The sequence below is a fragment of the Diabrotica undecimpunctata genome, chromosome 7 (genome assembly GCF_040954645.1).
Source record: "Diabrotica undecimpunctata isolate CICGRU chromosome 7, icDiaUnde3, whole genome shotgun sequence".
NCBI classification, from domain to species: domain Eukaryota; kingdom Metazoa; phylum Arthropoda; class Insecta; order Coleoptera; family Chrysomelidae; genus Diabrotica; species Diabrotica undecimpunctata.
The window spans coordinates 146,972,610-147,044,698 of NC_092809.1; the positions used below are offsets into that span (position 1 = coordinate 146,972,610).

General features: G+C 33.3%; 1 protein-coding gene across 1 annotated transcript; it reads left to right on the plus strand.

The window, feature by feature from the left end:
• Nucleotides 1-32,535: 32,535 nt before the first annotated feature.
• LOC140446664 (uncharacterized) lies at nt 32,536-32,904 on the plus strand. Its single transcript, XM_072539255.1, has one exon. It carries the CDS (start codon nt 32,536-32,538, stop codon nt 32,902-32,904), a length of 369 nt encoding a protein of 122 aa, XP_072395356.1.
• The last annotated feature ends 39,185 nt before the right edge of the window (nt 32,905-72,089 follow it).

The following is a 72,089-nucleotide window of genomic DNA, read 5'->3' on the forward strand; positions in this document are numbered from 1 at the left end:
GAAAGATCCCAAATGTAAGATCACTGAGTACTGTTGGTTCAAATTCGACAGCGATGATCCTACGAGAATAATGCAAACATTCTCACTGGTGAATAAAAGATGGCGTGCACAAGCCAACAAAGCATTCAACTACCAAATTGATGCGTTGCCGAATGCGTATACCGGGCCTATAAAAATAAAAGAAGAAAAACATAAAAATCTACTGGATATCTGCCAGTACCTGAAACCCGAATACCGAGAGTTTTATGAAAAATTAGAATAAGATGGAACATTATTTTTAAGTTTAAATTTAAATAGCATTAAACTGCGTACTTAGCATATAAAACATATTAATAAACATTTTGAATTTATAGTTTATTAATAATATTAGATACTTTTTTCAAAACCTAAATAAGCCAAAACATCGCATAGTAATTAGGTGCAACACTATATACAATATATATATATATATATATATATATATATATACTATATATATATCCAGTATACAACATTGTTGTTGGGATTTTTTGAAATAATTTTTTTCTTCTTATTCTGTGTAAACCTGCATAGTTTGTTTACACATCTATAACTTTATCTTGTTGTTAATTAAAATTGATTTTTTTTTCAGTGCTTAGTTTCATAAATAACTCAATTCTGTCGCTTACAACATTGTTGCGACCCACCATTCAATTGTCGAAAATATTTTGAAATTTTCTGTTATTCTAAATATATTACATTTCAGTTTATATAAATATTTTTACGTTGCAAACATAATGCAGATACTTGTATAACTTTAATTGCCAAACCATTCCGATAATAATAAATGCAGATATACATGGGATCATCTATAACCTTCTTTGAAGACATGTGCTAATTTATGTTAATTTTGTTCATAGTTTATAAAAATTTTGTCTAAAATATTTTTCTTTTAGAACAAAACTTCCTGAAACCGATTCTGCCAAGGAAGCGTTGATGGTTCGCTTTTTATGTCGCAAATATCCACCAAAAAAGATACGATCACGTTTCTGGTCTCGCCCCACATACAACACACAACAGAAGAGAAGAGAGTAGTTTTAATCCTCATTTTCGCATTAGAGGTGTTCATTATACAAGAAGAGAAGAGACTCGAGAGATTCTTTGATAAATGTTCAAAGGAGATATTAGGGGCATAAGTACCTTATAATACAGGATCTTGTTACTTTTGGCAAATATCTCTTCTCTGTACTTACATTAATGGAAATGATGACATGACAGCCTTGACGGGATTAATACGAAGAGAAGCTGCAAAACAGTGGTGATGGAATTTTATTACCGTTTTCTAAGGAAAAGGAAAATTTTTATAAATTAATTAATTTATTAATAGATTAATTTTTCTGGTGTCACTAAATGATATTTTAGTTTATCCTATATGTAACAATACCTTATCCGTGGTCCAGTATTGTTTGTCTGTTAAAATAAATGTCTTGACGGACCCCTAGACGAGAAGCGAGTGTCCTTGTATTTTCCTTCGACGTGTTTTTCTAGTAATTATTCGTCTATTTCGTTTTAGAGATATCGCTGTGCATTTGTCTGAGAGAAATAATCTGTACTTAAGTGTATATGCTTTGTTAAGGAATATATTATTATAACCTTTCGAGACGCTGAATGATGAAAGTCTATGCCACAAAAAAAATGATATTTTAATTATTAAATCATGTTCTGTCAAATATTTAAAATTTACCACGAATTTTTGTATGTTTGTAGCTGAAATAACATTTTTATCAGTTTTAATTTGAAACGCCAAACAGTCTGTGGCAAACATTTTCTTCCCAGGCACCTGAAGGCCTTCCCCTTCTTCTTCTTTGTTGCGGTATGTAATTTAAAGCTTTCTTTGGTCATCTATCTTCATTCATTAGCTTCATGTGACCATACCACACTAGTTGTCTCATTTCAATATTGTCTACACTGGAATATACAGTATTTGTTCTCCTTCTAATATCTTCATTCCTGATATGATCTTTTTTGGATACACCACACGCTCTCCTTAAAAAATCTATTTCTACTACTTCTATTCTTTTTCTATTCGTTTTCGTGATATACCAAACTTCTGCCCCATAAGTCATAATAGGCTCTACCAAGGTTCGATAGATTGTCAATTTCGTTTCTTGTCTAATATCTTTAGACCATAGTAGAAAGTTTAGAATGTTTACAGCTTTTTTACCCTGCTGCGTTCTGTTTTATATATCTCTTTTGGTAGTGCCTTCTTTAGATATTGTAGATCCGAGATATTTATATTCATTACATGTTTTTGTGTTCCTAATGTCTAACTCTGGATCTTCTTCATCATCTCCTATTTTAAGATACTCTGTCTTTGACATATTCATATTGAAGCCCCATTTTTCATGTTCTTTCTTTAGTTTTCTAAACATGTAGTCCATTTCTTCCTCATTATTCGCTACGACTACCTGATCATCTGCGAAAAATAAATATGTTGTTAGACATTTACCATCGCCTATGTCTATTCCCATTCCGGATACTTGTTTCCTCCACTGCTCTAGCGATGATTGAATATATATTTTAAATAAGGTCGGAGATAGACAACATCCTTGTTTAAGCCCCTTTATTATTGGAAATGATTCAGATATACAGTTTCCTTCTTTAACGACACTTCTTGCATTTTTGTATATATTTGCGATAGCATCCACATACTCTCTACTGAAACCTACTTTCGTCAATGTTTGAAACAGTTTTTTCAAAGGTACCGTATCGTATGCCTTCTCTAAATCTACAAACAATAGGTGGGTAGATAGGTTCCTTGCTTTCCGTTTTTCGATTACCTGCTGCAGAACGAATATACCATTAGTGCACGATCTTTCTGCCCATTTTAAATATCTGTAGTTTATTTATGTGTTCTTGCTTTAGTATCCAGCTTTTAAGTCCATACAGTAGTTTCGAAAAAAACGTAACATCTCAGAGCTTGTACTGTCAGTTCTATCCTAAGGTCTTTATTGCAGAGAATTGCTTTCATTTTTACAAACGCAGTTCTTATTATTTCTATATTGGCCCTATTTCTGTTGTTTGATCATTATTTTCTAAAATTCAGGTTCCCAAGTATTGGCATCGGGATTGATACTGTATCAACTGTAGGTATCCATATTACTGGTTTATTAAAATAACTGCAACCTCCGAGATAAGGTGATTTTAAATAATTTTGAAATTCTTTGTCACTGGTTTATGACATTATGTTGAGGATAATAAGCTGTATCGTAGAAACTGTGATTAATATACTTTCCAAAAATATACTTAAAGTGAAGTAATATGTCACTGTGATAATAAGTCATAATTCTATTTAATAGGTGACATCTACGACGATGACAATTTGGTATACAAAAACATATTTAGTCAAGTCACAACTTCAGTAAAAATAAAATAAGATAAAGATCTATTTATGTTTAAAAAAAGCTTTAAAAAAATCTTTACACATTCTTCGACATATTCCGTATTATTACCGAACATTAAAAGCTATTATGACTATCTTTAACACCTATGGTCAAGCCTCATAACTTCTTAATGGCCTAAACAAAAATTTAACAAGTCCAACACTCTTGTGATACCCCACGCGTAGCGTATAAAATTTGAAACGGATAGTAAATTGCAAAAAAATGCTATAAAACCATTAGTAAACATCAAAGGCAGTTAACTTTGTAAAAGACTGTAAATTACTTAGTATATACAAAGAGATTTTGCTGGAAGTATTTATGGTCCATGATCAATAACATTGTTCCAATTGTTAATACTGCTCAGGAGCGGAGTAAGTTTTGATGGACGATAACACAGAAAAATTCGTCGTTGTCGAATGTTCGTAGCAAATATTTAAAAGTTTTTTTGTATGTAGGTAATCCATATTAAACTGAATTTTGAAAATTTGTACAATCTGTACAATTTAGATATCGGATATTTTTGTAAATTTGTTAAAACACAAATAAATCAAATATTCCTGCTACATATCCGTACCTCAGAACAAAAGTGTATTAAGTCACAAAATATAAATTTTACAGGAGAGCGAAAATAAAAATTATTTTTACTGTTTTGTAACATTTTCCATTTAATACATTAAATTTTATTTAGCAAATTCTTTTAAATATGAATAATAATCATTGTTCTTTTTACCACTAAAAAAAAATTTTTTGAATACTACTGTTTTTGAAAAAAATGGACTTTACATATTTTTGCTCTGAAAAATTAATTTTTGACTGTGACTTAACATTAATTTTTCCACCTATCTTGTGGCAAAATCTCCATTATGGAAAACATCATACCTATTTCACAAAATTAAGGAAATATTTGGATATACAGAATTAAAAATACTATACGGAAGTGTTTGTAACAAAACCATTAATACGAGCAAGTAAAAAAAACTAGAAAAAAGTTTAATTAAAAAACAGAAATGGTCGTAAAGAAACTGTATTTTTATTAAGTAAAAAATTTAACAATAACTTTTGAAGTACGTAACAAAATAATAATTAAAAACTAAACAAATGCAGGGCTACTTCCGCTAATTATCAGTAATCTGAATTGTGTCTTTATGTACTAGAGTCTGAAAAAAATAGTGAAACCTCGCTGGAACCCACTTTAGCAGCTTTTGAAGATCATTGAATTTTTTAGTACTTATCGGATTTAAGGTATCTCTCAAGGAAACCAGAGAATCTTCTAAAGATTGATGATTTCTTCTACCAACTCTTCGGTTAAAGTCTACACTCTGAAATTCCAAATCGAAGTCTGTTTTAAAGTACAGAATCCCAGGATTTTCTTGTCTGAATTGCATACATACTGCTTGTGAAATTAAAAATTTTTCGTTGTTCTCAGTTTTCTTTTTATTTTGAAATGGTGAATCGCAAGAATTATACAGTTTATTAAAGTCTTTAAAATTAGACGTTGTTATTTCATACACTTTGAAATCTTTGTTTTTTCCGGAAATTCTAGCCAACTGTAACCAATCCCATGGAGTAATAATTTGAAAATTAGGACATTTTTTAGCTTCTCGTTCTATAACTGAATGTATACTGTCCACCTCCATCTGCGTATGCCCTCGCAAAAGGAATTTGTGAGTTATTTCTTTTATATGTGGATATCTCGAAAGTAGATAAAAGTAGCACATAATCATTTGTATGTTCCGGTTTTGGGATGGGCAGTTATCGGTCCAAATAACAACCGAAGTTGTGCTTTGAGGTAATGAATGAATGTATTGGACCAAGTATGAGGCCATTTCGTTTCCACCTCGGCCAGCAATTGATTCATCCCACATTAGACAGTTCGCCTGTTTTTCCGTTGAATCATAAATTGTATAATTAAAACACCAGAGTTTTAGACTGTAAAAACTTTGAGAGTTAGTTAGCTTTGGGCAAGGAAGACATTTTTGTAAATCTATCATTAAAACTTTTTGTCCAGGGTTATTGATGGACATCTCCTTGTCTATCTGTTTCAATTTGTACCGTTTATCGGCCTCTAACAAATGAGCGTTATACTGCACTTGTAATGTTTCTCGCTCAGCTTCAGAGTTTGACTGTCTTAGATTGATTAGAAATTCATCACATTTATCACAAGTATCTTTTGAAGGAACAGCGAACGATAAATTAAATTCTGTATTAAAAATGTGATTGTAAAGCCATTCTTTGCCTACTTTGTCCGAAGGAATGTTTTTCAAATCACACTCTTCCTTAAACATCCTAAACATTGTAGAAATATTTAAGTGACCTCCTAAATATTTTTTCGCCGTCCTTCTTCGACTATAATGTGATTCTTCACATGGGTAGGCCATTATATGCTCACGAATCCTGTCCTTTACCTCATTCTTTACTTTATTTATAAATGGCTGCTTTCCTCTTTTGTCACATTCTACAACTCCACTTGTTTGCATTTTTTCAAGTGCACATCTAACAGAAGATTGAGAAATATCTAGAGTACGCAAAAAGAACTTACTGCAAACTTGAAACCTCTTTCCTTCAATGGTAAAAAAATATTTCCAGTTACAATGGCGTTTTCCAGCTCGAGCACCTGTCCGTTCTCTTTTTCTTTTGATACACATTTTTTCAAGACAAGAACATAAAAACTGTCTTTTTTGATCTATGGTTGTCTCGTGATTCCAAAATTGTCGGTGAATTTGTGCTTTCTGAGGACCTAAGATGTTTTCATTGCATTTTAAACGGCAGTTTCTACAAGGCTCTCGAACCTTCCTTTCCTTTATAGTCTTTTTAGTTTTGGAAGATTTATATTGTTGGCCTGCCATCCTCTTCTTTTTTCGTTCGTTTCGTTGCCACGTACTTTCGTTCCTTAAACGTTTCTTACCTTTGCTTTGATGATCGGCTACCATGACCTCTTTTTCATTTTCATCTTCACCCTCATTTGTGATTTCAAAATCATTGTTAGTACTCGAATTAATGCTAGGAACAAATGAACTTCCCGAATATTCAAATGGATCTTCCTCGTCTTGGTGTATGGTACTTGTAGATGAATTGAGCTCCAGTGGTGGTTGCTTAATTTCGTTAATAAGCAAGCTGCTACTTGAAGAAGGTATGTCTTTAGGTACATCTGAAACAACAGCAGCTGCATTTAGCTGCATTTCAGTTATATCCTTCTGCAGGTTAACAAAGTTGTAAGATATATCTAACAAAGACGGTGATGTGATCCGTACAGCCATAGCCTCATCCGAATTCTGACTCTCAAGGTAGTCTAAAACAATAAAAAAAAAGATGTACAGGCAAAAAAGAGAAATACATTGACAAGAGCTTTGAGATTTATTTCTTTTACTTTTCTAAAACAATAATATAAGCTATTATAAGTGACTCCGTATCTTATATAACAAGAACAAAATAATTCATCCTTTTTTTATTTTAAATTCATTAGGTATAACTTTTCTATTAAATGGCGTACGAATGTTAAACATCGTCACCGTAAATTCAAAACATTTGTCTTTATAATGTAGTTAAACTTATTATTTATCATTAGAAATACTTACGTTTACTAGAAATATTTTCCACTGATGAGGATTCATTATTCACGTTTTGTTTACCGCTCAGCGCAAGCTGAAGAATTCTGTGGGCTCTATCTTCCATTTTTGGCTATCTCGTTTAATTTAACATGCACGACTTAAACAAAAAATATAACACCGGGTTTAAAGCGAAGAGAACATGCGCTTCAATACACTGCAAATAGCGAACTGAACAAACGCACGTATTGTACTATGTAATTCACACCTCAACAAGCACAGACTTGTCAAATTTTAAAAGATTGTGGACTTAATGCTTTGCCTGAATTACATTATGTGGGACATAATACTTTTTGTTGGACATAATATGGTTTTGCCCTGGGAAATGTACACACCACTTTTGATCTAATACATTTGAAATGCAGAAGATACTGTTTTGCTCTAAGCGCAATGTGGACTTAATACTGTTCATAAACGGTTATTTTGGCCAATTTCAGTCGAAACAGCGAATAAGAAGCACCATTGAATAGAGCGGAAAATTTTAATCCCAGTGAGCCAAAAAAGTAGCAAACTGAAATTTTGGACTTAATACAGTTTTGCTCTGAGGTACGGATATGGATGTGAGATAGTAGACAGATAATAATAATAAATTTTAGATGACAATAATTATCCTCAAAAAGAACTTTTCATCAGTAAGAAATAATCCTTTGATTGAAAATTATATTACTATCCTGTATTAAGATTATATGTTAAATGATTCATCAAAGCTTCGATTGCCAACAGTTGGAGCGTATCTTATAAATGTTTCTTCTCAAGTAAATTAACAAATTAACAAAAATAAAAGATAGAAATAGAAAAGATAAAAAAGTTTTTATACGCAGTGAGATCTATTCTGAATGAAAATATCATATACAACCTCTTTACATAAGATAAGAAAAATAATTGACGCAGAGAATTACAGAGTATTGTCAGCTAACAGCACTCTTAGTGGTCTTTTTTGCAGGACAATACAAAACAGACTTGAAATGGCAATGACACACAAAATAATTGAAGACTGAAGGGGTTCAGATTTAAAAAGTCGTTGAGTATCTCTTTATTGTACAACAAACCACAGAAATTTGATAGAGGAAGAAGAAACATTCATCCTTTCTACCTTTCTAACATCTCCTACGTAAAGTATCGTAACCAACAAATTTCGGTTTTTCACTTTTTTTTTTTAAATTTCATACTTCTAAGCATGTAAAGTAACATCTACAATAATTAAAATTTCAATATTTCTAATAGAAGGTCTCCAAAATTAGAATGTTAAAAGCCGTATGTTTACTTACTTTTGTCCAACTATACAATCGTATGTTCTACTACCGATATTATACGGGGGGCGAAGATTTAATTGAAGAAAGTGAAAGAAATGAAGGCATGTATTTTTGTGTATTGATATTTTGTAGTAAAATAGGTATTTTACTAATCCACCATCACACCATCAGTACATATGCCAATTACTTTCTTCCATGGAAGTTCATTGATTACTAAATATCTTCAAGAACAGAAAATATTTCAATAACTTTAGTTGTTGTTTCAAGAGATGTTGAAAACCATATTTCCTCCAGGAACCGTTTTCTGTCAATAAATCGACACTAAAACAATAACTGTGCATGCTTTGAAATATCAGTTGTTTCGTCACACTGCAAAGAAAAAAAACGGTGAACCTTCTAATTTTTGCAATAGTTGATTTTTCAAATCCAGAACCATGTCATCAATTCTACGTTTTACTGTGTCGTTTGATAGAGAAACTTTTTCTACTTTCTTACAACTGTCTTCACTAAGTACGGTACTACAAGCAGTAAGTAAACAAGGCTTAATTAGTAACTCACCAATAGTATGTGGTTTCTTGTCTTTAACTATCAAAAGTGCTATTTTGTATGATGCTTTCACAGCTTTCTCATTTTAAAACGAAAATTTGCAGTAAAGTCAAGACTTTTTTCATTTTCAAAACTGTTACACAACACTATTAAATAATTCACAAACAATCATATTAAATAACGATTACATTGATTGCTACAAACAGCACACAGACGCTGTCGACTGAGGCTGACGAGTGAGACGGAGTCACTGAACTGGAGCCAGGAGTGCTTGCAATACAGTGTTGGTTAATATACTTTGCGCTCCTACGATGTTGCCATACACAAGACTGTGTTTAACTCAGGTTGTGTGTTTGAGTAAAACGATTTTAATCACGTGTTAATCAAGAAATATTTCTAAACAAAGTAAAAATACAAAATACAAAATATTTTGTTTTTTAACAAAATATATATTTTTTAATTTAAATTTTTTTTCTTTGTACCCTCACGCCTCCCCTGAAATTCTCTCACGCCCCCTAGGTTGAGAACCACTGGTGTAAGAAATATGTAGAAACAACAAAACCTGTATTCGGGTTTCGAAATCAAAACATTATTATCCAATTAAAGAGTTGAGATGAGGATGCCTTATCGCCTTTATTTATATACGTGGCAAAGCAGCTGTGAAAGTATGCGAGTATCAGTTGAAGATGGATACTTAACCAGCATCAACTTTGCAGATGACCAAGCTATTCTTAAACAAAATCCTACGATGCGATGTGCAATCTAAATTGAGAAGATTATACGGGGAATATAAAAAATGAAGAGGTTTTCATATCAGAGGTAACAGAGAGATGATGCAGATATGTAGAAGAAATTGTAACGGCAGAAGCACTAAGAAAAGAGGAAATTATATACCGAATCGAGCATAGGAAAAAACATAGAAAAAATTAAATGTAGTAGAAATAGAGTATTTTCGACTGCTTTGCGTGCCCTCCGAAGGACGTGGTGGCTCAGCTAAATTAAAAATTAAAAAATTAAAAAATTTCTTACTCATAAACAGTTAAATATTTCATTGATGTTTATGTGAAGAAAACAAAATCCCCCTCTCAAACATTTTCATTTAATAAGTTCTAAGATGTTCATTTACTAGAAAAAATAAAATTATTGTTTTAGATTAGGCCAAAATGTGTTTTACTTTTATCGATAATTTATCTGAAAAAACAGTATCTAACACTAAACAGAAATATTTTCAAACAAACAACTCATATTCACCTTTAAATAGATATAATATATAGTTATTGTATCAAAATTACAAAAATCTCAAGTCCGTCTCTGTAGTGGTCATTCACTTGTTTAAAATTGTTGACAATTTTTGGCCAGAATATGGTTTGCATTTCATGGTTTGATGTGCTATGAATGGTAGAATTATGAGGTTGTGTCATTTGGGTTCGTGTTTGTGCTTTTCTTTTAATAGATCATCCCGAGGTTAATTATTACTTCCAGAAATAATATTGTTGTTGTGTTTGCACAAAGCGCACATGTTTTTGGGTTTCTCGAAACCAATGCAACACAAGATAATATGGACCACCAACGGACTGAAATTAGAACCTTATTTTCGATGTAAAAATCTTACTTTTGTGTATTGGTAAGGTTTTGAAAAATTTAAATAAGAATTTTAGTACAATGAATCACAAAAAACAAATTTCCAAATCAGAAATTCATTTGATTACGACGTGTATTACCAAGATTCTATAGTTTCATGTTATTTATTACTTTTGTCAACAATTGAAATAGAGCACACAGAATATATACAAATCCGACGAGGAGTGAGACAGGGTTGCGTCTTATCACTGCTACTGTTTAATTTTTATTCGGAGTCTATATTCAGAGAAGCATTAGACAAGGTCCAAAACGGAATTAAGATTAACGGAATCAGCATAGACAACATCACATATGCTGATGATACCCTCTTAATAGCAAGCAACGCACAAGAACTACAAAATATAATAAATGCGGTAGTTCACCACAGCGAAATGTTCGGTTTACATCTAAACGTTTCCAAAACTAAAACTTTAGTATTTTCAAAGACACCAATTAACGTACATGTGTATGCCAAGGGTCAAATAATAGAACAGGTAAATTCCATAAAATATTTGGGGGCAAATATCAATAGTCAGTGTAATCCAAAAAAAGAAATCCTATCAAGAATCGAACAAGCAAGGAAAGCATTAATGAGCATGAAAACATTTTTTACAAGATCAGATCTTAGTCTGCAGCTTAGAATCCGAATGATTAGATGTTACGTTTTTTCTGTCTTACTGTATGGCTGTGAAAGTTGGACAATGGACTCTGAAATAGAAAAAAGAATAGATGCCTTTGAGATGTATATATACAGACGAATGTTGAGAATTCCATGGGCACAAAGAGTTACTAATGTTGAGGTACTTCGTCACATGTGTAAACAAAAAGAATTACTAAGAATAATCAAAGAGAGGAAAATGCAATACTTGTTTCATGTGTTGAGAGGCGACGGATACGAATTACTTCAAGTTTTACTGGAAGGAAAAGTACAGGGCAAAAGATCAGTAGGAAGACGCCAGAACTCCTGGCTGAAAGACCTGAGGAGATGGTTCGACCGCTCATTCGGAGAAATCTTTCGCGCAGTAGTTTCCAAAACTACAATTGCCATTTGGATCGCCAACCTTCGAAAGAAGACGGCACCATGAGAAGAAGATTACTTTTGTAGTATTAGTTACGCTCATTTTTCCACAGCACCGATCTCAGATAAATTTGTTATCAAATATTGCCAAAAATATAGAAACAAAAAATAATGCAATGGCGTCATTTTATCAACTGTGTTGAATTTATGATTTTACACTAGATTTTTATAGTATTTGAAAATGTGCGAAACAGAATGTAGATTAATTACTAATATTAAGACATGCAATGACTGGTTCGATATTGAATGTAGGGACATTACAAGAAAAAAAAATGATGCATATCAACTCATGCAGCAAACAAGAACTAGGAAAAAGCATCAAAATTATGAAAATTTTAGAAGAGAAGAGAACTACTCGTACTTACAAAGAAGAAAAAAGCGAGCTTTTCAAAATGGCATATTGGAAGAACTTAAGACGTTAAAAAGACAAAACCAAACCAACAAATTCTAGAAATTTCTGAATAATGCAAGAAAAGAGTGTTAACCAAGACTGAGAATATATAAAAAGAAACGAGGCTCTCCGACAGATGCAAGGAAGATCTGGATAACAAGTATGATAGGTTTAATTTACACAAAAAAATTGAAGAAGTAACAGGTTATAGAAAAAGCACAAGAACGAATATCTTTAAAAATGGTAAAGGAGCTATTATTACTGATATGAAGGAAAGATTGTGTCACTGGACAAATTATGGTGTTATAGAAACGCTTGAGAACGCGTTCATGAAAAAAAATAGCGGTAAATCGAGATGATTGGAGAAGCTTGTTGAAGGAGGCCAAGGCCCGATTTGGGCTGTAACGCCATTGGATAGATGGATGGAGAATTTTGAAGCAGGTGAATTTTGGTGTTACAGAAGAATTCTACGAATATTATGACCTCAAATAATATCAAACGCAGAAGTTACTAGAAGAATAGAAAATGAAGCTGAAATAATATTGAAAATCAAAAGAACAAAACTTGAGTACTTAGGCCATGTTATGAGGGGGCAAAGATACTTATTATTGCAGCTTACTATACAAGGCAAAATTCGAGGAAAGCGGAATGTAGGAAGACAAAGACTGTCGTGGTTTAAGAACTTGAGGGAATGGTTTGAATGCAGTAGTGTCGAACTATTTAGAGCAGCAGTCAACAAGGTCCGCATACTGCATACCCATGATGATTTCCAACCTTCGATAGAAGATGAAACTTAAATAAGAAGAAGTTAAACTAATAAGGCTTTTAATAAGGCTAATAAGGGCTACAATGCGTAAGGTTGTTTGCAAAGTAGAAATACAGAGTGAACACAAATGGTCCAGCAAATATAGTTTGCTGGACCTATTTTTCTAGCATTTTTCAGATGCTCTTCTTGCAGAGCATCCAACTAGATGAGAAAGACATCAAACTTATTGCCAAACTTTACTGGAACCAAACAGCCATTATTAATACCAACAACAGAGAATCAAAGCCAATCAGTATTGAACGAGGCGTAAGACAGGGCTGTGTACTGTCTCCTACCCTCTTTAACGTGTATTCTGAGAATCTATTTAGGGAAGTATAAAAGATCAAAAAGGAATTATCATAGGAGGAGAAATAATTAACAATATACGGTACGCCGACGATACTGTGATTCTAGCTGAAAACATCGACGATCTGCAGGAGCTAATCAATGGACATGGAATGCACAAATTTGGGACTGTCGATAAATATCGATAAAACTGAATACATGGTGACCAGTAAAGTGGATATCGGCGCAACCCAACTGATATTAAACCAACAACCGCTGCAGAGAGCTCAGAGATTCAAATACCTTGGATGTTGGATTACCCAAAATCTGGATCCATCCTTCGAAATTCGATGTAGAATCGAACAGGCAAGAAACTCATTTCAAAAATTCAAGCCTCTATTATCCAATAACTCATTAAATTTGGAAATCCGTGAAAAGTTTACAAGATGTTACGTGTGGTCTGTACTTTTGTGTGGATGTGAAACTTGGACTTTAAACGCCGATATCATGAATAAAATCGAGGCGTTTGAGATGTGGTTGTATCGAAGGATACTAAAAATTCCATGGACTAGCAGAACCAGAAACGAAGAAGTTCTTCGAAGAATGGGACATCAACGAACTCTATTAAATATTATTAAGAGGCGTAAACTAGAATATCTTGGACATATAATCAGAGGACCAAGATATGAGTTCCTTCGGCTAATTCTCAACGGTAAAATCGAAGGAAAGAAATGAATAGGACGGAAGAAACTCTCTTGGTTGAGGAATTTGCGGCAGTGGACAGGTTTGACAGCAGACCAATTGCTACACGTAGCGCAAGACCGAGATCAGTATAACAATATTATAAGCATGGTAGTCGCCGACGTTCCGTAGGGACATGGCACTCTAAGAAGAAGAAGAAAAATAGGTCCAGCAAACTAAAATAGATTGGAAAGAGTTTCTGCTATAGGGCTGTAGCATCAATAATAATAAATAGTGATGATGAACACATTCCTAGATGTTGATAAATTGTCATTTTCTATTTTTCGTGTTGGATTAAATTAATATGAAGATGGTCCTTGGTGCTTAAGATATGTTGATCATGAGGTATTAGGAACCACGAAACTTATACAAGAAATATATAATTGTCATATTTATACCAACTAGTTGTTACGATTACCAACATATTCAAGTGAAACTGTCTGAAGTGGCAAAATATGTAGCTTGGACCGCAGAATCGAACATGATAAAAAAGATTTTAACAGAGCAACTGGCAATAAAAAGATAGCGTAACTTGGAATACTGAGAAGATCGGTGTATAATTGAAAAGCCTAAGTAGTTGCACTATTCATTTTAATAGTTATACACTCTTAAAATTCATAAAAGTATATATTTTTTATATGGGCTAACGTATTATCCAGCAGTTTCTAAATTCTTCAATAAAGTAATTTATTGCTTTAATCTTGCGTTTACTGTTTCTTTTTACGATTCTTCTAGACCTTCTGCCACATGAAATAAATGTCCTGCATTTGATATCTATTTGATATTTGAATGAGTCCATTCACAAATGTTTTTCAACCAAGGCACCTGTTTTTTTTCTACTCCTATACGGCCTTCTATTTTGCCTTTAAAGATCGGTGGTAGTATTCTATACCGATCCTCACTATACGTCCCAAGTAAGACATTTTCCGTGTAACAGTCTTTAGCAATTCTCCATCTTTGTTGACCATGTTTTTCTTCCTGTCCAAGGAATCTTTAGCGTCTGTCTATGAATTCACGTTTCCAATACTTCAATTCTGTTCATGCTTGATACTTTTAGTATCCACACTTCTGCTCCATAAAGACTACAGACCAAACATAGCACTTAACCATTCTTTGTCTTAGTTCTGCATTATTGTGTTCATTTTCATAAAAATACTTTTGATCATTGCTATTCTGCGCTTTATTTCTATGTCTGGATCTAGTTGGTCCATTTTAACAGTTGCTAAAATATGTAATTTTGTAAACTTTTTCAACTTGGACTCTATTTAATTCAAGCTCTATATCTGGATGTAGGCTACAAATAAAGACTAAATATTTGGTTTTGTTTGAATTTATTTCTTTCTTTCTTTCTTTCTGCCCTTCCTTTTACCCTAATAGGGTGTCGGATTTGGGCTAGCTATTTTAATTTCCATTTACCCACCTCTTCCATTCTTTTCTGTTTCCTGCCATTATTTTCAGTTCCTCGAGTGATTTTTGTTTAAGTTTTCCCGCCTCTACTACTTGCTGTATCCATTTTTTTCTTGGTCTGCCTCTTTTTCTTTTTCCGATGTTTTTTGCTTCATAAATTTTTCTTGTTATTCTATTGGATTGCATCCTCATCATATGCCCATACCAGTTCATTTGTCTCTTTGCTATTTTGTTCATTATCGGTTCCTGGTTTGCCATTCTCCTAATAGTCTCGTTGCTTAATCTATCCCATTTTGTCTTTCCAACTATCCTTCTTAGATGTCTCATCTCCATTGCGTTTATCCTACTCTTATGTTTTTCCAGAATTGTCCAGTTTTCACTTGCATAGAGCACAGTCGGTATCACTATTGTGTTATATATTTTTATTCTTGTTTCTCGTGCAAGTTCTCTTTTTCCCATTATTGGGGCTAACGCATAATATAACTTGTTTGATTTCTTCGCTCTATTTGTTATTTCCCAGTCTATTTTTCCATCATTAGTTATTATACTTCCCAGGTATTCGTAAGTTGTTACTATTTCCAATTCTGAGTTTTTACATTTTATCTTTATTTGATTATCTTCCTTATCTCCTTTGCCGCTGATTATCATTATCTTACTTTTTTCCTCGTTTATCTCCATTTTAAGTTCTTCTATTTGTTCTACCCATATATCCATTAGTTTCTGCATTTTATTCTCGGAATCTGCTATTAGTACTATGTCGTCTGCATACATTAAGGACTCTATTGTTACCGGTTGTAATCTGCGGTAACCTATTATTGTCTGTAATTCATTCATTACTATTATGAATAGCAAAGGGCTGAGACTATCTCCTTGTTTAATACCTCTCTTCCAATTAAATGCTTCCGATCTTTCCCCTGTTATTTGTACCCTTCCTTTTACCTCTTTGTAAGTACTTTCTATAATTTTTATCAATGCATTAGGTACGTTAATTTTCCTCAAGCATTTCCCTATAATATGTCTTTCTATCGTGTCAAATGCTGCTCTTAGGTCTATGAATGCTAATACTAGTTTTTTCCCCGTATCTATGCTTCTTTCTATTAGGTTTCTAATGATATATATATGTTGTCATTTGTCTGTCTTCCCGGTCTAAATGCCATTTGTTCGTCTCCCAATACCATTTCTACTTCTTGTCTTAGTCTTTTCTCTATTATTTTCGTATATATTTTAAAGCACACCGATGACAGGCATATTGCCCTATAGTTGTCGCAGTTTACATGTTCTCCTTTTTGTATATTGGCACGATGATATTGTTCTGCCAGTCTTTAGGGATCGTTTGTTTTTCCCACGCCTCTTTGAATTTATTTTATTGCCTATTTCTTCTCCTACTTCGTGAGCACGATTAAGCAGAATTTGCAGACCTTCAATATTTTCTGACAGAATTACTGTATTATCCGCGTGTCTAATTACATTAAGTAAATTCCCATTGCTTTTTTTACATACGGCTATCTCTGAAGTGCTTTTTTAAATAACTGGTCCGAGTAACCATTGAACAATGTCGGGAACAAATGCAACCTTGTCTGACTCCTCGTTGTATGGAGATTTCGTCGGTGTAGTTATCTTCAATTTTCACGATAGCAGTTAGATTCCAGTACAAATTTTTAATGATAGGAATATTTTTGTCATCTAGTCCTCTATTTTTTTTTGAGTATCTGCATATATTATTGGTATATCGTCAGTAAATTATAATAACTACCATTTTTTATTTCTTCGTGGTAAAATTATGTTCTTCTCCACTGAGGCTTGTAATTCTGGTTTAAACCTCTAAATTTTATCGAGGTGGCGATATTATTTTTTATAAATTTTTGCACTAAGTAAAAAAGAGTACTGCACTATAGTGTATTTTTATGTATGAGAGAGTAATAAAACAATAAATTATGTATGCAAATCCCTAAACTCTTGATACGGGTGACTCAATGAAAAACAGATATTTGTCAACAAGTTTACAGAAGTACATAGGAAAACAATTTTAAATTGAGTATGACCACCAGGTATAAAGGTTGGAGCAGAATAGAATACAATAGTTGTGAGGATTACTAATCCCTAAATAAGGTTGCCAGTGTCGGAGTGATGGAGGTTAACAGGTACTAATGAATTTGCAAGATGTTTATTTTATTGGTTATATATAACCAATAAAAGTTTAATAAGTACCTACCTATTTGCAAAATAAAGTTTAATTCTTTAGATAAAATAAAACGTTTTCTTTTATCTATTTGCAAAATAAAGTTTAATTCTTTGCCTATTTGCAATATAAAGTTTAATTCTTTAGATAAAATAAAACGTTTTATTTTATCTGAAATGAGTGCATTCCACGAAGTAAGGGTTTCAACAATCAAACATTTAATTCTTTAATTCCAGGAATCTACGACAGTAATTGACTAGATAATTACCTTCTAAACTTATTCCACAGAAAATGTGATAGTGGGTTTTTCCATTTTGTATATAGGAAGGTCCAAGTGGCGTATTCAAAATTCTTAACAGTTCACTAAAAGTAGGTACTTCAGTTGCAAGGTGCAGTTTATTGTGTATACTAGTGTTATGGAAAATTTGGAAGTGCCGTGTAAACGCCGAAAAATTGGTCCTCTAACAGTTAATGAAAAAACATTAATATTTAATTGTTTTAAATCATTTACAGACAAACGTTTATGTGAAAGTGTTGATGAGACCGTTGAGTTAGTTAGCAGTACACTTGGTGTTGGGAAATCTACGATTTACAGAGTTATTAAGGAAGAGAAATGTGGTAGTTTTCAAATGCCACGTAATGCTCCAGGGAAACCAAAATTTCAAATAGAATATCATTTTAAAGAAGGACTTCGACGGAAAGTGCATGAATTCTTCTTTAGACAAGAATTTCCAACATTAGATAAAGTTCTTGTCTCAGTTCGAGATGATAAGGATTACCCAGAAATGAGTCGAAGTACGTTATGGAAACTTTTAAAAGAAATAGGCTTCCGCTGGAAAAAGAATCCCAGAAAGTCTATTTTATTAGAAAGAAGCGATATTGTCATATGGAGAAGACATTTTCTAAGAACCATAAAGGAAATGAGAAACCAGAAAAGAAAAATATTTTATCTTGATGAAACATGGATCAACGAGGGTCATACACCAAATAAATTTTGGTAGGATGAAACTGTTACAAGTCAAAGGCACGCTTTTGTAAATAACTTATCTACTGGTTTAAACCCACCATCAGGAAAGGGACGCAGGCTGATAATAGTACACATTGGCAGTTCAGACGGTTTTGTTGAAGGTGGTTTATTAACTTTTGAATCAACTCGTACCGGTGACTACCATGAAGACATGAACGCTGATGTCTTTCAAGAATGGTTCGAACAAATGATAGATCTTCTTCCTAAGAACTGTGTAATAGTAATGGATAATGCAAGTTATCACTCTAGACTTATAGAAGGACTGCCCACAACCAAGTGGTTAAAAAAAGACTTGCAGAATTGGCTGAGTTCAAAAAATATTACGTACCATTCCGGATCTATAAGAAAGGAACTTTATTCGTTGTGTGCCTTTCATAAAGAAAAATTTAAAAAATACGAAATTGATGAAATTGCCAAAAATCGTGGAATGACAGTACTTAGATCCCTACCATATCATTGTGAATTAAACCCGATTGAACTGGTATGGGCACAGATAAAGAGTGAAGTTTCAAGAAAAAATACCACTTTTAAAATTCATGATGTTAAACAGTTGTTTTTGGAGGCCGTAAATAATGTAAAACCTGAAAACTGGGAAAAGGCAGTAAATCACACTATTAAAGAAGAGGAAAAAATGTGGAAGCTGGACAATATTACTGATAAAATGATCGAGCCAGTTATTATAAATCTTGGTTCTGAAAGTTCATCTTCTGAATCTGATTTGGATTTGTAACAAGTAGCTGTAAGTTTTATATTATTATTTTTATTCATCTATTTAACATACCTTAGACGGTTTTAAAAACTCTTTTTCTCTTTTGTAATTTTTAAAAATTAAAAAAAATGTGAATTTTTTAAAACCCTTTTTAATGTAGGCCAGTCAGTTCTAATATAGTGTGTGATAAAAGAGGTCACTTTTGTTTACATACACATAACACTTTATAAGACTGAAATAATTCATTTATTTTTTACAATTATTCAAAGTAATTTTTCAATTAATCTTGAGCACGCCCATGGAGTGGTCGGAGCTACCAGTTAAAATTATGCTAATTACTCTCTCGTTCATAAAAATAAACTATAAGTATAGATATTTAAAACGTTTCTGCTTTGAGTATTTCTGCATAAAGAATGTTGTACTATTCTGCCATAAAATCTGTACTATGTATAACAAGAAGGACAAACAAAGAAATGATTAAGCAACAGTTACATAGAAAAAATGCTACAAAACGCATTGGAGGTAGTAAAGAAGAGGCAACAGTATCAAATGACAGTTCATATAAGAAGTTAGTCAAAATTAGATTTCTCTACAAATTTCTTTAATATGCATTAATAAATTAAGCAAACAAAGAACAGAAAAACATATTTTCTTGTATATTAGATCTTTCCCAGTTAGACTTGACAGCTAAAAATTGTGACCTATTCAGTACATGACGAATAGGACAAATAGTGTCATCGTTACTTGGCGGTTCATATAAAAATTTGCATTTACACAATCGATTTTTAACAAAACTGCATACGAATTTGAAGAACATTTTTGTACGGACGGTGAGTACATTTTTCGATATATATCTAGCTGTATTTTGATAAAATATTTTATAAATACAAAAATGTATAAAATGCTGATGATATTTTTAGAGTAAAATAATATACCAATTGTGCAAGTAAATAAAATTATCAAACACAGTTATTTCCGTCAAAACGATGGATACAAATATTTTTGTACAAATAACGCTATAAAACATTATTTTGAAAATATTTGTTGGAAAAGTTACGATGGTTGTTTTTTTATAAATAATATATATTTTTCTGTTCTTTGATTATTTTATCGTAATATATCTGTCGTAGTTTTTTAAAGATCAGCTTTTTAGCTAAGAAACAGGATACTTAGCTAAGTCGCGCTTATTAGACTAGAATTAGACTAGAATTTAGTTGTCTACAAATTCTAGTAGACAACAAAAAACTAAGTTTTTACCAGTTCCTCTCCCTATAAGTGATGTAGTACCAATAAGTGCCCCCTTTTTTAATTTAATGTCTGTTTTGTCTTTTTAATTGTGTTCTGTTTGTCCCCAATTTTCTTTGATTGTCCTTAAGTGTTTTAATTTTAGTCTTCTTCTTCTTCTTCTAATGGCGCTACAACCCTTTGTGAGTCTTGGCCTGCTTAACAATGTTCTTCCATTCTGCCCTGTCGGATACTTTCCTTCGCCACTGCCTGATGTTCATGGTTTTAAGATCCCTCTCTACGTCGTCTATCCATCTTTTACGGGGCCTGCCTCTTGTTCTGTTTCCTTGGGGCTTCCATCTCTGGACTACTTTTACAGCTCGATTATCTGGCATTCTTTCTAGGTGACCAAGCCAGTTTAGTCTTTGTGACTAGTTTTAATTTTAGTAATTTTAATATATTTGACATCGCAATTTTCTGCCAAAACAGAAACCAAATTTAATTTATCAAAATTTGATAAAAAGCAGCTGCACACCCACAAAGTTGTACATCTGACTTCATTCATTGTCATATACCTATCCTTTTAATTAAAAAATCCAATAAATTAACATATATTTCTAAAATATAGTCCGTCTAGAAAGTATTCGGAATTTTATATTTTTCCTAATTTTTATAGATTTCCTTTTTGTAACATTTTAAGACAAAAGTAAAAGATAGTAGGTTATGGACAATATCACATGACAACACCATCTGTCAAATATTGTTGTTTGTAAACAGACTTAAGATTTGTGAAATAATGTCACAAGTAGAAAAAAGAAAAGTGGTGGAATATTTGTATAAAAAGGGTGTCCGAAACGTTAAAAAATTAGTATAATTGACTAAACTGGGAAAAAGTGCAGCGTATGAGACAATAAAGAGGATAAAAAATTGCATAGATATGAGACATATTAGACCAGTTTCGGGTAGACCGCGTAAGATTCGCGGAAACAATTTAAATGTTTTAGTGGCTTTAGGACGACAAAATCCGCGCCTAGGGTTTCGAAAAATAGCGAACAGATTTAAAAAACAACGAAGAATAATAGTGTGCCCAGAAACTGTACGCATGTCACTGAAAAAGCAAGGCTATATATCAAGGAATAAAAAAAATCCCTACAATGACACCACTGCAAAGGCAACGAAGAATAGATTTTTGTCAACGTTTTCGAGAAGATAATTTTAATAATGTCTTTATATCTGATGAAAGTTGTTTCCAGATTGGTGCAAACCATCTAAAAGTCCTATCAAGAGAAAATGTTACCGTTCAAATTTCCAAATTTCCCACTAAAATATTGGATTGGGAAGCAATATCTCAGCGTGGTGCTACACCTCTCTGTATAATTAATGGTACTGTTGATAGTTCGCAATATTGTGACATCCTAAATGGATTTCCTCTTGAAAAGGCTCATGTTTTATATCTAGAGGGGTGGCGTTTTCAGCAAGATAATGCAATATGCCATACTTCTGCTTATACTCAAGCTTGGATGCAAGAACACGAATTGGCAACAATTCCGTGGCCAGCAGCATCTCCAGATCTTAGCCCCATTGAAAACATATGGGGAGTGATGAAGATTGAAGTGGAACGAGCAGCGCCACGAGATAAAGAAGGTTAGATTCGGTCAGTTTTACAGGCTTGGAACACCATTACTGAAAATTATGGCCTTGACCTAGTTTCGGGTGTACCTGGTTGTTTAGTTAAGTGTTTAGATTTAAATGGAGGTTCGGAGATTGTATACGTAAATGAGATAAATTATTTGTTGAAATTTTATATTTCAAGTGATAGAAATAAATACCGTAAAATTATAATTCTGCTTTCTTTTTCCGGATACTTTCTAGACGGACTATATATCTATGGAATAAATGTAAATAACTTTTAATAATTTAATAATATAAAACATCACTTTTATTTAACAAACAATTGCATATTACCTTATTCCTATTTCATTTGTTAATATCTCCCCCCTCAAGAACTTCCCCGCTAATTATCAAACAGTTACAATAAACAGATGATCACCCATCACCAGCAATCCAGGATAGTTTGAACTATGTTTCACGAATCATTAATTAATAAAACGAGAAATCAAACGATTTCTACTTAGCGAAACCGAATTTAAATCTTAACCACTGTGTTTCCTAAAATTTGCGAAACAAACAGCTGGATAAATTACTCGGCAAGGGAATCTAAAATTGCATTCCACAAGCCGTTCATCCTGGTCAAAATTCGTAGTGAATTCAGTTTCTGGTACTTCAAACGAAGTAAATAACAAAACAGAATGACAGTATTAGATTTTTGTTTTGATACAGTGCGGCAACAACCGCTGATACGTATTTCGACCTTCTTAGGTCTCTTCAGAACGGTATAGTCACTGCTCTGAACCAAAACAAAAATTATTAGATATAGTTATTAAAATAACTATATCTAAACTATACCTAAAGCAAGGCTGCTGCATAGCACCTACACTCTTCAAAATATATCTAAATGAGGCACTCTCAGTGTGGAGAAGAAAGTGCTGCAATATGGGCATCCCAATCGGAGATGATAGATTGTACACGATACACTTCGCTGACGACCAAGCCATTCTAGCTGAAGACGAGAGTGATGTAAGCTACATGCTTAGAAAACTGGAAGATGAGTATACCAAATGGGGCCTCACAATTAATATACAAAAAACTGAGTACTTAGTTGTAGGAGAAAAACCAGAAAGCCTACAAATCGAAATGGGAACTATAAAACCAACAGACAATTTCAAATACTTGGGAGTCCAAATAACATCAAAAGCAGGAAGTAGCGAAGAAATACACTCCAGGATTGGCCAAGCAAGATCAGCCACCAGACAGCTACACGGACTATTATGGAATAAAAAAATAACAAAAGAAAATAAAAGAAGAATCTATAAAACAATAATAGAAAGTATTGGGCTGTACGGCGCCGAACTCTGGGAAATAAACCAAAGAAACAAATCAAAAATTAAGGCCATAGAAATGGACTACTGGAGACGATGTTGCCAGCTCACTAGACTTGATAGGGTGAGAAACGAAGATATTCGGAGAGAAATGGAAATCGATCTAGACATAATAGACACAATCGAAGCCAAAAGACTTAACTGGTATGGACACCTTCAGATAATGCCTGAAAATAGATGGCCAAAAAAAATAGAAGAATGGACTCCGCCAACTAGAAGAAAACGAGGTAGACCAAGACGATTTTGGAGAGACGATGTCGACGATGCAATGACCGCCAGAGATTTAACAACTGAAGATTGCTTCGACAGAAAACGCTGGAAATTAGGATGCGAGAAACGGCGCCAGCTGTAGAAGACTCGCTTGTTATATGTTATATATATAACTATATACGGACGTAACTACGCCATCTAAAAACAAAAAGAGAAATCAAACGATTTCTACTTCGTATGAAATACGTATCAGCGGTTGTTGCTGCACTGTATCAAAACAAAAATCTAATACCGTCATTCTGCATTAATTAATAATTCTTGTACCGGTATCATTTAATTTATCTGGTACCGTTAGATCTGAAGATGCTTAGTAAAGTGTAGTAAGCGAAACCGGTCGTTTTGGTGGTAAAATTAAATTGATTGTAAGTCTTATTTTATTTCTTTTTACCTATTTCATTATGCAATTTAGTTAAATTTTGCAATGGATTGTATATTTTATTATCTTTTATTCTGTGATATTGACTATTTATGAAATTTTAGTAAATTTTAAATTGTTATTGTTATTTTTTTTTACTTTTTGTAAGCATTGTCCATAAAATTGTACAATTTTCAGTGACAATGAAGCATATTTCTATTCTATTCTATTACGTTCTGTATTTATTCTAATCTTTACCTCTTTCTTTTTAATTCGCCCGTTTCACATTTTCTATATTCATGTTCATTGTATCATATCATTTTTTTCAGTCATCTTCTTCATTTCCTTCCATTTTCCTACTTAAAAACTCTTCTGGCCAATCTTTTAAACATTTAAACATTAGAATTTGTCGTGGTAGCCATATTATTTTTTTCTGATTTAAAAAATTCTTCCCACGTAGTTTTTTATCATTTTGTGGCTTCATGTTAGACGAAAGAAATTTGACATGCAGTAGAAAAATTATCCGTTTAAAAAATATGAAGCTGTCCAACAGAAATAACATTATTTAAAAAAAACCGACGTTTTTTGTCCCTAAAAAACACAATACTACAAACATTTTTTTATTTTTCAAATCTTGCCGTCTATAAAGCAGCCCTTCATAAAATTATACAACGTTGTAACAATTTCGGTAATTTTACTGACCTAATGGTCATAAAAATACAGTTTTTTCTCAGTAAATGAGAGAGTTACCGTTTTTTAAATCTTTTACTCTTTGGCTCTGCCGTTATTTCATTGTCAGTCAGTTGCATTTTTGCGGCGTTTTGAATAAGAGCTAGTTGGGCAAAAAATTTGAGTTTAATGGATGATAGGGTATATAAATGTATTTATTTATTGCTGCACAAAAGGTGCCATTAAATTTTTTATTCGGTAAAAAAGTATCCTTTGAAAAATTAAAAAGTAAGTAATAAAAGTAACAGACAAATCTACTGGACATAAAATGTACAAATCTTTAGAATTAAAATTTTAGAAAATTTGCGGAGATAATTATATTTTTTTAAGTAGTTCAGCTGGTTCTAATGTGGTTTAAAACAAACTAGAACGGCACTTGATCCATACTTTCAACGCATGTCCTTTACTCAATCTTCCTTTCGATTTTTAATTTAGTGTTTGTTTAGTTAGTCGTCGAATTTAATTATTTTGCTTACGTATTTTTCAATGTATCTCTTTATCTTCTCATTAATCGAGTAGATATCCAGTTCTTGTATTAGGTACGTCTTTTTACAACGTTTTCTTTTCATAAATACTCTTCCCTTCTTAGATAAATGTAGTACAACATCTATTTTTTTGTCCTTCAGCAATCGTTTATTATGCCAGAGGTACCAAAAATTGTATCAGAGGAATTTTTTTCTTATTTTTTTTTTATTATAAATAATTCTTGTATTACAACTGACATCATAAGTAAGCGATGGAATACTTTTTTCCACCATTTGTTTGATTTACGATCTAACTCGTACAATCCTACCATTTAGTCCGCTAGATCAGCCCCACCCATAATTTTCATGTAGCAGGCTATCATTTCTGGGCTGGACACATTTACTTTTTAGCCATCTTCCATGGTTTTATTTATAGATGAAACATTGTCATTATGACAATTACTATGCATCAGGACTCCCTTGGTGTTCTGCCATTAAACAAACATTAGTCCATATTCATTGCACTGAAATAAGCTTTCACCTCTTTGCAATTTTTCTTTTATTTTTGGTAAGTTTTTTCTTTTCTGGTTACAGTTCAGGTCAGGTCCCTATTGCTGCGTACTGCATATTTTACAGCAGACAAACAGAATTAAAAAAACGAATAAAGCAGAAGGTTATACCTCTTTCATGGCCGTGGAAATAAGTTTGTTGACTACACGTTCCCCAGGAGTTCCTTCTACATATTCAGTTTCACGATCTGTGTAGATGTTAAAGTTGTAGGTATAACCAGTAAACAAATCTGATCTCAACTGATTTTGATTCCCCTTTTTTACTGGTTTTAGCGGCATGTACTGTGTGAGTGACGATATAAGCATTGTACAATGTCATCTGTATTAAGTCTTTAAAGCTTCTGTTGGTTTCCTTGGTGATGCAAAATACATTTTTTAATATATAACTTTGAGTATATTACGGGATATTGCATTTTGAATAAAAAATAATTACTGATTTCTGGTACACGATTGTAGCACATAACTTGCATGCAACCAAGAACTATTTGAATTTCGCCTAAGTCAGTTTCTTTTTTTTCTATTTTGGCCATGAATAGATCTTTTTTCTCATCTATTAACATCCACCTATTGAGTTTTTGTGGTCCTCTCCAATATTTGTGTAAAAACAAGACACGAGGAGACCTATACTGAGAGTGAACGTTCGAGGCTGGATAACGATGACTTATTATTTGTCTATTTTATTTAATACAAACAATAGAATTATATATGCTTTCTTCTTTTTTCTTTTTCTTGTGGAGATAAGTGTTTCCCACAATATAAAAACCAATTTAAGTGATAGATATACTACTTCCTTGCTGACGACTGACATTTTCTTCTCTTAGTCCATTGTGAGTCCGGCTTTCAGATATCGAAACGATTCTTTTGATAAAGTATTAAATGATTCCTTTCACACATTCTTAACCAGCACCATTGGGCTTCCGGTTGATTATGTAAGTACGCGTATAGTCATCGGGATATTGAAAAGACCCGCAAATGCGACAATGTGTTTATTTATGGCTACCCTTAATAGCTTTTTGATGTCTTTCAAGACTTCCCAACGGGAGACCATACTTGTAGTCACACAGAGACTGCTTACAATTTTGATATTGAGATGAATTGAGACAGTTAATATGAATTATGTGAGTGAAGTTTATACGATTTAAATTGATTTAAGAAAATATGGCAATACTAATTATCAAAAATATATTTTACAAACTGATATATATATATATATATATATATATATATATATATATATATATATATATATATATATATATATATACAAACAATACAGTTTATTAGGGCTGCAGTCAGTAGGTTTGGCCGGGATATTATAGAAACATTTAAAATAATGGACAATATACATTTTAAAATTTAGTTGGAAAGTTAAAATTTTGTTAGTAGAAAATCTTTTCATGGTGTGTTTTGACTGATCCATAGAGAACAGAAAAAAAAACAAAAATAGTGTGATTAAAAAGTAATTATTAGTTCTTGCTATTATATTAATGGAAGTAGTATCTTAAACCTGTCTTAATAGTATGCAACATGTTTTGTATGCAGGTGTATTACGGTGTGTATATGTAAAAGTAAATCTTTATTTTATTTTTGATGTTTTGTCAGTAAGTAACAATAAATGTTGCTCAATTTATCTATGTCTGACTTTTTATTTATACAAGACGTATTAGATTTTATGAAAATTACGAGATGATTCTCCGATATACACGTTTTTACAGTTGACACACGGTATAGAATAAACAATATTCGATGACTCCTGTATTGTGAAAGGATCATTTGTCTTTGTGTACAACTTCGATACCGTTTTCACATTCTTAGTTGCAATTTTTAAGCCACTAACATTTTTGAAAATGTTCAATAACTTAGGTGTGAGAACTGGAATATAGGGTAGGCAACCATACGTTATTTTAGATTGTGGTAGCTCTGATGTGTTCTGTGTCAATGTCTGTGTCAGTTGTCGGACCTCATTCACCTCATTATTATGAAAATTTTGGTTGTCAGAAAATTGCAAAGGAAAAGCAGAACCAAAATGAGCAATATTCAAAAGCCCTGTAGGATAGGAGTTCTCTTGTAGTATAGATCTCAACTTTTTTAGTCCCTTGTCCCTGAACTCGATGTGTGATAAGTTGATAACCCTAGTTTTAAGGGCCAAAACCAAATTTGTTTTCATCTTAGATGGATGTCGAGAATAAAAGTTTATGAAACGGTTACTAAAACAACAAGGTTTACGATACCACTCCGTCCTTAGCATGCCATCACTGCCACGATGTATAAGCATGTCTAAAAACGGAATCATATTATCAGCTTCTCTCTCAACCGTAAACTTTAAGTGTTCACACTGGGCGTTAAAAGTGTTTAGAACATCAGTTACTTTATTTTCAGGGACCGGTAAGATCAAATCATCTACATATCGTTTGATAAAAGATATGTGAAAAGGTATCTTTTCCTTACATGTTCTTATAAGTTCTTTCAATACAAAGTTACATAGTATGGGAGATATTTTGCTGCCCATTGGAGTGCCAAAAATTTGTTTAAAAAAATTACCATTAAACAAAAAGATGTTAGAGTCAAAAATGAATTTTAAAATTCTTAAGAAATCATCTAAACTGATCTTGGTATGCAGAGAGATGCTGTTCCAATTATTTTTGATGCTGTTGAGAATAGCATCTAGTGGTAGGTTTGTAAATACTGACACAACATCTAAACTAATGAAGTTACTAAATGTGAAAGAATCTCTAATATAGAATTCATTGGATTCGCTGTAGGAAATTGTGAGGATATCTGTAAGGTGTTTAGCAAGTTTACTATTAGGAGCATCAATGGAAGAGACAATAGGCCTCATTGAAAGAGTGGGTTTGTGAACTTTAGGAAGTGAATAAAACCTGGGTGCAACTGCATTGTAGATTTTCAAAGATTTTGCAACTTCTGTTGTCATGGATTTGGAAGAAGCTAAATCCGAAACCAGCTTGTTCGCCTTTTGTTGGAGGGTGCACACTGGACTGTTCTTAAGTTTGATGTAACTTTTTGTGTCATTTAGTAAACTATTGCTTTTTTCAATGTAATCATTCTTATACATTGCCACTGTTACATTTCCCTTGTCACTTCTAACAATGTAAATTTCTGGATGTGATTTTAAAAATTGTTTGCACTCATTGTATATTGTATTCAAAAAGTGTCCTTCTTTACTTGTTTTGTGTAGAAAGTTAGTGATAACATTAGTGCTTTGAGATCTCAAGATGTCCTTCTCTTGGGGTTCTAGACCAGAAATAAGAAACTCAATATCTGAGAGAAGAGAAGACATTTTAAAATCTCTAGCACTAGGGAATAGGCAAAATTTTGGCTAGTAAGTTGTAATGACAATTTGAGATATGTTGTAAATATTTACACTTTCTTCTAATTACAGTGTCTTGAAGAAGGAATAAAAGAATTTCGAAAGCTCGACCAAAAGTCAAAAGAGTGTTTCTATAACATCCCGGCCAAACCTACTGACTGCAGCCCTAATAAACTTGTTTGTTTATATCGACAGTCAATAATATCCAGTATTTCTTATATATATATATATATATATATATATATATATATATATATATATATATATATTATATTGGTATATTAGTATCAATTAATAACACCAACATGAAAAGATTCGAAGAGAACAATACTACCATATATAAAAGTGTGGTAAATACCATATGTGGGACAGTGACTAAAGACTCAAAAGAAGGAAGGCTTATTCGTATTTTTAATGACGTAAGCTCTACCAGAATGTTCAAATACGTCAACTCTATATTTGATAATAATATTGGCACTGACTGTAATTTTTTAATACTCTTCCTTTACTAGAATAACTAATAGGCACCGATTTGGATTTTCTCCGCTTGTAAATGGAAAGCTGGAATCAACTCCGGATAGACAGAATAATCTAGGACTCCGGTCACATTCGCTGGACCAACGGCGGCGTAATTCGGTGACGGCACAACATCGACAACGGCATAAGAGGGAAATTGCCAACGTGCAGCTTCCGCGACTTAATGAGTCGCAGCGCCTCAGGACAGGACTTCTGCCTCCGATCGCCCGCTTCCACCCGCTAGAGCTTTTCTGACGGCTCTCACCTGATGCTGTCCACAGCTGCCTCAAACCTCCCGACCGCGCTGCAACGCGGGATACCAGAGCCTTCGGCCAGGAAGTTCTATTAAGAGGGCGGAGGAATTGTTCCAGGAGCAAAATTAGTTTTGAAGCTGTAGTTTTTAGTGTTTTACGATATACGTCATAACAAAAAGATAAGCGGAAAAATTAAACTTTAAGCATACAAGAGGAGATTTATAAGGCATTTAAATTATATATTCATCAGGTGACCAAAGGGACTCTGGAAAGAGGAATATAAACAAACCTAATAGAAAACTTTGGGTAGAATTAATAAGTATAAGATCTTGAGGAAAGACGAATATGTTTAAATGCTACTGTTACATGAAAATGAAATATATAACTAATAAAAAAAGAAACACTGGGAAATATGTAATAAAATCGATGAGTTATTGGAAGGTTTTAAATCAAAGACAGAGTGAAGAATAATAGAAACAATAAAAAAAAACAGAAGAATTAATAATGGGTAAAAAAGTTACTATTAAATTAGTTCTGCTTGTTCATTGGCGCATTTTTTTTAATCCCTTTTCTCTATTCGGATTACCGAATATAGCCTTCTCCTAATTCTCGCCATTCATCTCTGTTGTTTGTAAGACGTTTTCACATTGGGCCTGCAGTTCTTTTAATATCGTCGCTACAGTGCATTTGCGGTCTTCCTCGTGGTTTTTGGCTTTATATGGTCGCCAATTCCGGATTTCTTTATTCCATCGGCCATCCGTAAGACGTTCGTTATGTCCAGCTTATTTCCATTTCAGTTTAGCTGCCAGTTCGACAGCATCTTTTACTTTTGTTCTATTACGAATGTTTTCATTGGTTTTATGGTCTTTAAGTGAATTACTCAGCATCTGTCGTTCCATAGCTCTCTGAGTTTTTCTGATCTTCTCCATGTGATTGTCCAGGTTTGAGCTCCATATGTAAGTACAGGTAGGATACAGGAATTAAATACTTTGGTTCGCAGTCTTTGAGGTATATTTTCATTTTTAAGTACGGCATTAGCGCATTAATATTTTTAAATAAGCTTATCTCGCTAAATTCTCAATACATGGCCCAACAGAAGATATCGAGACAAATTTGTGCAAGAGACAAGTCCTTGAAATGTATCAAATCAACATTCTTCCCTTAATAGAAGGTCTGAGATTATCAACTTGAGCCAAACCTATGATATAATCCCCAGTACAGACAAGACATATTCAATTTCCAATTTAACTGCGGTACCAGTGTCCATCGAAGGGCACGATAACCGTTGGTCCTGGTTAGATAAGTAGTCGTGGACATTCAAACCTAAACGAGAAGGTTAACCGAATGAAAGATATAAAATAAGACTATTGTTTGCAGTACCACCGATTTATAACAACAAATTGCAAAAAAAAGAGAACCTGTGATACACATTAAAGTGTCATCCAAGGAGGCTCTGAACATTCCCACAAGGTGGGGCAGAAGGATATTCTGTCCCCACCGTAGTAGGGCTGGATACATGCCATCAGGCCCTGGTCATTTAAAAGGAGTGAAGCACGATATGGCCCATGTTACCTTTCCCTCATTAACCATTGTTCTGGCGAGAAACCAGTCATTCAGTGAGGGTATGATTGTTTCTTCCATCCAGTTCGGTGATGTTTAGACTCTAGAATCGGGGAAGTGTGTTTTCATCAGGATCTCAGCACTTTAGCAAAGGTTGAAAGTTTTACTTCCACCTTTCCTCGTTAATATGCCGATATGCCGATGTGGGTATTTTGAGAGCGCATTTTGCAGCTTGGAAGACTACGAGAAATCTTCGATTTAACAGAGTAGGCTCTCCAAGTTGCTCTTCGTTTTTGTCTGCTGACTTTCTTAAACTTCCAGAGGTGTGATAGATAAGAATCCCAATCTTCTTTGGGTTTGGTGCGTTTTGCTCTATTAAAAGCTATTATTGCTGTCTTCCTAAGGTGTTCTAGTTCAGTGCACGATCAAGAGTTAGTTTTGCGGCTTTCCTGGACCATCTTTATGGGACAGGATTTTTTATAAGCAAACATTATTTTGTTTTGTATTTGTATTGATTATTTTGTATTTGATTCTTCTGCATTAGTTTCTGGAGATAAAGCCTTTGCATTCAACAGAGCATCTTTTAAGAGTCAGTTGTAGAGTTCTACATCCGTCCTCCGAGTGTTCCGAGATTTAATAATACCCTGTTATCTCTGTTGCCCCAGCTTAGATAGTGAGAGTTCGAATTGCAGCCGATAATGTGTTCTACATACTGGCTGAGACAATGCTCTACCAGATCTTCCATCTCCTTTGTTGTTGGTAGGATGGCTGCATCTAAGGGTAGGTAGAACGATGCTAGTATCAGCATATATGGCTGTTCTCGATTGTTGGTTGCTTAGTAAGCTGAACATTTGACCATTTAGACTGCTAAAACCAGTTATTTTGGTCTTTAAAGCAACAAGTAGTCAAAAGACTCTTTGAAGGCAAATTAGGTAAACTGCGATTTCAAGCTTGCTGGAAGCGATGGGGCGATGTTCAAAATAACCTTTTATTCCGACAATATATCTTCAGTTTACCCAGGAAAACAACATATTTTGCACTCTTTACGTGAAGAAAAGAAGTTAAACTAAAAGTAGACAATTCTTTATTTTTTCAGTTCGAGTTCCGTCATTCTTGTGCACATGTTTTGACATTTCACGTCTCATCGGGAGACTTGTGGTACATTGAATTGAAGTGAAATTCTGACAGGTTTAGTTAATAGAATTATCGAAGTGGTACAAATGCTAGATGAATGGAGAAGCAGTATATTAATATCTGTTTACAAAAACAAGGGAACTATGCAACAATGTACAAACTACAGGACCATAAAACTACTTAATCACACCATGAAAATATGGAATAGAGTAATTGGTAGAATTATACGAGAAGAAACCGAAATATCCGAAAATCAGTTTGGACTTATGCCAGGCAGATCAACAACAGATGCAATTTTCATTCGTCAAGAGGTTCTGCAATTAGGACTCAATAGGAAAGGAGTTTCCGGTAATTACATCAAGATTGTGGAAGGCATGTATAAAGGAATAAAAGCTAGTGTTAGGACAGGTGTGGGAGAAACTTATAAATTTTATGTTAAAGTAGGATTGCATTAGTACTTAGTGCATATTTATTATTTATTCTCATTAGTGTTGGATCAAATAACATGGAAACTACAGGGTAAGATTCCCATGGGAGGAAGCGAGTGATATGTTGTGTGATAAAAAGATTTTAATGAAAATGATGGAGAAAAGTAATTATAAAAGCCTACTCCCTATAGGGATAATACTAAAGAGAATAATGAAGGTTAATATTTGCTTTATGTTAAACACTATAGGTAAAGAACCACAGACACAACAATTAATTATAATAAACTTGTATAAGAATATCTAATTATTATTCTGACACCTATTTATAATACATAGTGTGGTTTCTTATAATGACCATTTCGATTTGAATAATTAATAGATTTTACAAGTGATGCTCCGGTGAACAATTTGTTTATTAAATTTTGTAACATGCTTTAAAGATTGTATTTTTATTCTTTTTTTAAATTTTGCAACTATTGTTGAATCTGTTAATTTTAATATTACTATTTGAGTATATTTTTTAAATTCTTATTTATAAACGGTTCACAATTTGTTGATAGCTCACTACAAGTTTAACCCTAATTAGAAAACTGAAATACAGAGAGGATAGGTAATACGATATAATAGTAAAAACCAACCTAAAACTGACGGTTTGGGACGTTTTCGACTAACCCACCTTATATCTGAAGGAATACAATACCTTATAATCCTATTACGGGGGTATTTTGAATGGTTAGAAATGATCGACCAGTGTCGTAGAGTATATGATTGAAACATTTATTTGAACTAAATAAATATATTTTTTAAATTGTACTTATGTAAATTGTATTTTTTAATAAAACTTATTTATTTTATTCAAAAATAAAACGTTTCTTGCCATTTGTAAAAGATACATTTATTTAATTAAGGAAAAAGGTGCCAAATGTCGCCTGGCAAAATTTCCAATGTGTTTTAAATGTATCCATTATTTTCGAATCCGGAGAAAACTAATAAATATTTTTGAAAAATTTAAACGCAGAATGAAAGATTACATTATTACTCAGGGCAGAAAGTCCCTGAAAACTTCTACAATGTTTATTTTAATATGTTATGTAACAGGGGTGAAAATAAAAGAGAAAATATAGTATAATTTTTAATTGAAAATATTGCATGCAAAAAAAACTTTTTATTTATTCTAAAAAATATTTCATTCTGCCTTTAAATTTTTCAAAAATGCTTTTTAGTTTTCTCAGGATTTGAAAAAAAAATGGATACATTTAAAACACATTGAAGATTTTGACAGGCGACATTTTGCGCCTTTCCCCTTTAATACCTTACGATTACAACTACTATTACTTACCTTATATAATTACGATTAGAAAACTATTCAAATTCAAAATAAATAGGATCAACTTCGGAATCCGAGTCGTCTTGAGGGTTAATAATTAGGTTAATAATCTCTACGGTCGCATCAATTATGTTATCAAGATCCCACATTTTTTGTTCTTCTTCTATTACATGTCTTACTGCATCTTTCCAGTTTTGTTTTGTAATATGTTATAAAGACTCGTATAACAATTCATGTACAACTTGTATTTTATATGACGTATTTTTTCTAGCCACATAACTTTTAATTTGTGCCCAAATGAGTTCAATTGGATTTATTTCGCAGTGGTAGGGTGGAAGTCTAAAGACTGTGATGTTTCGCCTTTCCGCCATTTTGTCAACTACGTATTTCTTGAATTTAGATTTGTGTTGCCGGGCAATTTTTAAAAGTTCTGCTTTTACCATTCCATCTTCGTAAGGCAGATACTTATTCCGCAGCCAGTCAAGAATATCCTGTTTCTTCCACGCATTCGTTAGAAGTCTTTCTACTAGTCGTGAATGATAAGGTGCATTATCTAATACTATAATTGAATTTGGTAAAAATTTCGATCAAGAGCCTCGGAATAAGGACGGAAACAAAAGACGACGACTGCTACGAAAAAGGACTATGAGATTGGCCACATGGAATGTACAAGGTCTAAGAACCAAGGAAACTGAAGTTTTTCAAGAATTAGAACGACAACAAATAGACATATGCGTTCTTACAGAAACAAAAAAGAAAGGAAAGGGAAATGAAATCAAGAACGACTATATTCATTTATACAGTGGAGTTGAAAAATCATTAAGAGCAAAAAGAGGTGTGTCCATAGCCGTGCATAAAAAACTCAAAAACAATATCAAGAGTTGGGAAGAGATAGACGAGCAGATCATTATGATGGATCTTGAGAAACATGGGGAGACGATAGTTATAATAGGAGTATATGCTCCTAGTGACGACTCTGATACAAAAGTTAAGGACGAATTCTATGACAAATTGCTTGACGTGTTGACCCATGTAAACCGATCCAAAGAAATATGCCTATTAGGAGATTTCAATGCTCGGGTAGGCAAAAAATTACAAGACAATGTGGTAGGAAGATATGGTGAAGACAAAATAAACAACAACGGAGAGCGACTCATTGATCTTTGTGAAACATTACAGCTTAAAATAATGAATGGATTTTATCAGCACAAAGATATACATAAATTTACCTGGGAACAACCAAAGAAAAAGATAAAATCTATAATCGACTATCTCATCCAACCAGAAAACAAAAGGCTCCAAACAAATGACGTAAGGGTGTATCGTGGTGCCGAATGCGGATCTGACCACTATATGGTGGTCGCAAAAATTACCATACACTACAGGAAAGTAAACAAGAACAAAATTGAACAGGAGAAGGTAGCAGCTTCCACAAAGATAAGATATAATATTGATAGCCTCAAACAAGAATCAGTACAATTCCTCTACAAACTTAGACTAGCCTCAAAACTAACTCACTTAACTCGAAGAGAAACAGCCGAAAAAGAATATCAAGATATAAAAAATTGCATTCATCAGGCGGCCAAAGAGGCATTGGGGTACGAAGAAGCTGACAAAAGAAAAAATCCTGAGTGGTGGAACGAAGAAGTAGGAAAATTAATTAAAGACAAAAAAAAAGCTTATCAAACATGGCTATCCACGAAAGACTCAGAAGACCGCAGGATTTACAGCAGACTCAACAGGGAAGCAAAGAAGGAAGTCACTAAAAGAAAAAACGAAATGTGGGAAGAGAAATGCGAAGAGATGGACCGATGCTTAGGAGGAACCAAAGTGACACAAGCTTGGAAATTCATAAAAAGTATTAGAAAAGAAAGAAAAGATGAGGGAAATATAAACCTGATTCAAAATAAAAAGTGGGAAAAATATTACGAAACGCTATTAACAGAAAGTAGGCACGAATTTATGGAAAGACCTGACCATATTTCAATGACAGAAAACTCAGAGGTGCATAAGATAAACAAAGAAGAACTGAGAAAAGAATTGAAACAAATGAAAAATGGAAAAGCACCCGGGCCTGGAGACATTCCCATCGAGTTGGTGAAACATGGACCGGATGCTCTTTTGGAAAGCATAGTGAATATTTTTAATAAATGCTTAATTGAAGGCCAAACGATTCCAGACGACTGGAATTTGGCCCACATTAGCCCCATTTATAAAAAGGGAGACAGAAAAGAATGCGGAAATTATAGAGGCATTAGCGTAACTAGCTCGCTGGGAAGGTTATATGGTCGTATATTAAAAAGAAGAATAGAAGAGGAGTATAAAGAAATTGAAGAACAAAGCGGCTTCAGAGCAGGAAGATCGTGCGTGGACAACACATTTACCCTTCAACAAGTAATTGAAAAACGAACAGCTCGAAACCTCCCTACGCATCTGGTATTTATAGATCTGGAGAAGGCTTATGATACAGTCCCTTTAAAACTCTTATTTAGTGTCTTGACGAAAACGGACCTTAGTAAAACATATCTAAAAGCAATACTGAACATCTATAAATGTCCTCAAAGCACTGTAAAAACAGGAAATACTTTCTCAAGGGTATTTACAGTAACGAAAGGCTTGAGACAAGGGTGTTGTCTTTCCCCCACCCTATTCAAAATATATATCCAAGAAGCACTGCACCAGTGGAGACAAAAATGTGCGGGAATGGGGTTGAAGCTTAACAACCATTATCTGACAACGCTGTTCTTTGCAGATGATCAAGTACTAATTGCAAGCTGTGAAGAAGATGCAGATTATATGCTTAGAAAGCTGAAAGATGAATACGAAAAATGGGGGATGAGTATGAATATGTCTAAAACAGAATATATGCGAATAGGCAGTGAAGACGAAGACCCGGATTTGGAAATTAGACAAATGAAAAGGTGCTACGAATACAAATATTTGGGAAGTATAGACTATAGAGTGCAACAAGGCAGGAAGAGTGTTCAAATTCTGAATTCGATACTTTGGTCCAACAAAGCTACTATGAGAACTAAAATGACTATCTACAAAGTAATTGTAGAGCCCATTCTTACATATGGAGCAGAATGTTGGCAAATGACAGTAAAAGGAAAGAAAAAAGTTGACACGGTTGAAATGGACTACCTAAGAAGAGCTTGCCGCATATCAAGAGTAGAACGTATACCTAATTCTGAAATTAGAAGAAAAACAGATAGAGTACATACAACTTCTGAAAGAATAGAAACTAGACAGTTAATATGGTATGGACACGTACAGAGGATGGACGACAACAGATGGCCAAAAAGAGCTATGGAATACAATCCAAGTAATAGAAGGAAACGAGGAAGACCAGCCAAGTCTTGGATACAAGGTGTTATGGAAACCATGAAAGATAGAGCTATTGATGAAGACACCTGGAGAGATAGAAAAAGATGGCGATCGAAATGCGGGAAGCGGCAGAAGCTGTAGGATCCCCGCTTATATATATATATATATAATTGAATTTGGTGGTATGTGTTCAATCATTTGCTCAAAATACTCTTCGAAAACATCAGCTGTCATCTCCTCGTGATAGTCTTTTGTGCTTTTGGAATGAAATTCCAACAAACCATGCTTAACAAATCCTTTTTCACTGCCAATGTGAGAAATTATTAATCTACTGCCTTCACCAGAAGGTGGGGAGATACCAGTAGACCAACCTTCCATAAAGGCTTGCCTGCAGCTTAATATATTTTTATCTGACCAAATTTTTTTTAGAATATGACCTGAGTTCACCCACGTTTCATCCTGGTAGAAGATGGGCCTTTCTTCAGCCCGGAATTTTCGTATGAATCTTAGATAATTTCTTCTCCAACATCATCTTCTCCTCCCGGTCAATCAAAAGTGATTTTCGGTCTGATTTCTCCCACCGGAAATTTAATTCTTTTAAAACTTGCCACAATTTAGTTCGTCCGATATGAGGCAAATCCGGGTCGTCTCTAACTTCTTGTAAAATTTTGTTTAGGTTTGGTATTTCTTTTTTGAAAAAAAATCCATGAATTTTCCTTCGAATAACATTTTTGGCAAATTCATCAATTTCAATAGGCTTTTTCCCTCTCTTTAAGTTTTCGTTTGTGTTTGGGTTAGCTATACCGTGTTTTTTTCTTTCTGATAGGAACCTATATAAAGTTGACTCTCCTACGCCAGTCATGTTGGCACAACTTTCGACTATGTTGCGAACAGTGTTTGTGGGATTCTGAGAAATCAGAGCATCGTGAACATTCAGGACAATAGTCTTCTCTCTTGGTGAATAGACAGACTTACTGACTGTACGCAACAGTACCGGTGTAAAACTTGATGATGTTGATGATGAAGCCATCACAAGCAATCCAACAAAACGAGCACGAGCGAAAGGTACGTATATGTTCGTAGGTATATGGAATAAAAAAACACTCACGCACTGCATATAATTCGCAAAAGAAATATTCGAGACGCTAATTACTACCGTAGACGCGGAAACACTGACGAGCCGTAAATTACAGCCGATCAAAAACGTACTAAACAAAAAAATTGTTTTCGTTCGTAATAACTTCACCCTTTTAAGTTAAGTTTCGAATATAATTATATTATTAAAAATCTGGGGAATTCCATCTTAATTATCTTGCAACGAATAGTACATTCGGATATGAATTCCAGATTTTCTAGTAAAGTGATTAAACGCGAAGATTAGTATTGAAATATCCAAAGAGATAAGGTATTCTTATTTACAAAATTGTTAATGGTTAAATTCTTATTTTTATTAATATAATATAATAACCAACATTCGTAACCAACAGTATTAAAACATTATATTATTATTTAATGAATAAACACCTTAGGAACGCCTATGATTTACGACCGTTTTATGAGTTTGAGGCATATTTCGTGCTCTCAACAATTTGTGAACGGAGTATAGTTTTGTGTGTTTTAAAATAAACTAAGGCACATAGAGATGGTTTTGATTTTGCTTATGGACTATTCTAATGTGGAGTGTTTTCTGTAACTGATGTTACTAATATACGGCTCAACTACATATTCTTGTTCGTGGAAACATTATGATTTGGTTTAGAAAAAATCATATTTTAAATAAGCTACATTTACTAAAACTTGTGGTCAAAATCAAGGAGTATGATCATTTCATCTAAATTTTCGCTTTATTCTATGTATAAATAGACTTCATAGTAACCAATTTTGGTATTATCTAACAACCCTGACTCTTGCTGTAACATCCGTAGCAAAAAGAATGATATAACTTTCGGTAACGGTCACTTTCTTTTTCTTTCTATTCAGCTATTCGTTGAAATTTCAGGCCATCGTTTATTGCATGCCTTACCGCTACGAGAACCGTATTTACTTAGCAATTACGGCAAAATGTAAATTTGAATATTGGATTAACCCTTTCTGTACTCGGAGAAATCGGCGGGGGGCGGCTAAACAACCCACATTTCGCAAACGTTTTATGGTAGTTTATGATACCTATATAAAAGGATTTCAAAGGGTTTGGATGTCTGAAAGAGTTGACACACTTTTAGTGTCTGTGATTTAAAATAAGGTTAATAGTTGTTGGGTGAAGCCGCTATTGAAATGAAAATTACCTGAGGTACTCGTCTTGGTCACACAGTTAAGAGATTCCTAAGAGATTGCAGTATTTGCAACAATTTCAGTTTTATTTGCATAACGGTTACAGCTCTGCCTTTTTGGTGGTTGAATAATTTCCAAGTATAATAAAAGCTGACCAAAACGAACACGTTAGATATTTCTTGTGGTAATTTCTCATTTTTAGTTAATTTTTTGCGAAACAGTAGTGCTTTATATGTAATATAAAATTACTGTAACAAATATAATTACAAGAATTGAACCAAAACGATGTTTTGATTTCTTTTAAATCTGATTGTCATTTTAACTAGGTTAATTAATTTACTCGGTATTTTCAAATCTCTTAATAAATACAGTAAATGTTAGAGTGGATAGGAATACTATACTCAGCACCGTTTCTCGGTTTGCCTCAATGTAAAAATATCATCTGTGACTGATCTGTTTTTTCAACAACCACGATGATACTCTATTATTATTGGTTGTGTGTACAGTTTAAATTTTTGAGCAGTCTTACCTATTTCCTTTTTTGTATACCGGTATTAAGAGTAATCTGTTGCAATATGTAGGCATTTCTTCCCTCTCCCATATAATTGTTATGAGCTCATATAATTCTTCTGCTAATTTTTCCCAAATATTTGTAATAAGGTCTGAATTTATACCATATTCTCCCGGGCTCTTAACGTTTTTTGTAAATATTATATTATTTTATTTTTTAATTCCTCCAGAGATAGTGGATTTTCGATTATTTCGTAGTTTATATTTTCTTTGATATGATATTCATTATGTAGATGCTGTCTATAAATCATTTTTGCTATTTATAAAAAGGGGTCTTTTCCAATTGCATTGTTGTTATTTCTGACTTCTTGAAAAAAATTCTTACTTTCTTTCTGTATAATTCCCGTTTCTATTTTTTTAGGATCTTCTCAATTAACTTTCGACATTTTGATCTACAGATGCTATTTGGTATGAATTTTTTTATATAAGTAATCATCATCATTCTATCTTCGCTTATCCACTGCTGGACATAGATGTCCCTCATAATTTTCCATCTATTTCGATCTTGTGCCTCTTGCATCCAATTCCTATGACAACGTTTTAGATCGTCAGTCCAACGTGTTGGTGGACGACCTCTGCTTCGGTAGGCATTATCTCTTTGTCTCCATCCCAGTATCCGCTTTGTCCATCTATTATCTGTTATTCGAGCCACGTGACCTGCTCAGTTCCATTTCAGTGTTGCTACTCTCTCTACTGCATCAGCCACTCCTGTTCTTTGTCGTAGCTGGCGATTTGGGATCTTGTCTCATAGTGAAACGCCCAACATAGCACGCTCCATCACCCTTTGATACACACGGATCTTTTGAACTGTTATCCTTGTCATGGTCAATGTTTCCACACCGTAAGTTAACACTGGCAAAACACACTGATTAAACGTTTTTCTTTTAAGGAATATTGGTATATCAGACGATTTGAAAATATGGTTCAGCTTGCTGAAGGCTGCCCAAGTCAGTCTTATACGACGGAGAAGCTCAACTGTTTGGTTATCTTATCCTATGCGAATCTCATGACCTAGGTATTTATAGGCCATTACCTGGTCTATGGATCTTGTTCCTACGCATATATATTCTACTATAATATTGTTTTCTCTATAATTTAAAGTTCTTTGGTTAAATGCATCGAAGTGATAACAAAATGGAGCGGTTAGTGATTCAAGGAAGTTGGTCCAGAGTCAACGCCAATGCGGCAGATCTCCACAGCGCCAGCGATGAGCAGATATTATAAAAAAACAAACAGTATACTGAGACAGTACATGTAACAGATGACCGCTACCAGTGAAGAAATATTATTAATCAAACGATACGAGCTGATGAAGCTCAATCATGAACCACAATACATCTGATAAGATGTAAATGAATATGATGATGAACAGAATTACAATTTGTAAATATTAGGTAAACATAATGTAGGAATACACGATGTAATGTGATGTTAAGGTAAAAATGAGGAGACCAGAAAGAAAAGAAAACGTTCACTCAAGTTTCCTTTAATTTTTTTTATCCCCTGGACGACGTGATAAAAGGTAATACAGAATCTTAGAAATCTTATAAATTCAAATTAAATTGTTTTACATGCGTTAATGTGAATGTTAATTATCTAATGTAAAAAAAAATCAAATGTTGTATAAATTATAAAAAGATAAATAAAAAAGAAGAACTTAAATTTCCTCGTTTGTCTTAATCATTGCACAATTCCCATAAATCACACGCTTAAATAGTAAGGACAAAACGTAGAAACCAATTAATTAAAGATAATAGGGAAATCGTGGGCCAACATTGCTGATAAGAGTGTCTAATAGACACCTTAAGGCCCTTCCGAAAACACATTAGACCAGCATCGGTTAGTAAATTCGGCCTTTAGGGCCCTTCATAACCGGTCTATGCGACTAATTTCGGATCTTATGACCCTTTATTAGTTTCAGTTTCCCTTCTTGTATCCCTTGCCAAGTTTCCAGTTGTTCGATTACTTGGAAAGTTATAGGATAGTACTAAAATCGAATGCTAGAGAAGTATGTGTTGCTCAAATGTTAAAACGTTTTATATAGTTTAATTAATATTTGTGTTTTATTTAATTTTCTCTAGTCACTAGATAATAAAATTAGTAAGAATAATAAGAAAAAAATATAAAAAAAAACGAAAAAAAAAACAAGTAGCGTTAAAGTGAATAAAAAAGAATATAAAACAAACAGTAGTATCAATATTTTCATTCATTTAATTTGATATTTACAGCGACAATTTAAAATAATAATCTATACAGATGAGGCAATACTACTCTTTTAAAGTAAATACGATTTACACCGTATGCTGGACCAATTTAATATAATAGGTCTAAATATAGATCGGAAATCTGGATTTAGGATGTTTTAAAAGAAAAGTTTTAAGGCGAATCTATCGAGCACTATATGAAAATAAAGTTTGGAGAAGACGATATAACTTCGAACTTTATACAGGGTGAGTCATGAAGAACTTTACATACTTCTACCATATGTAGAGTCCCTCAGGGAGCATATCATGTGGCCACTAAAAAATGTCAACTCCTCTTCTTTATTAATTAACAGGGTGATTTGTGTAATTGACCATTTATTTCATTTTACTGTAGTGTTTATACGGCTTATTTGATTTTTTTAATTTTTGCATGATACAGTACACTACTATCAAGCATTCGACTGGTATTAGCTAAACTAAAAAATTCCAGGACTGGCTTTGGAAAAATTAATTTAGGGATTCGTATTAAATATTACACCCTGTATAAATTTTTTTTTAAAATGCAATAAGTGATTTTCAAACTACATAAATAGCCAATGAAAACGACATATGCGACAATGTGTATCGCACTTTTATTAAATTTTTAGTGAACGATCAAATCTTACCAAAAATAGAACAACCATTATGAAGTATCAAATTATAAGGTAATTAATTTAAACAAATGTTATAAATTTCAAACATTTTAATTGAAATGATAAACTGAGTCACTGCACAACAAAAAACAGTAACTACTAACAATAACGAAGAACAATTAAAAAAAAACTAAAAATATGTACATAGTTATGATAAACCCATAAATTAAAACTGGAAAAGATACAATAATGGTAACAAAATAAAAATAATTCAAAATAGATTTTCGAAATGGAACCCTGCAGCCTGTACACATTTTTGTTGCCGAATTTTTAATTGACGTATTGAATTACGGATACTCTGGGGATCGTTTCTAATAGTATTACAACAATGTATAATTCTATCAATTAATTGTTGTCGGTTATTAATATTCAAATATGGTAATCAACGGGATTGAAATCAGGGGATCTTGAAGGCCACGAAATAGGACCTGCACGTCCTATCCACCTGTTGCCATAAACATTATTGAGATGTTGTCTCACTGCCAGTAAAAAGTGTGGGGGTGCCCCATCATGCTGAAAATACATACCTCGGATAGCAACGTTCGCGTTGGCAAGCAAATTCGGCAAAATATTTTGTAGAAAGTTCAAATAGACCTGCTCTGTTAAAGGACCATCAAAAAAGTGAGGACCTACTAATTGGTTATTTATGACACCAATCCACACGTTAACCGAAAACCTTAACTGAGAACGACGTTCTCGAATAGCATGGGGATTTTCTTCTGCCCACACATGTGAATTTCGTGAATTATTTATCCCATCTCTGGTAAATTGGGCTTCATCTGTAAATAGTGTCCTGTATAGCGTTGGTCGATTATTGTTAATCCATCTACAAAATTCCAACCTATCGATCTCATCTCCAGCATGTAGTCGCTGAACCATTTGAATGTGATATGGGTATAAATTATATTTTTGTAAGACTCTACTTACTTTTGATTGAGTAACATTGAGTTCTCGACTTACTTGTCTAGTGCTTATTGTAGGGTTCATAGTAACGGCGTCCATAATGTCATCTTCCTCCGCTTCATCTACATGTCGCTCTGTTGTTCCACTAGGAAAAGTGCCATTTTCTCGCAAATAATTAAAAACTGACCCAAATGTTGGATGACTGGGAGTTCGACGATTAGGAAATCTCCTGCGATATTCTCTACTAGCAGCCCTACCATTCCCATTACAGAATCCATAAACAAATATTATGTCTGCATATTCTGTGGTCGAAAACTGATGTGGCATTTTGAACGAAAGTAACAAAAGCTCTACCAAAACTAACACAATGTACTTAACTTAGATATGACAGAAGAAATATGTATTCTTGTACACATAAATAACAATTGATAATGACAATAATGACAATGGGTATAAAATATCAAGAAACGTCAAACGGTCAACGCCAACCTTCATTTTAAACTTTTTTAGATTTATTTTTATTTAGTACAGTTAATGCAATGTATTATTAATTGACATAAAATTTTAATCATTTACAATCAACAAAAACTAACACATACAAGAGGTTTGACTTTTTAATCAATTTAATTTATTATTTATCGAAAATAATGCCCCAATACGGTCTATGAGTAAAAATTTAAAATTGAAAAACAATTGATTCTATCGTAGAGATAATACAAAGTGACAGTAAAGATGTTAATTTTCTACGTATTAGATTATGTTGTAGGAACTTATTTTAATTAAAATGTTTGAAATTTATAACATTTGTTTAAATTAATACCTTATAATTTGATACTTCATTATGGTTGTTCTATTTTTGGTAAGATTTGATCGTTCACTAAAAATTTAATAAAAGTGCGACAACATTGTCGCATATGTCGTTTTCATTGGCTATTTATGTAGTTTGAAAATCACTTATTACATTTAAAAAAAAATTTATACAGGGTGTAATATTTAATACGAATCCCTAAATTAATTTTTCCAAAACCAGTCCTGGAATTTTTTAGTTTAGCTAATACCAGTCGAATGCTTGATAGTAGTGTACTGTATCATGCAAAAATTAAAAAAATCAAATGAGCCGTATAAACACTACAGTAAAATGAAATAAATGGTCAATTACACAAATCACCCTGTTAAATAATAAAGAAGAGGAGTTGACATTTTTTAGTGGCCACATGATATGCTCCCTGAGGGACTCTACATGTGGTAGAAGTATGTAAAGTTCCTCATGACTCACCCTGTATAATGTACTAGGAACCAGATATTGTAAAATACATTAACCACCTAACATCTGACCCAGTTAAAAAACCACTCCTTGATAGACTTATTAGTCAGAGAAAAAAAAACGAGAATATGGTTCATTGATAACATTGATGAAGACATGATAAATATCGAAATACATGCTTGGCAAAGGAAGGCAATGGATAGACACAACTAGAGAGAAATTCTTGAAAAGGCTTAGACCCACACAGGGTTGTAAATTCAGAATGATAATGATGATGAGTTCTACTAAATTGCTGTCAAATTATTTGTTTAATCAATATATAAACACATCTAGTCTGCTTAGTATCTTATGCTTTGTTTACTCTATATTTTTGACTCACCAACACGCCAGTTAAGCCTGGTTGTTAACTACAAAAATCCAACAAAAGCATCAAAACCATTAACATTATGATTACTTCATTTAATGTCCGATTACTTACTGCCAAAGAAAGATTGGAGAAAATATAAATGGAGCTCTCATATTCCAATGGGATATTGTAGGTGTCGATGAATAAGGAAGAGAGTATCTGGAAAATAGAGTATTTACATCAAACTCTTAGTCCCAGCTACGTAAATAGCTGTTAACACAAAAACCTGATACAGAAGGTTACACGAATTAAATATACACAATCAACCCATACGGTTGATTGTATATCGTGTATGTCAATTGGTATGACATACAGTTATAACATGAGTTATAACAACAAATGGGTGTCGAAAAAAAAGGCTAATGGGAATAAAAGAGTATGATATAGAATTTAAAAATAAAAAACAATGAAGATAGGAAAAAAGAACTAAGGCATAAAACATCAAAACAACGGAAAAAAATAAGGGAAAAGGAGAGAGAAGAACGCAAAAATATGGGAATTCTACCTTTATAAAAGCAAAAGGAGGCAAACCTTTTTTATAATAATATAAATATTCAACTCTCTTCTATCTTCACAAAATTTTCTTTTCAACAAACCGAAATCTAGTCTGCAAGGGTTAATCCAATATAGCTACTTTTCTAATACTAATAAACAACAAACATAATCCCCTTTAGGAGCTACTCGTGTTTAACGACAACTCAGCTTTGGGAGCATTGTATTAGTGGTACTTAAACTCATCCCAATGGCATAAGAATTGCCGAAAGGCTTTTTGAGAACCGTTTGGCGTGTACACATCTTTTGTCGTGCATTTGTTGTATCTTCGTGTACTTCCATTCTTCTGATCAAATGGATGGTTTCATACATGTTTGTTGACTACTTAGTTTGTTTGGGATTAGATGGGATTTGAAAAAATGGGTACAATGTGTGGGTACTTTATACAGGTACTATAAATAATTATCTTTCTTTGTCGAGGTAATGTTTTTTCAACCGTTTATTTTCAATAGATACAATTATATTTGCTTAGATTTACCATTGATATAGCATTTAGGTTTTAAAATTAAAAAGGAAGATAAATTCATTTAATCAGTTTTGTCATTATCTTTTTAAAAATTTTATCTGACTTTTCTTTCTGACTAAGATATGTTTTTCTCCAGAATTGCCTTCATCATCATCAATCAGCCAATCCCGTCCACTGCTGGACATAGGCCTCCCTCAGTTCTTTCCAGTGTTCTCTACACTGGGCCGCTTGTAGCCAGTTTCCCGCTACTCTTTTTATGTCGTCGGTCCATCTAGTCGGTGGTCGTCCTCGGCTTCTTTTATAATTTCTGGGCCTCCATTCCATAATTCGTCTTGTCCATCGTCCATCTTGTGTTCTGGCTAAGTGTCCTGCCCAGTTCCACTTAAGTCTCGTGGTTCTTTCGATGACGTCTTGAACTCCTGATCTTTGCCTGATTTGTCGGTTTGTTATGTGGTCTCGGAGGCTCACATTCAGCATTGCACGTTCCATGGCTCGTTGTGTAACTCTTAGTTTATTCGCAGATTTCTGCGTGAGTGTTAAAGTCTCTGCTCCATAAGTTTGTACAGGCAAAACACATTGGTTATAAACTTTTCGCTTGAGACACATGGGAATTGAACTTTTTAGAATATGGCTTAGTTTGCCAAATGCTGCCCATGTCAGGCCTATTCGCCTCTGTATTTCATTTGTTTGATTGTCTCTGTTTATTTTGATCTCGTGTCCCAGATATTTGTAAGTGTCTGTTTGTTGTATGGTATTATTGTCGATAGTTATATTTCCACTCATTACGAGATTTGTCATAAGTTTAGTTTTCTCAAAGTTTATCTTTAATCCTGCTCTTTCAGACAGACTTTTGAAAAGAAATGCCTTACATTTCACATTTAACGTATTTTAAGATCTTAATTTTTAGTTTTCTATCTAATCTCTTTTTAGTTGTTCTTTATCTTAAAATTTCTATTAATTACAAATTTGTTAATAATACAAATACAGGTCCTACTTTATATTTGATCAGTGCCTGTTGTGACATTTTTTCGTACCGTTACATCTGGTACGATCACTTTTTCGTTGGTTATCACGTTATCTATTCCCTTGAGATTTTTCCATTAAGGCCTATCCATTTTATTTGGTATTTGTTAATTTTTGGAAACAAGATCTTCTTTTCAGTCTGATAGTGTAATCTTTTAAGATATTATCTCTCCATCTACATCTAGGTCCGCCTAAAGGTCTCTTTCCACTCGACTCTTTCTTCATATCAGTTTGATGAGCCGTTTGTCCTGAGCTCTTTGTTTTCCATGATGACCTGCTCACCTGAGCCTCTGGGCTTGTATCTCGTTGATTATGCTGTATATGCTTTCCTGTTTTTCATTGGATCTAATTCTATATTGCCTGGTTGTAATATTTACTATGGGATTATATTTTTTTTTCAATATTTTGCATTCAAAACGTCTCAGCAACATTTTTTTTGTTTGGTGATTGTTAAAGTTTCTGAGCCGTATGTTTTAACTGGTCTGATCACTGTTCTATATATTCAGACCGTTGATATTCTAAATAGCATATTTAATTCAAGTATATCTTGTAGTTCTTCTCAGTATATCTTCATATTCGTATATTATCTGTTATATTTTTGTATTGGAGCCCCTATTTCTGTTCTCAAATTATTGTCGTAAGTTACGATGACATCCGAATACTAAAATTATTTTGTTTATTCAAAATTGTCTTTATTTATGTTCAGAATTCCTCAGAATGCCAGAATAATTCGGTAGTCCTGGTCTAAAAACATCTCTAGCTTTATGTTATCTTATATATTGTTTCAGATGGCCACATCTAAAATAATATTAAAAAGTAGTGGTGACAGTCCATCGCCGTCCTAATTTTAAACAAGTGGTAATAGAGAAAGGATGAAGAACTCACCCAAGCTACTAAAGATCATATAAACAAAAGAAAAGAATTAAAAGACAAGTACACAGATAATTTTGTAACGCTAGACAGTTAAACAAAGATGTCCTAACATCAATTCGAAAATATGTCACAAATTACAACACGAACACATAGCCCAAGCTATTGATAAAAATAAAAGTTGGTTCTGCACCGAAATATGACTGAAAGATCGAAAAATATTTGCAAACTTCTAAATAAAAAGGGAGAAACTAAAACAAATGAGGAAGATTTTTTAAACATTACTTAAGATTTTTACTCAGAATTTTATAAACGACAAGAACTTCCAGATCCAAGATCAAAATCAACTACCAAACGTCCAAAATGTAGGTTCAAAAGACATGGTAGATATTCCAATAGAGAAAATAAAAAGAGCACTTTCGTAGATGAAGGAACAAATGATCATCTTCTTCTTCTTTAAGTTCCATCTTCTATCGAAGGCTGGAAATCATCATGGCTATGCAGACTCTGTTGACTGCCGCTCTAAAAAGTTCTGCACTACTGCATTCAAACCATTTCCTTAGTTTGTTTTGTTTCCAAAGTTCTTAAGCCAGGATATGCTTCGTCTTCCCACATTTTGCATTGCTCGGATTTTGCAGGAAGTTGTAATAATGCGTATTTTTGCCCTCTCATCACATGTCCTAAGTACTCAAGTTTTCGTCTTTTGATAGTTAATATTATTTCCGCCTCATTTCATTTCCGCCTCAATGTTCACGCCTCAATGATTATCTACAAGTGATTAAAATGCTAATGTGAAAGTGCACAGAATACAACAAGCCTATCTTTTTTATATTCTTATATATAATAGAACGTGAACTTAGATCGGGTGATACTATCTCGCAAAAATTGTTTACAGCTATACTCGAATATACGTTCAAGCAAATGGAATGAAGGGATAATATAGGAATTAATATAAATGAAGAGGATCTGGATCACATAAGATTTATGGAAAATATCGTTTAATATCTGATAGAGTTGATAAAGCTATAACAAAGCTGGAAACACTCTATGAAGTGTCAAAAACAATTCATCTTAAAATTAACACCCCAAAAACAAATTTTATGACCAACCTTGTAGTCAGCGATATAGTTAAGATTGAAAGACATAGCATCGACCAAGTAATAGCTTACAAATATCTATGGCATGAGATTCGCTTAGGCCAAGATAATCAGACAACTGAAATACAAAGGAGGTAGGTCACAGATGGGGCTGCCTTTGATAGATTAAACAACATAAAAGTGAAACCGTGCAGCCATGAAAAAAATAGCTATGACTAAATGGACTTAAGCCGGATATATAGCCAGATTGACGGATGATAGATGGACCAGAAAGATTCTGGAATGGCGACCAAGAGAAGAGGCATATCGAAGCAGAGGATGACCACCGACTAGATGAACGCATGATATAAAGCGCATTACCACAAAATTACCACAAATTGGATGCAAGAAGCTCAAGACAGATATAGATGGAAAATTTTACGGGAGGCCTACGTTTAGCAGTGGACAAATATAGGCTAACTAATGAATGGAGAAAGTTTCCGTATTGTTTTTCTATTGGCGTTATCCTATCGGTATTTCTATATTTTCACAATTTTTTATTGAAGAAGATTTTACTGGTTGAAAAAGAGCGGTAAAACTTTTACGTCTTTGTTTTAAGCGGAGAAAGTCTTAAATCTCTGGTTACCTACCCTTGCATAAATTACAACAAATAATTTCTACCTAACCCAATTTTGTGGTGCGCCAACTCTCTTCGTCATAAAAATTTAAAACCCTATTCCTAGGAATACCGCAAGGATAGCATTATGATAATATTACCGGCAAATATCAAACGAACAACTTTCCACTTTATGACGGATACAATATTCCAGCAATATGAATTTTAAAAACTAGTAGTACCCACTTTCTGTCATAAAAGTCAATAAACTGAGATTTTATGGCATTGGGTAGTTCTATGCAGTATCTGATTTTAGTGTGCAATGCCCTATTTATGGTATCAATAAAATGTTTGTGGTGACTTCGATGCCGACCACGAATTTTTAAAAGCGCTACCGTTTTTGCCGCAAGGGATTTTGCTTGGACTTGAAAGTAGGTCAGATCAAATATTTTTTTGATTATATCGATTATGAACTTCTTATTCATTTGGTATATATGATTGTAATGTCACCACCATTTCTTTTTACGATTGTAAGTTTGTATTGGGATATTTTTTTTATTAATTTCTTTTATTTGCCGTTTTACGATTTACTTTATCGATTTATCGATTTTTTTTGGAATCCAAGTTTTCGTGGTCGCAACTGAAAAAAAAAGAAAGACAAATTGAAAATAATTTGTGAAAGAGAAGGAATCAAAGAGATAAAAATTCAAGTTTAATAAAGGCTCACAGTTGTTGGCGTTTATGCTTAAGAGAAAGCAAAAAAAATTGAAATTCAAAATAAGTTTATTGACGTTTCAATTTCCACTTCGGAAATCGTTTTTAAAATACGTATTTTTGGAAATTAAAATGCCAATAAACTTTTTAAACTTCAATTGTGGCTCATTCCTATTAAAATAGTAATTGCTTTAAGATGCCACAAGAAAATAGCTTTAGAATAATATTAAAAATAGAAACGATAGATTTTTATATACCAAATAATGAAAAAGTTGTTTCTAAAACTAAAACTATTTTCATATAGCAGCAATAGAAAATATAAATGGAAAATGGCATTTAACTGGAAAAACTACATATTGGCTCATTGATATAATACAAATATAACATCTGACTTGATGATTTTGATTGATTTTTTCATTTCAAGAAAAGTTGCAAAAAATTTTTAATAATTTTATTTGCTAGTAGTTTTGTTAAAATCTTTGATTTTTCTTATAAAAGATTGGTTAATTTTAGCCCTTAATGTTGTTAATTAACGCCAGCAAGTTAAAAAAAACGGCTATCTTGGCTCCTAAGGGTCCTAGAACGTTATTTTTTAGTTTTAAAAGTTGTGTTCTTTAACCGGCTTTACAAGGATTTTTAGTTATTTAATTTGAACTAAACTCTACAGTTAATAACGCAACTTTTTTTTCTGTAGACCACTCTTGACCTAAGACTAGCTCACCGTAAGATATAATTGCAAATAATACTACTTTATTAATTTAAAATAATATAGAGTCATCCTATTCAGGTCCCCTTACTCCGTAGTAGAGGAGGACGGGAACCGGATAACTCTCCTAGAAGAAAGTATAGATTATCTTCCTTCTGTGTCCTACTTGGGAGTCCAATTTAGCAAGACTCTCAATTGGGACACAAATCTCCATTTGACAATATATATAGTAAGGAAGAGAGCTAATTTCCTGGGTACTCTATCTGATAACAAAGCAGACACAAGTTCCAAAACATTAATTTATACTTACAAAGCATTCATAAGACCTATTATCGAGTACAAGGCGTGTGTCCATGCGTCACTCAACAATATGCAAACCAATGAACTCCTAACAACTGATGAGAGGAAAATATTGCGGAAATGTATGAGGAAACCCCCATATCTTCCTCTAGATTAATTCATCCACTTGTTACTCTGCACACAATAGAGGATATAATTCATTCTCTCAAGAGATATGTATTAAAAGAACTACAGAGCTAAGCTGACCCTTAAAACTTCTTGCCATTGCAGAGAGCACATACTCACCAGGAATTCCACTCAAAAAAGTTCCTTTTCCACCAGCCAAACTTCTACACTGGACCCTCCCTCCCCTTAAATATAGCAAGCAAGCAAGTTGCAAGCCAAAAACGCTAATCTAAGAACAGTTCCTTTTGTATATTTTGTGATAGACAGGGTACTTCCTCAACAAAGCATAATTGACCTCGTCTCTTCTTTCTCAAAAAAAAAACCCTTCCACCTTCTGCTTCCCCGCTCCGCTAGCAATATTGCTACTCTCTTCATTTCTGTTAACGTTTACTCCCATCCAAATCTCAAGCTAAAAAAAGGGACACCCCTCTTTGAAGAGGCATAGCGCCTAAACAAGGTACAGACGATTTAGATCTAAAAATAATATTCGTAGTCCAGTGGTCAGAGAATTGACTCCTAAAAATCATACGAACAAGTTTTACAGAGAATATTAAGTTTGGGACCCCCAAAAAGATGCAAAAATGTTTACCACTTTTACCCCCGGGCTTCTGACTAAAATCCTTTTCGCAGGGGGTAAAAACGCAAAAAAAATCGATTTATCAAGAATCTGTAGTTGACATTGTTTTTAAACAAAAATTTTTATGAGCATTTTTTGTGTAGCATAAACCATTATCTTAGAAACGCTTGAAGCGACCGTCGATTTTGTATTTTGCCGAGAATAAACTAACTTTTTATAAAGGTTAAATAAATTAATGTGGCCCAATTTTTGCCATTTTTTACGACTCTAGTGAGATCAATAGAATTGTTTACTTTCATTGACCAGTTGTAGTGAAATTTCCATTTTTAGAAATCAGTCTTTAAAACCTATGACATGAAATTCTAATTTTGAGTACAATTCTACACAAAAAATGCTTATAAACATTTTTGTTTAAAATTATCTCAGCTTCATTTTTTATTTGAAACATTTTTTTACAGTATACAGATTCTTAGTAAATCGATTTTTTTGCGTTATTAACCCCCTGCGATGTGGGTTTTAGGGGGAAGTCCGGGGGTAAAAGTGGTAAACTTTTTTGCATCTTTTTTAGGATCCCAAAACTAATATTCACGGCAAAATTCAGCTTGTTCGTATGATTTTTAAAGGATTATCTGGACTAGCATTAGAAATTAGCTCATTTTTCAAAAAATCTTATAAACATATTAAATTTGGCAAAAATTATCCAACCGATGTGACTAATTATTTGAACAAAATTCAAACACGATAAGACCGTCAAGTTCAGGTACACTGAAACAAATTAAAACATTTATTAACAATGTAACAATAAAACATTGAAAACTTTGTTTTCAAAACTTCCACAAAATTTATTTTTAATTCTTATCACTATAGCGGTTTCGGCTGATTGCCTTTCTCAAGTGATCTGTTTTTGCATGGGTTTACACTTTATAGTCTCTAATGGAATAGGTTGAGGAGGGGAGAACTGTTTGTCTCAAGCTGGTCATTCAGAATTATATCTGTGTTTTTTAATTTGTTGATTTCCATAGATTCTAACAAAGATAGCTTAAGGCCTTTATTTTGAATGTGGAGAATTTTAAATTCGTCATTAAAAGAATGATTATGATCTAGAAGGTGAAGTGCGTATGTAGAATCTGTTTTTCTATTATTGAAAGCCCTTTTATGTTCTGCTATTCGTTTATTAAAATTTCTACCTGTTTGACCAATGTAAGTTTTTGGGCAGTCGCCACATTTAAGTTTGTACACACCAGTGTGTAAGTGTTTTTTATGTTGGCTCTTGTTGTTTTTAATATATTTGCCTAGGTTGTTATTTGTTCTGAAAGCTGGTGTTATTCCTTTCTTTTTTATGTGTTTGGCTATTTTTGTTGATATTTTGCCTGTATATGTAATCGAGCAGAAGGTACTGGGTTTTTTCTCTGGTGGTGGAAATACTAAGTTCGGGGCTTTCTTGTGTAGTTTTTGATTTAACATTTTATTAATTGTTTGTTCGTTGTATCCATTCTTTACTGCTATTTGCTTAATGATATTTAATTCTGTCTCAAAATTGTATTTTGACATAGGAATTGCTGTTAATCTATGTAACATACTATGATAGGCTGCCAGTTTATGTTGTGTGGGATGGGATGATGAATTGTGAATAGTCGTGTCAGTATGGGTAGGTTTATGAAATATGGAGAAGTCATGTTTGTTTTTAAGTCTGGTAATTTTTAAATCTAAAAAAATTATGGATTGATTTTGTTCTGTTTCTATTGTAAATTCAATATGACTATGAAGAGAATTAATATACGATAAAAATTGGTCGAGTTGCCTGTTAGTTCCTGTGAAACATACCAGTACGTCGTCTACGTATCTCCACCAATATAAAAACTGTTTGAATATGGGATGTTTTGAAATCTTTGTCTCTAGATGATCCATAAAAATATCTGATAGCAATGGGCTTAGAGGATTGCCCATTATAAGTCCTGCACTGTTATTTGTATATAATTCATTATTAAATTCAAAGTAGTCCTGGTTTATGCAAACTTCAAGAAGATGTAAAATTTCAGATGTAATGATTGGATTTGTACTATTTTGGTCTAAAAGGTTTTTTACTAGAATAAAAGTTTCTGTAGGAGGGATACTAGGAAAAAGATTTTTTACGTCAAATGAAATTAATCTGGAGTTGTTAGGTAACTGAAAATGTTGTATTTTATTAACTAGTTCTATTGTATTTTTTATGGTAAATTTAGGTGAAAATTTAGTGTGTTCTAAAATAATCTCTAACAGTTTTTTTGAAAGTTTATATGACGGAGCTGTATAAAAAGACACTACAGGTCTTATTGGGTGATCCGGTTTGTGTAGTTTAATGAAAGAGTATAATTTAGGAGGCTGTGGGTTCATGATACTGAGGTATTTCTGTTCTATTGGATTTTTATTGGATTGGTTCGATTGGACCCACAGCCTAGTAGTATTTCCACCACCAGAGAAAAAACCCAGTACCTTCTGCTCGATTAGATATACAGGCAAAATATCAACAAAAATAGCCAAAAACATAAAAAAGAAAGGAATAACACCAGCTTTCAGAACAAATACAAACCTAGGCAAATATATTAAAAACAACAAGAGCCAACATAAAAAACACTTACACAGTGGTGTGTACAAACTTTGCTATAGCTGTTTTGCTATAACTTTTTTGTTTATCAACCAATTTTAATTTATCATATTTCATTTTTTGTATCTTTTTTTTTTCTGAAAAAGTTCTGTTAACGCCAAATCTCTAAATAGATAAACTTTTAAGTTATGGGCAAAATAATGAGTTTGGCGTTTTGATTGTTTATTTAAACATATTTCCACTAAACAATTAATGAATCCCTAGATAAAAGAGACTTTTTGTAATATCTCATATTATATACACATTTCAACTGTTAAATCTGTCTACACAGTTGTGTTGAGTAAAAACTAACTTACTTGGCCTAAGATAGAATAGAATAAAGGTCAACTTTTAAGCCTTGGCACTGTTGAAGTAAATATAGAAATAATTAATAAAATCCCCCACTTTCATATTATATGAAACATTTATCCCATCATCAATAAAATATTCAAAATTATTCAACGCCATCTTGTTCTTATTAATTAGACATGACACATATAACTTTAATTTTGATTCCAAAATATCCATAAATTATTCTAAAATATTAATAGATTTGAAACTGGTAAATCTGTTATTTAAACTTTCAAATAATTCTCCATAGGATAAATGATACGAGGCATCATTTTAACTTTATAAACGGCCAGCGAACATTTGGCAACTACGAGGGGTATTCTGAAAATAATACCGGTTTATATATAATATATTTGACAGAAAACCATCTGAGTTAACGGAGACAGTAACAGTAATGGCCACCAAAATAACAATCGAGGTAGTGGTTGAAGCACTTCAAAAAATAAAGAAAGGTAAACAATTGGGCCAGATGATATCCCTGGGGAAGTGGGAAGAGTAGACAGAAACAAGCTGGTTAACAGGATTATTTAATAGAATTATGGAAAATGGACAAATGCCAGACCAATGGAGAAGCAGTATATTGGTACCGGGTTACAAAAACAAGGGAGATATACAACGATGTCGAAACTACTGGGTCATAAAACTAGTTATTCACACCATGACAATATGCGAGGGAGTAATTGATAGACGAATACGTGAAGAAAACGAAATATCTGATAATCAGTTTGGCTTTATGCAAGGCAGATCAACAATAAACACAATTTTCATTATGATAGCTGATGGAGAAATACAGGAATAAAAAACAAACGCTCGCAATCATTCATTGATTTTGAGAAAGCGTATAATAGAGTTCATTGAAAGATTCTGTGGTGGACATTTAATAAGAAAGGAGTTTCAGGTGAATATGTAAAGATTGCGAGAGACATGTATGAGGGTTTAACAATTACTGAATTGAATGTAGAGCAGTTAAATAAGATAACCGTTAATACAGGGAAGTCTAGTGATCCAGTTGATGCTAAAATGAAAAAGCATATTATGTTAAGATTGTTTGGTCATGTTCAGCGTCTAGAGTTTATTCACCCAATACGAAGAATTGCTGATCTGCAGGTTCCTGCAAGGAGTAGAAGAGGAAGACCAAAGAAGATCTGGAAGGACACGCTTAGGCAGAACGTATTAGTAGCGGGGATTGTTATTGTTATGACCCAAAATAAAAACTTAATATCAAAACGTCGATATAGAGTTTTTAATGACCTATATAGAACTTCATGCAGGAAATCTTCTTTTAGACTTCATTACAACTATTTTTATAAATATTGTATTATTTTCTTTTGATTAAAAACGTACAAGGAGAGGAAGCGAGGGTAGACATCGAAACAGTAAGGAAGGCTGTAATGACCCTAAAGAATGGTAAATCCGCTGGACCTGAGGGAATCTATGCTGAAATGCTTAAGAATGGAACTCACAAACTATTTGAAAAATTAACTTATGTGATCAATCAGTGTCTAAATGGACACCCAGTACCAGAACAATGGAGAACGGCATACATGTCCTCAATACACAAAAAAGGGGACAAAAGGAATTGTAATAATTATAGAGGCATATCAGTAACCAGCACCCTGAGCAGACTGTATGGACGAATTTTGAGAAATATGATCGAGGACGAATATAAGCACAATGAAGAGGAAGAACAAAGCGGGTTCCATGCAGGAAGATCGTGCACCGATAAAGTATTTTTTCTTAAACAAGTAATAGAAAAAAGATCGGCTTAGAATCTAGAAACTCATATTACTTTTGTATACTTGCAAAAAGCATATGACAACATCCTTTTAACAAAACTGTGGACAACGTTGAAAAGATCTAACATCAACCACACATTGATAAATGCTGTACAAGAACTATATAGAGACTCAAAGGCACAGATAACAGGAAAATATCTAACGGAAGAATTCCTGGTTACAAAAGGCTTGCGACAGGGATGCTGTATCTCACCAACCTTATTCAAGATATATGTTGCAGCGGCATTAGAAAGATGGAAAAGAAAGGTGCATAGGATAAGTATAGAGCTTAGCAATGAATGTATATATACACTCCAGTTTGCTGATTACCAGGTAGTGCTAGCGACCGACAGGGAAGACATGCAGTACATGCTTAGAAAACTGATAGAAGAATATAACGACTGGGGAATGAATGCCAATACAACAAAAACTAAATATCTTTGTATTGGAAACGAGTCAGATAACACAGACCTCGAAAACGGACAACATATTTCCTGCTGTCAGAGCTATGACTACTTGGGTGTTGCCTTTGACAATACAGGAACTGATACATGGGAAATAGAAAAACGAATCACTCAAGCAAAGAAAGTCTTAGGATGTCTCAATGGTATACTGTGGAGTAAAGTGATAACGAAAGGAAGACAATTTAATATATATGAGACCATGATTAAAACTAATCTTCTTTATGGCGCTGAAAAGAACAAAAAGCGAATAGAAGCAGTAGAGATGGATGCAACGAGAAGATCTTTAGGTATTTCCAGACGAGATCGAATCAGAAATGATGTAATAAAACAACGTATGGGAATAGAAGGAAATATAACTCAAGATATAGAGAAGAAACAATTAAGGTGGTATGGGCATGTTCAACGGATGTCAGCAACAAGACTCCCCAAAAAAGTAGTAGAATGGCAACCGATAGGTCGACGGAAAAGAGGAAGACCCAGATTAGAATGGCAACACTGCGTAAACAAGTCCATGAGCGAAAGAAATTTAACAACAAACGACTGAGAAGATAGGAAGAGACGGTGTTTAGGTATCGGACAACGTCGAAAGACGTTCTAAACCGATGTATATATATATATATATATATATATATATATATATATATATATATATATATATATTAAAAACGTACCAAACACACCTCGTAGACGAATATAGTTCAAATAGAGGAATCGATACCCATTAATAAATAATTATATTTTGATTAGAGTATGTACGATGATAGATAATGAGTTTATCAATATTTCAAAAACATGAAAGCATAAAACGTTTTTTGATATTATGTATTTTTAAATATAAATAAATAACAGTCATACTTTAAATGAAAAATATTCAATATCATTGATATTAAATATCGCTAATGCATACCAAAATCGCAGTGTCAAGTGATGTGTTATTTATTTTTTATGCATGACTTTGCTTCAATCACTCTTTGTAAGTATAAAAATATCATTTGCACATAACATATACATATATATTCATATTCATATATCTAACAAAAATTTAATTGACATTAAATTAAGTTAGATTAAATTTTATTACAAATTAGATATTCAATTTTCAGAATTATTTCAGAACGAAATGGAATATTGCAGTTTAACAATTACACTCAATTAAAAAATGGCATGAACATCTCTACTACATATAGAACAAGTGGCAATACGTCAAGTTTGAGTGATAATTTAAAAAGATTTCATCCTGACATAGCAAAGACACAGTAGGTAGTACTTCTGCATTCTCAAGTGCTCGATCCTCAACTAGATCCATAAGTTCCTTTTGCAAAAGGGAAATAAGTACACAGAAAACTCAAGAAAAAATCAATTTGATAAAGCATTGACAATGATGATTGCCACTGATTTTCAACCCTTTAATATAGTCAATGATACTGGCTTTAAAAAGTTTATTAATATATTAGATTCCAGACATGATAGTTCCAGTAAATTTACAATAAGAGAAAACTTGATTCGAAAAATGTATGATGAAACTTGTGAAAATCTGAAACTTATATTAAAACAGGTAAATTATATGGCTATCACTTCAAACTTCTGGACGTCAAGAGCAACAGAATCATACTTGACAGTGACATGTCATTTTGTGACCAAGAATTTTAAATTGTACTCTGATGTTTTGTCTATAAAACCTTTAAAAATGGGTATTAACTCATCATCATTCAATCTTCGCTTATCCACTGCTGGACATAGATCTCCCTCATAATTTTCCATCTATTTCGATCTTGTGCCTCTTGCATCCAATTCCTATGACAACGTTTTAGATCGTCAGTCCAACGTGTTGGTGGACGAAATCTACTTCGGTAGGCATCATTCATTGGTCTCCATTCCAGTATCCCCTTTGTCCATCTATTGTCTGTCATTCGAGCCACGTGACCTGCCCAGTTCCATTTTAGTGTTGCTACTCTCTCTACTGCATCAGCCACTCCTGTTCTTTGTCGTAGCTGGCGATTTGGGATCTTGTCTCGTAGTGAAACGCCCAACATAGCACGCTCCATCGCCCTTTGACACACACGGATCTTTTGAACTGTTCTCCTTGTCATGGTCAACGTTTCGGCACCGTAAGTTAACACTGGCAAAACACACTGATTAAACGTTTTTCTTTTAAGGCATATTGGTATATCAGACGATTTGAAAATATGGTTCAGCTTGCCGAAGGCTGCCCAAGTCAGTCTTATACGTCGTATAAGACTGACTTGGGGTATTAACTACACAGCAGAGAATATTTCATCAGCTTTAACTGATATTTTTTTGGAATGGGGTATAGAAAACAAAATATCAGTCAAGACATTATTAAAATAAATCCTCTTGAATATCTCTTAGCCAGATCCAAAAAAAATTGTACAATACATGAAAAGTAGCAATGTTGCTACTGAATTATTATTTAAAAAAGAACAGGATACTTCAAATTAATATAAGCTTATTCAATAGATAAGTACCCGATGGAATAATGCCTACAAAATGGTAACATGAATATTATTAACTAGTGATCCTTAATAGAACACTGCAAAGGTTCTAAAGCCCCTGCTCCTTTCTCTGTAGAAGAGCTATCAGTTTTGAGGAAAGTACAGGATGTGCTGGCATGTTTTGATGAAGTAACAACAAAAGTATCAGGCAATGAATATGTAACGATATATCTTGTTATTCCCATTATTTCTTGAATTCACAAAAATCTGTCAAATAAGATAACAGAATTAAAAACCGATGAAGGTTTTCCATATGAAAGAAGACCAGCAAACCAACTAGGAACTCTACTTGACCCAAGGTTTAATAAAGAAGGTTTTAGGAGAACTGAGAATGTTACATCTGCATTACACTTTTTTGAACAAGAAATGAACTACATTATAAAAAAGCAAGCAGGTGATATTTCATTAGACCGAGATTCCATTACAGGTCCTAGTCCTAGCACAAGTAGTTCTTCAGGTGCATCTTATTTGTTTTCATTTACGGAAGAAAAGGTACGTGACAAAATAAGATATTCAATTGCTGATACAATTATTATGAAAAGGCAATACATGGAGCGAAATAATACCACCCAAGACACAGATTCACTTCTCTTTTGGAAGGTAAGGTTATTGTGCCGTATGAAAAGCATTTATAATGTAGTGCTCAAGAGGTATTTAACATAGAGGTAATTAAAACTCTATTTTTCAGATGAATACCAATGATTTTGAGCCTGTGCTAGAGCTATCCAAGAAATATCTGTGCATTCTAGCTTCTAGTGTAGAATCAGAAAGAATATTTAGCACGGCTGGACAAATATTATCTGACAGACGATCACAGATAAAACCAAAAAATGTAGATGTGTTGGTTTTCCTTAATAAAAATTATTGGTTAATTGATCAATATTAAAATAATAATAACTAGGTATACATTTTCTCCCTAAAAATATAATATATGAGTTGTTTGGTGACTACAAACTACAAGTTTTGAGATTTGCAGTTTGCACCAAACAACTCATATATTTCATTTATATAGAGAAAATATATACTTATAATCTTGAATTGTAATAGGTATATATTTAAATACCCACATTCAATAGTGCTATTTTTATTATATTTATTATAACCTTGCTGTTTCTAAAAAGTACGAAATATAAAGTTTTTAAAAACTATCGATAGCTTTTTAATACTATCGATGACTATCGGTAACTATCGATGGTGCTTGCTATCGATAGTTCTCCACCACACTTGAATGCGAACGTTCGCTACAATCTAAATGGTCCTACTTTGTAGAGAGTAAATGATCAAATGAACACCTACGAATCCATTCGCTTGTTTGTGGCCGCTTTGATTTAAATGCACCTTTAAAATGTTCTAAACAACTTTGATTAGATGGTGCATGTCTCCTTGAATTTTTTGTTACTTTGCTGTAACTTCTATTTTCACTGACCTCTACCGTGTTAAATTTTTTTGCTTTTAATAATCCTATGTTTAAACATTGTCTTTCTTTGTTCTCTGGTTTGTCATTGTTTCTAATTTTTTAGCTACATAACATCCGCGATAGTTGGATGGTTTTCTCCAAAATGAACACATTTTGGTTTATCTTTCGGTGGTTTTTGGCAATCTTGTTAGGTGTTTACCAATACATTTTACACATCTTGGCCCATTTTTACAGTATTTTCACGTGTGTCCTTAAACCTGGCATCTTTTACATTGCGGGACTAATCTGGAACTCCTTAATGGCTCGATTTCAACTCTCGTATTGTCTGTTATACGGTAAATTATATTTTAAATAACATATATTTTGTGATTTTTGTGTACAAGTAGTGTTTAATGCACCCGTCATGTGCATTAAACATATTACAACTTTCCCTTGTGTCATAAATAATTATTTTATTCTCCTATAATTTTGATAATATAGAAAAAACATAGAAGATGCCTTTTTATTGCAATTTGAGTTTGCTATTTGTTAAAAGTAAATCAAGTATTTTATAATTAGATGTGTCGTAAATAATGTCTAATTATATATCTAAGAAAATCCTTTTAAAATTCCGTGGTTGGTTTGCTTTAATTGGATTAACGAGCAGAAAAGAAACAGAAGAGGAGATTGCCGTGAAAACGGAAAGTTAACTTTCATTTGTTTTCCGATTCTTCACGAGCAACATAGACATACTTTTCGATAGGAAAAAAAGGACAGTCGTTATATTTAACGCAAAGGTTTTCGTTCTTTTATCCTATGATTTTTCGTATTTTCTATTTTTTATATTGTGCATTATAAAGAAATAATATTTAACAATTCTGCAAGTTTTTTCTTATATTTAGTACTTGACGAATAAAGAGCTTTGGATAAATAGATAGATAGATAAATGTGCTGGATATCGACATTATGTATTCAAATGCGCGAAGTTTTATGAAAATAAAGATATTAGTAAATAAAACAATTAAATGAACAAGTAATCTGTGTATAAGTTTTATATACTATAGGATTTAAATAGATCGAGATAAGGATCTATTCTTCTTCTTAAAGTGTCCTATCCTCAATGGAGATTGGTTGTTACAATTGCAAATTCATCTCTGTGTTCAGCTGTTCTTATTACCTGTTTGAACTTTAGCCCTGTCTATTGTAGGATGTTTCTTAGCCACGATAATCTTCTTCTTCCTAGACCCCTCTTTCCCTCGATCTTTCCTTTCACTATTAGTTGAGAATATTAATACTTATTATTTCTCAGTATGTGGCCTAGGTATGAGGTCTAACTTTCACTTTGTTAAAAAATTCTCGTTTATTGCCTATTCTCTGCAGCACTTATTAGTTTGAAGTGTGCGATGTCCATGATATCTTGAGGATTCTCCGGTAGATCCATTTCAAAGGCCTCCAATATATTTACAGTTGATGTTTTAAGGGTCCACATTTCAACTGCATAAAGAAGAGTAGACCAGACGCAGCATTTTGATAAACATTGTCAAATTTCGAGTTTTATTCGAGAATTACATAAGTCTTTTGCTTTTTGTGAAAGATTCTTTTGCCTGTACTATTCTCGATCTTATTTTTAGATCAGAATTTAGGCTGCTATTGATCCAACATCCCAGGTATTTGAACTTTTTGACCTGCTCTAAAATGTGTTTATTGTGCAAGGATGAGGTACATTTTGGTTTTTTCGGATTGACATCACTTTGGTTTTCTTAACGTTTATTTTTATGCCAAATTGCTCGAAAATCGAGTTGGTTCTGTCAATGAGTCATTGTAGATCGAAGTCGAAATCCGCAGTCATCATCGTATCATCGGCGTATCTGATGTAGTTGATATTTACGCCATTCACCTTGACTCCTTCTTGTAACAGAAAAGACAATAATGGAAGGAAGACCTGAACATCATCGTAGTATACGGCCCTGAAAATAGCAAGCCTCAAACAACAAGAGAAACATTAGATGACGAATTGCGACAAGTTGTAGATCAACTCAAAGGGAAGATTATAATATTGGGGGATTTTAACGCTCTAATAGGCAATCAAGTAATAGCCGGAATTAAGCAAAAACATAACGAGAATGTTAAAAACGAAAATGGAGAACTGATGATAAATTTCTACATAATTAACGAACTTATAATAAACAACACAATTTTTTACCACAAAGACCAACACAATAGAACATTCAGTAACACCCGTGGACAAAGATCTATGATAGATTACGTTATAACCAACATAAAGGAAGAGGTAAAGGAAGCATTAAGAAAATTAAAAGCAGAAAATCAGCAGGAGAGGACAGAATACCGAATAAACTCCTAAAGTACAGAAGACCACTAAAACTAATCCAAAAAAATAAACAGAATTCCTCAAGAATATATATCAAGCATCCTAATACCTCTCTTCAAAAAGGGAGATAAATAGGATCCGGAAAATTACAGAGGAATTAATTTATTAGACGCAAAACTAAAAGCAATAACCAAAGTGATAACAAATAAACTAAATGAAATTATAACCCTAGCAGAAGAACAAGGTTTTAGGTCGGTAAGATTATGCACCCACGGTATATTTATAATGAAGCAAGTCCAAGAGAAATCATTGGAATACACCAAACCGGCATATCTATGTTTCGTGGAACTTAAAAAGGCATTTGATTATGTCAAAATAGAGGACGTTATCTACTTATTGTACCCAAGAGAGATACCTTTAGAAATAATCAAAACGATGGAGAATGTAGAATAGATTGACACATAAAGTAGTAAAGACGACAAGAGACGGTTCCCCAATAGAAACACGATCAGTAGGAAGACCACGAAAACGATGGAATGACAACTTACTAAAGGCACATTGAAAAACAGACAGAGTCATATCTGAAATCACATAAAAAGAAGAAGAAAAAGTCCTTGACTCCATCTTTGGAGTCCTTCAGTGGCTCTTTAAATAGAAACTCAGAATAAAGATTAAATAGCAATAGTGACAAAGCACATCCTTGTCTATCTCCTCTCCTAAGTTCTAGTTCTGCGGACGTGGAACCTTCGATCCTATCCCTGGCGTTTTGGTTCCAGTACAAGTTTTTTAGTAGTTTGATGTCTTTCCCATCTAAACCGAATTTTTTTGCAAGCGTTTAAATATTAGGTCGTATTTTACTCTATTAAATGCTTTTTCGAAGTCTATGAAGCATATATCTTTACTTTGGTTGTAGAATTTGGAGCCAGAACTAGTAAACTGAACAGGGCTTCTCTCGTTCCCAAGCTGGTTCTGAATCCAAACTGATCCTCTCCGATGATTGTTTCGCACTTTTTATATACTCATAAGGCTCATAGACGGAACTCGTTGGAGTGTTGTTGGTTTGGCTTTTCCGTTAGTGGGATGAATATTGCTTCTAGCCACTCTTAGGGTATTTTACCTGTATCATAAATAAGATTGAATAAAAAAACAAATATGTCGATGTTTTCTTCGCTGATTAATTTAAACTTTTTTGGGTATATTCGATCTGGACCTGGGCTCGTATTTGTTTAGAGTTGATTAATGGTAGGTACATATTTATAATTTCAGTTTTCAGAATTTCTGATCCTTCGTTATTGTTGTCCAATCTTCTTGGTTCTTCCCGTATGCCGTTAAAAAGTATTTTGATATAGTTTCCGCATTCTGTCAGTTTGTATTCAGTGGAACAGTTTGCCATCCGTGTTCAGCGTGGTGTGTAAGGTTGTTAGTCGATGTGTGAATTTTTTTACCTTTTTATGTAAATTTAAAAAATCCTGCCTTTGTTGCAGTTCTTCTGTTTCGACGCATTTTGTTTCTAGCCATTTCTCTTTTGCCTCAGCTATTTTTTTTTGATTATTCGAGAAAGGATATCTTAACTTGTTATTATAATCCTCACCAAGATTTTTGTCCTAGTGGGATAATTATTTTAGTGTCCCACATAATATTAATATCAATAATGCCTATCACTATTGACTAAATGAAATAATATACTGTAGAAATGTGAAAATATCTTTTTTTTGATGGCGTCTGTTTAATCGTTCCGTAAAACCTTGTTCAAAAAATATTGGCACGCCCTTAACGCTCCGACGGAAGTAAAACTCGCGAAGTCTTTTAAGCGATAAGGAGCTAATTTGTTAAACAGCCATTTTATCCACTTAAATCTTTAGATTTATCGCTGACTAGGGGATACAACTTTAGCTGTGAGGTAATTGATTCTTACATTTTTTAAGGTAGGGATGTTTCCTTTTAAAGTGTATTCACGAGGAAATTGCATGGGGATATCAATTAAGTAAAACAACAATTTTATTGTTGTGGATTATAAGTTATAGAGAAGAAACATGCCACGAGGGAAGATTTAATTTACAAGTTAACACTATAAACATGGTAAACACTAGAACACTATAAACTGTTACAAACCTTTTCTTTAAGGCACATTTACACGAATGCAGTAGCTGGCGCCAGTCTCACTGACATGCCAGTGCTTGAATAGGACAGCGCTGGACGGGCATGTTTACACGTATCCAGTAGCTGGTGCCAGTCTCACTGGCAGTTCCTATTTGGCAAAGTCAGTGGTTTGTTGTATTCTTTGCATGTACGCCAGCGACTGGAATGATGTGTTTACACGTGTCTACAACCGCTGGTGTGGGGTTTGAGGGAACGCATACGAGGACCACTGACATGAAAAATAGACCAGCTCTCTAGTCGAGACAGCTCTGGCAGACAGCGCTGGACTGGCGCCAAAAAAGTGTTTACATGATACCACTACTATGCCATCGCTGTCATGCGAGTGCAACTGGCGCCAGTTACTGGATACGTGAAAACAGACTACATTATAATGCACAGCCTAGGTTTGGCGTGATTGGTTGGTGGGTGGGTCCCAATTTAAAAATTGGCGGGTTTCACGTTTATTAAAATGACAATTGAGGTATTGTGACACAGTATATCGCTAAAGAATTTATTAGCAATATACAGAGTAGCAATATACTGTGGTATTGGTACAAAGCGGATGATATTCACATTTTAGGATTAAGCTGGCTATTACAGTTTTATTAGAAATGTAATTATTTTTTTCTTTTGAGATTATGTAGGTAAAATTAAATTCTCACTTGTGTTTTTTTTTTATTTTGATATGCTAGTGATGCTTTTTTTTATTAGATATATAGATATTGTTTTAATTTTTTTGATTAGGTAATTTTCTTTATTGAGATTTAGAGGTTCTTCTTATTATTTTTATTTCTAGAACATTCATTAACATTATTATTCTCGTTAGCTTTCTCTATGTGGGATCGGCTTCTCTATTTATTTTCCTGTAAACTTTTCTGTTCTCTTCCAGGTACTAACTACCTCTCCGCTTTTTCTCTGAGATTATGGTTTTTCAGAAACATGCAATTTCTGTTCATACCTTTTTTTACTGCCCTACATTCAGTACCATACATCATAGCTGATCTAAAAGCAGTCCTACACAATTACATTTTAGTTTTCTTGGTACCTTTTTTGTCACACATCATTCAATTTGCCTCTTTCTTAATTGAAGTATGATGAATAAAACGGTAATACCGATCACAAAAGCCGAAAATTATCATCTTTTGTGAGTCCTTGTCTACTCTATCTGGACTTATATCATCTTTAAAAGAATATTCTAAATATTTTGTTTGTATCCAACTTAATTTTAATCATTTTTCATTAAGGATCTGTCTCCGCTACTCTATACCAAGGAGGTTCAGTTGTTATCTAATCCAGCACAAATGAGAATAAATATGGGAGAAACCCGGATGAAGCCCTATTTTCACACAAAATTGGCCAGTTTCACCTACAATTGTATCGTTCTAACACTATAATAGTTATTCTAGGTATATATAGTAGTTCTAACACTATTATAGTTGTTACTTGCTCATAATCCACTCACATATTCAGCCGGCACTCCTTTCCTACAAAATCTCTGCCACAGTAGGTTTCTGATAACTTAATCATGTGCTTTCTCAAGGTTAATAATACTATGTGCAAGTCTATCTCTTTCACTCTAAATTGTTAAATTAGCTGTTTTATAAAAAAAATTGCTGATGTAGACCTGCCTTCTTGCATAAATCCAAATTGACATTTATCCATTTTCATTTTTTAGAACACTGAATTATGTTAGATTTCACCACAAATGGAGGATAATAAAAAGATATATTGTGAATCAAGTACTATGAAAAATTGTCATTGTCAACAAAATGAAGCAGAGGTTTACTGGAAATAACTATTGCAAACCAAATAAAACACTAAACAGCTATGTTTAAAATGTCTGTATTCTTTATTAAAAATCTGGGAAATCAAAGGAGGGGGGGGGGGCATTATTGGTGCAATGGCGAAGGAAAACGCCTCTAAACCTCGCCTAGGGCCCAGTACATTCCGATTTAAAAATACAATTCTATAAAAGCCTACAAATATAACATCATTATAACATCATTACTTAACACAGCTTTAAAATTCAGGCCTTAACTAAGCATTTATACATATATTTTATGAAATTTTACTACATATATTACTAATTGTCGCTGGATTTGACCCTCGGGAATGAGGAAAGGTGGTCCAGTCGCACTATCCATAGCTATGTTGCACTGGAGCATATAGGGATCACGGTCCGTGGACATATAGGTTATATATGAACCCTAGCTAGCGGAAAAAATACCTTTATTAAAATACAATTAAATGTTTATTACAAGTAAGAATCTGCAATAAAAGTTGATTAGTATTATAACTAAGAATCTGCAAAGAAAGGAGTTAGATATCTTAATACTAAGAATCTGAAAATAAAGTGTTAATTAGTCTTAGAACTAAGAATCTGTAAAAGAAGGTCGTTAGTTATGACACCTAAGACTAATTAATGCAAAAAGCAAAAAAAAAGTAAAATTTGAAAAAAAGTCCCAAAAATGTCGGGAAACAAAAGTTATTTAAAATTGTCAGATTTTCCTGAAAATGCGAAATTTGTGTCTGTCGTAGTGCCTCCGGGACTAATCAACAAAGACATGCAACAAAATATAAACAAATAAAAAGTTATTCACAAATTTCGTATTAAAAATTCAAAAAAGACCTGAAAAGTAAAAATAATCCTGTTATTTTTATAGTAAAAATGTTTCAAAGTCCCAAAACAGTATACAGTATATTTTTAACTGGAAAAAGAAATAAAATATTAAAGTCCCTAAAAGAGAAAATAATGTTAGCAAAATACGTAATCATAAAAAACAAAAAATAAAATAAAAACCCTTTTGGTTTTTTCAAAAATTGTAGTATCACTAGTGATACTTTGGATCTGGACTGACAATAAAAAAGTTAATATTCACTTATCATTTTAATTGATGAAATATAGTAAAATAATTTTTATTGACACTACAACATAAAAAACCTTGCACCGGGCACATTTGACAAACGTCAGGTTGTGGCATCCAGGATACCTGCATTTTGATCTTGATTTTTGGCTTTCATTAACGAATTCTGGGAGGTGTTTAGCTTCCTTTGACCGTAAGCGTTTTTCAGGGGTTGGTGCAGTCTTTCTTCTTTTTCTGGTTACATTTTCATTTTCTTCGTCACATTCGTCGCATGTGGGTTGACTTCTATTCTTGGAGAACAAGAGCGACCTAGCAAGCGAAAACTTAAATGGCAGGTAATCTTGAATATGTTTTTTGGGAGCTTCTGCAGCTAGACAATCTTTCTTGTATTGTAGCCAACTAGCTGCAGCACAAAAATTAATAAAGGCGTAAATACATCGTATTGTCCATTTATTTGTTCAACTGCTCATAGGGTACTTTGATATAATCTTATCCAGCAAATCTACTCCACCCATGTTTTCACTGTAGTGCTTAATCACTGCTGAACGATTTATTTCTATGTATTTTTTATCTTTTACTGACCAGCGCCTACACAATTCCAAGGGTTTAGCTCCAAATGCTGATGAAGCCATATAGATTGGTTTGGAATCAAACCATTTTGTAACAGCTGTCTTTCTTCTTCTTGTAGTTCCTTCTCCTATCGGAGGTTGGCTATCATCACAGCTATCCGTACCTTATTGGCGGCTGCTCTAAAAAGATCTACTGAGCTGCAACTATACCACCCTCTTAGGTTTCTCAGCCAGGAAATTCTTCGTCTGTTGTTGTCTTTGTTAACGAGCATATCGTGGAAGCCTCTTCCTGATTTTCTTAGATCTTTATCTGTCTTAAATGTCACATCAGTTTATTTTTAATTGGCGTTTCTGTTACCTAAAGCTTCCGTGAATGTAATGCATCAATCAATATTTTTGACGCAAAATATCTGTCAACAAAAATAGATACTCCTACTGGTAGAGTATCTGTAAGTTCTGGTGTAAGTACCAAGCTGGATTTAATAAATCTGCCTTTAGCTTCATACATGTGGAAATCAAGCGGAATCCCCCCCCCCGTAGTCGTCATGCCAAATTCTTTAATCATACAGGGTTAGGTTTTCCTCGCACAAACTGTCTCATTAATACTTTTCCATAAAACGGAATCATTTGCTCGATGATTGACACTTTTTCAGTTCTTTTATTATTCAGACAAGCCCTTTGAATTTGATCCAACAATAGTCTTACTTTTCAGAATCTATCATTTTCTTTAGTCTCCTTGATTACAGAATCATCGTCAACAATATTGAGTCGTGTTTGAATGGCAAAAAAACGATTTCTTGACATGTTGTCTGAAACGATTGGTATTCTGGTATCCATTTGCCAAAACATTCGGCTTAGTGGTAAATTATAAATACCAATATGCAAGCAGCATGCAATAAACGTTTTTAATTTTTCTGCAGAAGTCTCCAAAGTTTTCAGTCAGTTTGCAGTCATGCAGAAGTCAGTTTTTTTAGTTCCTTAATTTTCCGCGCAATTTTCTACGCATAGTAGATGCTTAATATGGGCGATACTTATGGACAGAATAACTGCGTTTGCCGTCGAATGCGAAAAATAATTTGTTGCACCATAGTATCATATATGATACCTGGGGTCCGAGGAGGTTATTAAACTGTCAAAGTATTTTATCCTTCACCTTTTGACTGCATTTTCGTGACCTAGTATTATTATTATTTGTGTCTCGAATATCCGAACAAAAACTCTGTTTCCTTCCGGAATATTTTACTCCACAAAATGCCACGCTATAACTAGAATTTTTGACCACAAATGCAACCATTTTTCTGTAAAGACTAAGATATCCACTGTAAGGACTGCCCTGTTAGCGAATTTACAATTGCCCCTACCCTGCCATTTTAGGTATCTGCTTTATATCTTATACAGTCAAATGCATTTTTAATATTAATAATAATAAGTTTGATTTTGTTATAGACATTAGTTTGTCAGATTAACATAAACTAAATAAACTTTAATTACTTTACATACAAATTTAGTTCAAAAAAATTATACAATAGCTAACGTTCCACTTTCTGCAACATGGTTATTATTCTGAATAAAAACGCGCTTGGATTTTCTTTGCAATAGGAAAAATGTAAAAATGAAAAACCCAAATGTAATAAAATTTTCACCACTTCGACAAATTGGCACTTCTCTTTCGAGTCTAATAAAAGAAGCACTTTCAGAACGCAAAATATAAATATAATTCAAAAAGTTCCTCGGCGACGCCGCTCTGGTCTGATTTCGTGGTCTGAATAGAGACCCCAGCCACCATCCGATATTTGCATCTCAAAAGAGTATGGAATATAAGTCATTAAAAATAATTATTCGCAGAATATTGTGGCGAAGCCAATTTAAAAAAGAACAAAATGCGACGTGGATTTAAATTGGAGAAGGAATTATCAGTCCCACTTGTTTGTATAATATTCAATTACCCAAAGGAAAGAATTGAGTTTAGAAGATCACTACAGGATATAAAATAAATAAATACAAAGAGACGTAATTATTGGATATTATTGGAAATTATTACAAATTTGTAGGCAGTCATCAGTGATTATATGACAATAGGTTAAGGCAGTTCAATTTTGCTTTGAAGGTAACTTTCAGTGACTTAATTATCCCCTAGGTTAATGCAGCCAGCAAGGATAA

Excerpts from the sequence above, each read along its gene's own strand:
- LOC140446664 (XM_072539255.1), top strand. The coding sequence starts at position 32,536 with ATGCTAGATGAATGGAGAAGCAGTATATTAATATCTGTTTACAAAAAC.